The sequence below is a fragment of the Arachis hypogaea genome, chromosome 19 (assembly GCF_003086295.3).
Source record: "Arachis hypogaea cultivar Tifrunner chromosome 19, arahy.Tifrunner.gnm2.J5K5, whole genome shotgun sequence".
NCBI lineage: Eukaryota > Viridiplantae > Streptophyta > Magnoliopsida > Fabales > Fabaceae > Arachis > Arachis hypogaea.
In genome coordinates this window covers 150403692-150475780 of record NC_092054.1, presented here as the reverse complement: position 1 = coordinate 150475780, position 72089 = coordinate 150403692, and the positions used below count along the sequence as shown (strand labels likewise).

At 37.6% G+C, this 72089-nt stretch overlaps 8 protein-coding genes across 8 annotated transcripts; 4 read left to right on the top strand and 4 right to left on the bottom strand.

The window, feature by feature from the left end:
- The first annotated feature begins 15008 nt into the window (after positions 1–15008).
- LOC140182415 (uncharacterized) lies at positions 15009–17693 on the top strand. Its single transcript, XM_072228611.1, has one exon. It carries the CDS (start codon positions 15009–15011, stop codon positions 17691–17693), a length of 2685 nt encoding a protein of 894 aa, XP_072084712.1.
- Positions 17694–32745: 15052 nt separating this feature from the next.
- Positions 32746–33306, bottom strand: LOC112775119 (uncharacterized). Its single transcript, XM_025818590.2, has one exon. The coding sequence runs from the start codon at positions 33304–33306 to the stop codon at positions 32746–32748; it is 561 nt and encodes a 186-aa protein (XP_025674375.1).
- Positions 33307–34833: 1527 nt separating this feature from the next.
- On the top strand, positions 34834–35403 carry LOC140182414 (uncharacterized). Its single transcript, XM_072228610.1, has one exon. It carries the CDS (start codon positions 34834–34836, stop codon positions 35401–35403), a length of 570 nt encoding a protein of 189 aa, XP_072084711.1.
- Positions 35404–37549: 2146 nt separating this feature from the next.
- LOC140181788 (protein NRT1/ PTR FAMILY 8.1-like) lies at positions 37550–41367 on the bottom strand. Its single transcript, XM_072226950.1, has 7 exons — positions 40887–41367; positions 40228–40298; positions 39336–39465; positions 38801–39073; positions 38527–38654; positions 38304–38373; positions 37550–38064 (listed from the first exon to the last, which is right to left on the bottom strand). The coding sequence occupies exons 4-7, from the start codon at positions 38948–38950 to the stop codon at positions 38020–38022; spliced, it is 393 nt and encodes a 130-aa protein (XP_072083051.1). The 5' UTR covers positions 38951–39073; positions 39336–39465; positions 40228–40298; positions 40887–41367; the 3' UTR covers positions 37550–38019.
- A 4116-nt stretch (positions 41368–45483) lies between these two features.
- Positions 45484–46176, bottom strand: LOC140182413 (uncharacterized). Its single transcript, XM_072228609.1, has one exon. It carries the CDS (start codon positions 46174–46176, stop codon positions 45484–45486), a length of 693 nt encoding a protein of 230 aa, XP_072084710.1.
- A 3325-nt stretch (positions 46177–49501) lies between these two features.
- Positions 49502–50071, top strand: LOC140182412 (uncharacterized). Its single transcript, XM_072228608.1, has one exon. The coding sequence runs from the start codon at positions 49502–49504 to the stop codon at positions 50069–50071; it is 570 nt and encodes a 189-aa protein (XP_072084709.1).
- A 13081-nt stretch (positions 50072–63152) lies between these two features.
- Positions 63153–63964, top strand: LOC112775142 (uncharacterized). The gene has a single exon (XM_025818619.3). It carries the CDS (start codon positions 63216–63218, stop codon positions 63780–63782), a length of 567 nt encoding a protein of 188 aa, XP_025674404.1. The 5' UTR covers positions 63153–63215; the 3' UTR covers positions 63783–63964.
- A 4328-nt stretch (positions 63965–68292) lies between these two features.
- Positions 68293–69588, bottom strand: LOC140182411 (serine/threonine-protein phosphatase 7 long form homolog). Its single transcript, XM_072228607.1, has 4 exons — positions 69110–69588; positions 68837–68924; positions 68713–68742; positions 68293–68610 (listed from the first exon to the last, which is right to left on the bottom strand). The coding sequence occupies exons 1-4, from the start codon at positions 69586–69588 to the stop codon at positions 68293–68295; spliced, it is 915 nt and encodes a 304-aa protein (XP_072084708.1).
- Between the last annotated feature and the right edge of the window lie 2501 nt (positions 69589–72089).

Genomic DNA, 72089 nt, shown 5'->3' with positions numbered 1-72089 from the left:
AGTTTTAGTGATTGTTCACTTATTGTAAGTCATTACATAAGGGAGGTTGTGGGTTCAATTCTCACTTCCTCACTATATACCTAATTTTTACAAAATATGTGTTATATATGAGGTGCGGGTAGGATAGGATATGGTACACCCTAAACTCGTACCCTACCCTACCCACAACCATACCATAATCGTACCCTACTCTACCCGCAGTGGGTCGGATAGCCTACTCTATCCGAATGGGTTGGACCAGATTGGGTACCCGCAAGTAGGGTATGAATTGCCAGCCCTACATGTATCAGACTTTAACTTAAAAGAAGAGAATTAAAAAAAATGTATTATTGTTATAATAAATTCAGGGTTTAGGGTTTAGGGTTTAGGGTTTAGTGATTCATCCTCCTTGGAAACCAGGAAACTTTTTTAGAGAAGAGACATCTTTTAATGTCCCTATGAGAGATAAGGGTATCAAAGAAGGGTCACCTGCTCCAGGACGATCAATTTATACCCTTACTCTGGATACTCAATCACACAGTGAAGAGATTACTAAAGAATCAGAAGATGAGACTACTGAGACCAGTGAACAAGAAGATGAGGAGTCCGAAGGAAATTATGAAGCAGATCTTTCAGCAATAGCCATGGTCAACCCTGTAGAAGAAGAAGAGGAAGAGATAACTTCTGAAAGGGATGAACCAGAAACTTCAACTAATCACGACCATATAAGCTCGGTTGAAGTTAAAACTTTCAACAAATGGTTCATCTTTGATGATATCCCACCAGCAAGATACAGAGAAAAGTTAAATGAATTTAGTGCTTGGATTCAGACCAACATGGCCAACCCAAATCTCACAAGCAGACAAGTCCTTGCAGATTTCATAAATCGGATGACTGGCAATCTCTGAGAATGGGAAACTAACCTTTCTGAGTATGAAAGACTCCAGCTCATCAATGGTACCTCTTCACAGTTTCTGGGAATAATACATCAAGAATTTCTAGGAGACATTGCAATTATCCAAAAAAGAAATTCTCAAGAATACTTTGAGATGAAGTGCTGTTCACTCAACAGAAAGGACTTGGAGAAACACTACAAGAAGATGGCTGCTAAATATTATCCTCTTGGAGGAAATAATAATCCGCCACTCAAACAAGTCTTTATAGCATCCTTGCCAGATGAGCTTCAGCCAGAAATACAGCGAATGATGATGACTCTTCGCAAAGAAGTGGGCACCACAACCATTGGAGAAATATACCAGTTGGCCCTAGCCGCCTTGGACAAGTTGTGCGAACAACAACAAATGTTCAAACAACTTAACAAAAACTCAGGCAAACTCAAAGGAGCATGCAACAAGTCCCATCTGAAAATTAAGTGCAAAGAGTCAGGTATGTGTGAATGCAAGCCAAAGAAAAAGACGCATTGGCAACCACCAGCCAAAACATTTCATCAGAAAGCATTCAGAAGAAGAAGAAGTAAGCAAAAGTATCGTTACTTCAAAAGGTGAAAACCCCATACCAAGTCGAACAAATGCTTCATTTGTGGAAAACAAGGACACTTTGCTAAGTCATGTCCTCACAAGACAAAAAAGGAGATAAAAATGCTCCAGTCTTTAATGGATGCTGCTTCCGTTGGTGATGAGGAAGATCTAGAGTCTGTACTTGAAGAACAAAGAAGCAAAGATGATGAAACTGAATATGTTTTCCAAGACTCTGACTCAGAAGAGAACAGTTCAGAAGAAGACCTTCCCCCAAAAAGGTCTATCTTTACCATATCGTCCATTGCTTCCATCACCACAAGAATTCCTAAAGGATCGAGTATGCCAGAAGAAGAACTTGGATATCTTGGATCTTTAGGAGTCAAACAGATTGATGGTACACCTCGACCCCATTTCGACTTAAAAGTCAAGACGTCTGTCTATGATAAACCAATAAAGGCTGTTGCATTAATGGACACCGGATCTTGTGCCACTGTCATAAAACCACATGTCTTACCAAAAGAAATGTGGGCACTTTTTTCCAAGAAATTCGCAGCAGCTAACAGTGAGGTCTTCACCATTAATCTCATCTCCAAAAAACCAGTCAGATTGGAGATATTTGCAGGCCAGACCACTTGGCTCAGAGTACTGGGAAGTTATCTCCCAAACAAAGATGTTTTGTTCGGATTTGATGCCTTCTTCCAAACTCATGGGCTACATATCAAACCCACTGGTCTAAGTTACAAAGGGCAGTTTTTGCCTTTTACAGGGATACAGAGTATCCTTGAAATCCAAGAATCTCCAGAAGAGTATAAAGAGGTCCAACAGCTACTCCTTAGTGCCTGTTGTGACAGTCATGACCAATTCAACCATCCTGCTCCTTTGTGGAAAAATCCAGAATTTTATGTTCGACTCTCCTTCAAGAAGAATGAGGACATCAACCCTACAAAGGCCACGCATTCAGGAATGAACCCTGAAGATCTTAAGTTGGCAAGAGCTGAATGTGCGGCCCTTCTTGTTCAAGGACTTATTGAACCAACCAACTCTAACTGGGCATGTCAAGCATTCTATGTTGAAAAAAGAGCCAAGCAAAATAGAGGAAAAAAGAGGCTTGTCATTGATTATAAGCCACTTAATGTCTTCTTACAAGATGACAAGTTTCCTCTACCAAGAATCTCAGTCATTACACAAAGATTAAGTGGAGCAAAGATATTCAGCAAGTTTGACTTAAAAGCTGGATTTTGGCAAATTGGACTCCATCCTGAAGATAGGTACAAAACAGCATTCTGTATACCTGAAGCCCAATACCAGTGGACGGTAATGCCATTTGGACTCAAAGTAGCCCCATCTCTTTTCCAAAAGGCAATGACCAAAATTTTTGAGCCCATATTACACTCCACGCTCATCTACATTGATGATATCTTACTGTTCTCAAAAGACAGTAAAGCCCACAAAGCACTCCTGGCCCAATTTGCTCAAATCATCAAAGATCAAGGAATCATGCTATCTTCAAAAAAGAGCTCTATTGCTAAGACAAAAATTGAATTCCTTGGGATGATCTTCGAAGATGGATTCTTTCAACCAGGAGAACATCTCGCCAAAGAGTTAATCCATTTTCCTGATGAAAACATGACGGTCAAACAAGTCCAACAATTCCTGGGAATTGTAAACTACATCAGAGACTTTATCCCAGATGTGACCAGACACACCAGCCAGCTGTCAAAACTCCTAAAAAAGAAGCCCCCACCATGGGGACCTGAGCAAACCACAGCTGTCAAAACCTTGAAGAAAATAGCACAAGACCCCCCACCTTTAAAGATTCCCAGCACAGGAAAAAGAATATTGCAGACAGATGCTAGTGATGAATTATGGGGAGTTGTGCTACTTGAAGAAATTGATGGGACAAGACACTATTGTGCGCATGCTAGTGGACAGTTCAAAGAATCTGAAAAACATTACCATGCCACTTACAAAGAGATTCTTGCTGTCAAAAGGGGAATAGAAAAATTCAATTTTTATCTCAGTGCTTATCATTTCACTGTGGAAATGGATAACACCTCTTTCCCATCAATGCTGGAAATCAAGAAAAAAATTCTACCAGACTCTCAATTGCTAAGATGGAAGGACTGGTTCTCTCGCTATAAATTCGAGGTAAGACACATCAAAGGACACTAAAACACACTTGTTGATTTTCTCTCCAGACCTACCAAAGAACCAATCCCAAAACCAATCCACTACACTTGCACCATGAGTTCCTACAAACCATTATGCACCATTTCATTCCCTGACTGCCCATTACGCCGAAGCCCATACAAAAGAAAAATTGGCCCTTTTCCCTTCAACGCAAACCCCCAGACAGAATTTCAAATAGACTGCTTAGCCAGACAAACCTTGTTTTACTGGCTACATCAGCTCCTTATCATTACCCAAATCCATCCAAATCCAAGGTACTTCAACATGGATACCCCTTTTTGTACTGTACCAATAATCCAAGGACCTATTCCAGAAGAAATGATGTGGTAGATCTGGGCTCTTTCTTCTATGTATACATGTGCCATCATATTGCCACTTTTCCCTGTATACCACATCCTGTGTAATACCACTCAAGCCCATTCTCATCTAGTCAGACTATTCTCAATGTATGCACCACTTGGGGCATGGAGAGGAATGTTATATAATATGCTTGAGCAGCACCAATTATGGGATAAACCCTCTAAGGCAAAACGGAAATTCTGTTGTTTTGTCACCTTACAGAGAAGTTATTTCACTGGGAGAAATTCTCACACCATGAACAGCGTCGAAATTGTTGGATACTCTACCATGTGGCCCACAAATGAAAAGACAGATCTGAATACCTTGGCCAAATACCTTTGTCAACTTTGGCAACCTGGATTATATGGAGAAGGAGATGCAGTTGAAGGACTCCCATTTCAATCAGATGTTCCACCGATAACTCTCCAAGAGTTCCAGTCCAGATTCATAGCTTCGGGAATAATCAATCAATTTGGACAATACTCTTTTTGTGCTCCAAGAGACCAGCCCAGCACGTCCACACATATTCCAAACAGAAATGCTGAAGAAGACCTTCCATCTGAAGATCCAGATGGAAGGGTGTATGCCTTACCACCAAGCCCTACTAGAGTTGATGCAGGAATACCTAATGATGTTGAAGGCCCAAACTCAGACCCATATGACCCATATCTGCAAGATGCCCAAGATCCAAATGAAGGGAACACTGAAGACCCGTTTCTCTACCTACAAGACCCGGATACAGATTTCAGAGCTGTCAATTTAGCTTCTGACTCATCCTTCTCAGATGGTGATGGGACCCTTCCAGAAGACTATTTCAAACCGTCTCTTTATTAGGACACTGTTGTTCCCACTATGTATAATTATGAGTGTGCTAGAATAAAGTGACCTCAGTCACATGCTTAGAAAACGCCAAAAAAGATAAGGCTTATCCTTATCCTCCAGTTGGCATTGTATGATAGGTTTGTTTAGATTTTGGAAGAAATTACTTCTGTCTAGAGATCTCTATATAAGGAGGTGCTCACCCCAGTTGTAATCAGATCTCAAGAAACATTGTAATATATCCACTTTTCCTATCTCTCAAAATGTTCTGAATTCTCTTTCTCTCTTTGAAAGCTTAACTAGTGTTATTTCCTTCTTCCTCAATCCAGTGCCATAAAAGTATGCTCTGAACTTGCCTCTCTAAGAGGATCCTGCTCATCAGAAAATGACATGGATCAGATCCACGGAAATTTCTCATAATGGAAAAAGAATTTATTGTTTTAATGCTAAGTTTTGCTCGGACCCTTTTGATTTCACTCATTTTATGGTTACAAATAGTGATTGGAATAAGCAAACAATGTATTATTTCATATTAACAATGACTTTAACCATTATGCAAGTAATCATAATTACTTTTAATTAAATGGTGACATATCTCACTTGCTCTCTGTAGTAACTACTTCTTTCATATAAATAATAAGCTATGAATTAAATAAGATAATCTATAGGAGAGTTTTCTTTTTATATATTATTAACATGGAATTTTTTTCTTTTGATTAAAAATTGATCTCATTAATAAATTTATAAATTATATCAACAAAAACGTATTATTTTGAATATCTACGTATCCTTTGATTATTACAATTAACTTTTATATATATATATATATATATATATATATATATATATATATATATATATATATATATTTGATACAAATAGAACCAATAAAATTTTGGTGTCCTACTATAAATCTATAATAAGGAGTTTAACTACTCTAATTTATAATTAATATAATGGATGTGCTTATTAAAATTAATTTAAAGAGTTAGTTTATTTATTTATTTAAATAAATATTAAAATTTAAATTTTATTTTAATATTAATTTAGGATAAAATCTTTAATAAAGTTTAGATTTATGATGGACTAATCATTTTTTACCTATCCATCCGAAAAATACAGTAAAAAGAATGAGTGTATACACTGTAATAATTATGAAATAAATAAATTTAAATTTGGTCTTTACAAAATCAATTTTGTAATCCAAATTAAAACAATTTAAAATATTGGATGTTTAATTAGTATCATCGTTACACATTAAAAATTTTTGGTTTCATTTTTCGAAATAATATTAAAAAAATAATATTATAATAATTAATTTTAATTAATATTATAATAAATTTTTATTAAATAAATTCAGTATGAAGTTATCATTAAAGATGAGTTTTTGTTAAATTTTAAATTTTATTTGTTTTTTAATTGAATTTTAGATATTATTTTCTTTGTATTTATTATTAATTGTAATACTTGCATGAAAAATTATAACTTATCTATTCTATCAAAACTTTTCACAGGTAATATTCTTGTACTCTTGAACTTTAAGATTCTTATCACTTTTTTTTAATATCATTAATAAAATAATATTTGAATTGAGAATAATATTATTGATAAAATATTTGAATTGGGAATATAAGCATTTAACAGTTTTATACTTGCATTGATAGTATTTTGAAAACGTTAAAATGTTCTCTTTGATAATACCTTGTATCTGATAATACATATGGTCTTCATTTTTTTTTTGAGTTAGCTATAGGCCTAGGAATACAATTTAAAGATGATGATTATAGTTTTCTCTGGATGAAAATGGAAACCCAGAATTATGAAAATGGTTTAAAGAGTTCTTTAATCCTGTATACAATCTCTTTATTAAAATTGTAGAAGTCAAAACCATCTTTTAAGATTTGGGGTTTGAAGTGTGAACTGACTCATCAGTGTAGCGGAAAGCTATACAATATCATATTCACTTTTGATTTGATTATTATTGTATGTATTGATACAGCTACACCATCAATAATATTTATACCACCAATTCATTCTTCTCTCGTTCCTTCGTGGTTCTTCAAAAGATAAGAAATAAGTCATATATGCATGGTGGAAGAAGCTTAGGTTAATTGGAGCCATATAGCAAGGTCAGCCTTCTGAGTGATGTTGAATTTCTCTTAATTTAATTAGCTTGGTACGTTATAGATTATAATCAATCTTGTTTCTTTCTCAGAGGGAATCATTATCATCAACGAAAGGGAGATTTTGGTTACACTGGCAAAGGTGGCGGGTTCGGACGAGTTTAGAAAGTTGAAGGCGGTGGAGGATGAAGAGGGTGGAGGCTCATCATCATCACAAGGTTGTTCATCAATAGTATCAGAGCTGGAACAACTAGTATCAGGAACGCACGCCAACCCACAAGAACAGTGGTGGGGCCATGAACAACAACAATCTTCTATGATGCATCAACAGCATCATCACGATGATGATGTTTCTGCCTCTGTTCTTTGGGGTGGCCATAAAAGAGGGCGTCAGGAAGAAACTAATATTCAGACTGCTGGTACATCTTCTCATAATCAATTGTTACAACATGTCACTACTCTTCATGCATCACAACCAAGTGCAGGAACAACTTCAAGCGAAAGTGGTACATCCTACGAAGAGACAGGAGAGAGAAAGAGGAAATACAGAGGAGTGAGGCAGAGACCATGGGGAAAATGGGCCGCAGAGATTCGAGACCCTCACAAAGCAGCAAGAGTTTGGCTTGGAACCTTTGACACTGCGGAAGCTGCCGCAAGAGCTTATGATGAAGCCGCATTGAGGTTTAGAGGAAACAGAGCCAAACTCAACTTCCCTGAAAATGTCAAAGCAGTCCCAGTACCACCACAACAAACAACTGTCCTTCAGGCATCTCCCGTACCAGTTTTTCGGCCGGTGATGCAGGGGCCACGGCCTCCTCTTCAGGTCTCTCCTGAGCAGATGATGAATGACTACTTGCAATATTCTGAGTTATTGAAGAGCTCTGGTGACCACTTTCATGGACAGTGGCTTTACCGTTCACAAATGAATTTGGCAGATCAAACTTCGTTATTATTATCAACGTCTTCGGGTTCGTCTTCGCTTTCATTTTCGTCTTCATTGCCGGCTGAGTTTTCACCGTCTACGAGTCAATCCTCCTCTGCTTCATTTCCTCTGCTGTTTTCTTCAGTTCAACAGCAACCAGGACATCAACCAGGATTTTTCCGTCCACCGAGATATTATTCTGACAATATCAGAGGAGCAAGCGGCGGATTGAGTTTTCCACCACCTTCAACGTGGTCAGATACCCATGGCTATCCTCCTCCGAATTGACGTGGAATTTTTTTTTTTTTAATTATAGTGAAGACTCTAGTTGTAAGTAATTAAGAACTATTGCATAAACCTTTTAACTTATAAAATTATTTTATAGTTTTTAAACATTAATTTCATATAAATATAATTATATATTTTTATTTTTAATTTTATATATAGTTTATAGAAAAAAATTGTTATATTTCTTTTTTTAATACTGCTTTTATTTTTAAAAATTAATTTTTTTAGTATCAGTAAAATAGAAAAATTAGTTTCCTCCTTGTATACTTAGAGCCCATTGTATTTTGACGTAGTTTTGAATAGTATTTAATTTTCTTTTTGGTGTTATTACTATGATCAAAGGGATTAGAGTGAAAAAAAAAAGTATATCCTAAATCAAAATTTTAACATTTTTACTAACCGTAGATAATTAAAGTAGACTTAGAAAAGTAAAGCTTTAATTATATTTATATCTTACATACTTAGCATAAATATTAACAATTTTGTTAATAAATGATTTAATATTTAATTTTTACATAAACCTATTAATAAGGTAAAATTGTTACCTTTTCTAAGTCCACTTTAGTTATCTCCACCAAAAATTCTTGAGTTGGATTTCTGTTAATATAGATGGAATCAAACAATCAATAAATTATGCGGCACTAAATTCTGAATGCTGATAATCTATGGAGGTATCTTTAATTGTTCATTCCCTAATTGATGTAACATAAAACGACAAGTATAATAGTGTTCCAGTAAATTAATTCATTCAAATAGATCTCAATTGCTTTCTATACCTCTTATTAGCAGTGCCAAGAAAATATTAATTTAAAGTACAATGGAATTACGTGAGATTAATGTTCACGTTTGTCGTTGATAATGAATCTAAGTATAAAATCCTGTATGTCATTTTCAGTCTATCTCTATTTAACAATAAAGTAAGACACTTGCAATTCATCGTATATATATTGACTTCGTAGCATTAGCTTTTTTATTTATAAATTTAAATCTAAAATGTATTTTAAGACATTTATAAAATTAGAGTAAAATATATATAATAACAACATAATTTTCATTGAAAACTATAGACATGTTTGGATATGTGATGGTGTCATTTACTATATATATATATATATATATATATGTGTGTGTGTGGAGGGGATACTTTGTTATAGATAAGTGTACTCATTGATGTACTCACTAATATACTAGTATTTAAGACATTTATAAAATTAGAGTAAAATATATATAATAACAACATAATTTTCATTGAAAACTATAGACATGTTTGGATATGTGATGGTGTCATTTACTATATATATATATATATATATATATATATATATATATATATATATATATATATATGTGTGTGTGTGTGTGGAGGGGATACTTTGTTATAGATAAGTGTACTCATTGATGTACTCACTAATGTACTTACTAGTAGAGATATAAATATATCTGTGTAATATATATAAAGTAATTTTTTTTTATTTATAAGACTAAGACAGTATAACAATTGAAATATTCTTTTTACTCTATTTCTCTCTCCAACTTTACATTCTCTCTCTAACTCTACTTTTCTTTAACACAAAGTCTTGAACCGTTTTTACATTTGTACTATTTAAAGATCTTTTGAATTAATCTTCGCATTTCTAATGACTTAAGAAACTGTATGTTTCGTTATTATTATTCCACACAAAAGAAATGTTATACATATATATATATATATGGACTCATTGATGAATTAAAAGGGTAAGCATGAATATACATGATTATGATGTGCATATCAATCGGTTGATGCAATATTCAATGATGTTATAACTAAAAATTGAGAGAGTTCTACTTAGATCGTAAACCCTGTAATCTATAGAATGTAGCATGCTTTTCAAGTTTTTGTTACTATCAGTCTTATGATTTACATTATACAATAATAGTGATTAATTAATATTTAATTTTTTAAACAATATTTAATTATATAAAATCGATGTGCTGTAATATTTTTTGTCTAATATATGTGTAATATAATATCAATCATACAAAAAAATACAATATATGCCAGCTTTAAGTAAATATATATAGGGATCACAATAAATTTCTTCGTTCCATTACTATTGATAAATAAAAATTAACTTTTTATAAAATAAAGAATAAATTATTTTTTATAACATGTCTTATTATGATTATATGAAATATTAAAATAAGTTGGTCTATTATGATTAATTTTAACTTTTAATTTAATCTAAATTTTGGATTCAATTGCTAAAAAAATAATTCATGTCATAAGCTTAATATTACAGTTTGAATGTCTATATTTAAGCAAATTAGGTTTTCTTTGTAGTAAGACAAGTTTCTGCTTTTTAATTTTTCCAATATTTGATCACTTTAGAACATTGAAGGGTACTATTAAAAAAATAAGGAAGAAACGAAAGTGAATATAACAATGAGTTATAGAATTGAACAGCTAAAGAATAACATGATATAATACATAAACAACATAGAAGAGTACTAATAATTTTTTTTAATGGGCCAACTGCTATTTTGGAGCCGATAAATTTTTATTGGGCCATAGTGCCGATTGGTTTCTAAACAAGCCTTCCTTAAATTTGTCACTATCTGTGCAAAAAAAAATTGTTTTTGTCACTATTAATGATTTTCTATTAATAAGATAATTGAAATTGATTTTCAAAAAATGTCTATTTTGATATTTTTTGAATTTTTTAGCTAAAAAAATCCTAATAATAATAATAATAATAATAATAATAATAATAATAAGTTTACAACAAACAGACATATACTAAAATGAATTACTTAAATAACAATGTGAAACAGTATAAACAAATTTTAAAATCAACATCAACAATAATATTTTATATTAACTTAATGATTATATTGTTAAAACAATTCAATCATGCTATATTTTTGGTGAATGATTCAATCATGCTATATATACATTAAAATCAGACACTGATATAAAATATATATTAAAATATAAATATATATTAAAAATAAATTAAATTTATATATTTATACATAAATATATTAATAATTAATTTTAATGTACAAATAATCTTTTATATATATATATATATATACCATTATTTGATGAGCCAGTAGAATTCAACTAAATTTAGTATGTAAAAACACGATTGCATAGTCCTCCTCTAGGAGAGCCTACTTATTGCTTTTGGTGTGATGGGAATCACATAATTAATCGAAGGAAAATTGAAAAATTGGTATTAATTCATATTCAGATACTTGTAAAAGTTAACATTAGACATTAGTAATCAAAGAATGAAATGTTACCATTTACAAAATCGCCGATATATTAACTTTTTTATTATATTTTTTTATTAAACTGTCTCAAAAATAAATTTAATAAGATATATCAAGAAGAACGTACATAAAATTTATAATTTTATATCATTATTAGTCAATATTTTTTAATTAGATTATAATGAGAAAATTATTACCTATATATATATATATTAACTGAAAAAACAATAAAAAAGAATGATGTATATTTCTTTTGAATAATTTAAATAACTGAATATAAAAAGTATAACCTATAAATTAATAGGATGAATAATGTGTGAGAGCCGAAGATAGTACCACAATGAAAATAGATCCTTTCAATTTTTTTCATAATTATTTGATAAAGTATAATCTTTCATCATTTAATATTTTTTCTCACATATTTTTTTTAGAACTATTCAAAAAATGCATAGTAAAAGATTATACTTTATAAATCAATTATAAAAATGAAGATAATCCATTTCTCACAAGAACAATATTTATTGTTATTAGCTTTAATTTTTGAAAAAAATTTAAAAAATACTAAAATAAAACCTTTTCTTCCGTGGAAATAGAACTTTTTAAAAATAAATTCTAATTGTCTTATTGATAAAACACTGTTTTTTTTTTTTGGTCAGGGATAAAATACTGTTTAGATGGCATAAAAATCCAAACTGGAATGGCAGCATGGCCCAATAATATGGCCTCCAAAACAGCAGTTGGCCCATTAACAAAAAAATATTAAACCAAACCTTTTATTAAGCACATTTAATTACCTATATAGTGCAAACTTGACCAAGAAAAAGAAGATATCATGTGTGTGAGTGTGGTGTGTGTGAATGTGTAACTTAAAACTGGAGATTGTTGTCCAATTCATAAAAAAAAAAAAAAAAAAAACATGCTAGCATGAGACAAAGTTCTGCTGGTGGCAGCCTTCACATAGCATCAAGTCATCAACCGAAGCTGCTATAAAGTTACTCCCATCACGCGTTACATAAGAAAATGTAACCTCTAGAATCTATAGGCGTGAATGTTTTTTACCATCACCATAAATGCTTTTCAAAATAATAGATGAAGTTTTCTAGTAGAAACGAAAAATTTTTTTGAAAAAAATAAAGAAAGCAAGCAAGAGAAAATTATCAAGAGAGAATTTTAAAATTTTTTAAATGTTTTTTGTGTCTTTTGATTTTTTTTTGGAGATTTTTTTTTTGTTAGAATTCATTAATTGATGTATGATTTGAGAAAAGAGGAAAAATTGTAAAATTAAACTTCTAGTAACTTTTATAATTTGCAAAAAAGGTTATATCATAGTTAACTAGTTAGGTTAATAAAATTTAAATTAATTAAAAATTAAAATTAATTATGATAAGTTAAATTTATTTTATTCAATAATAATAAGACATATCATAAGAAATAATTTATTTTTTATTTTAAAGAGGGTTAAATAGATTTACTAAAAAAAATTATATTTTATTTTTATTATTGTAAGATGTTTATATTTATCAATAATTCTCAAAAGAAGGCAGATCTTCATAAGTATAATCTAGGTTTAATGAGTAAATAGTTAAATTTTTTTTTTGAAAAATTATTTATTCTCTAAATTGGTCTCTAAAATATTTTTAATTAAATTTATCTTTTAAAAATTTTAAATTAATTAGGTTGCTTAAAATTTAATTATTTTATTAGTTTCTATAATTTCATCAAATTTATAATTAAGTTTTTATTCTTTAAAACTTTTTAATGAAATTCTTATATCATTTTTTATTTTGTAATTAAGTTATTTTCGTATTAAAAATAATGTTTGTTAATAGAATATTTTTTGTAAATTAAAAATACCAATAATTAAAAAACTAATTAATACTTTTGGACGTTTGCAAAAGTGAGAGGAAGGAAGACTAGTGCGCGACTAAATCCCTTAGGCAGCGTTTGTTTTGAGATACTGGGATAGAGACTGAAAGACTGAGACACTGAGACTCAGTATCATGTTTGTTGATTTAGAGACTAGTACTAAAATTTTTGTCTCTGTCCCCAAAATTTTAGTATTTTAGTACCTCCAAAAAATAGAGACACATGGAACTGAAATTTTTAGAGATGAAGACTAAAACTTTAATAACATTTTATACCTAAAATACTCTCATTTCAATTAATTAATTTCAATTTTACCCTTTGTGCAAATTAAATTAGAGCTTCATTCTTGTTTCAATTTCTGTCTCCCACTTTGCACCAAACAGAATACTAAAATTTATTTCAGTCTCTATCTCTTAGTCTATGTCTCTTAGTCTTAGTCTTTCAGTCTCTGTCTTTGCACCAAACGCTACCTTAGATTACCATTGGATTTTTGGCAAGGTTTTAAAAATCGGACCGATCATTAAACCGCTCTAATTACTGGTTTATTAGTTTATTGGTCTAATCGGTCTAACTGTGGTTTAACTGAAAAAACTGTTTATAATAAAATAATAGATAAATAATAAATAAACATTCTAAAATATAAATATAGTTTAATATAAATCTTAAAATATATTCTAAATTTAAAATATTACATAAAATGTCATCATCCAAAGCCAACTATATGATCTTATCAAAATACAAATACTTTAATAAATAAATATAGACAAACAACTCTACCACAATCAACAAAAGGTAAAAAGGAAGAGAGAACAGAGAGACAAACAACATATATCACACATTCATGTATACAATAATTGACAAGTAGAGACACGAACTACATAAACAAATTGGAAGCTTGCTGAAAATAGCATTATCAAAACTGCAGTGTCGAGTTTGCAATCTCCCAATCTAAAAACATGAGAAAGTACCTATGAAAGTTCTCAATTATAATTGTTACCAAATAGAAACCAAAATAAAAATGGGTCAAAAAATGCAACTTACCCATTTTTAATCCTAAGCTTCCCTGTATATCCTATCATGATCACCAACCTAAAAAATATCAACTGATACGGTACCTGTATCCTCGGTCGCCCGGAATACTCGGCACACAAATATCCGAGGCTGACGTCACGTTAAACAAGCTCGGAACAAAAGCAGATAAGCTCGGCCTCACCCATTCAAATATAAGACACGTGCATCATAAAGCTCGGTCCCGTATCAGCCGTCCGAAAATCTCGGCACGTGATCAGGACCGAAACAGCATCACTCAACTGAAAATAGGAAACGTGCTCAACTAGTTTATAGCACCAAAACAGAATATCTCAACTAACCTATAAACTAGGACTTATCCACTAACGGGCAGAAGACAACTTCTATAAAACCTAGCTAATATGCTTGGCTAGGTCTGAGGTTCCATCACTCTCAGTCTCTTACTCTATACTCTAAACTCATTTTATTCATTTACTCTGAATCACTACTGACTTGAGCGTCGGAGTATCTTGTGCAGGTATTCCCGCCGCGGTGTTTGATTCCGGCCGACGTAAAGCTCTTCCCCCTTATCGGCGACTTGATCGGAAGGGCTTAAGCTCGGCCGCCCTAGTGTTCGAACGAACCACTTGGCGCCCACCGTGGGGCCCGGAGTACATCTAACCCCACTGTTTCCTTTGTTTAGTCTTTTACCTTATTTTGCAGGATCCCCGATCCTCGGACATGGCTGACAAGGAAAATCCACAACTTTCACAGGATGACCTCCTGGCTCAGATCGTTGAGCTTCAGGCGGAGGTACGAAGGATAGCCGAGTTCTCAACACAAAATAATGGAGAGAACTCCAAAGGCTCAGCTCAAAGTACGGCGGACCCTTTAAACATCGTCCCGCCAAAGGAAAAGCTCACCCTCGACAACCCCTTCTCCGAGGAGATCACAAATTACCAGATGCTAAAAAACTTTACGCTGCCCACCGCGCTGGAGCCGTACAAGGGGTTCGGCGACCCCCGAGCCCACGTGAAGAAGTTCCAATCGATGATGTTCTTCAACGGCCCGAACAATGAGCCCGTCCTCTGTCGAGCATTTCCCGTTTACCTAGATGGTGCAGCGTTACTCTGGTTTTCTAAACTTTCTGCAGGTTCGATCTCCTCCTTTGAAGACCTCGCCAGATCATTTATTGATTACTTCGCTGCATCAAGAATATATGTACATGGCTCGGACTTTCTCGGCACCATCAAACAAGGTCAGCACGAGAGTCTGAAAGACTACATGACCAGATTCGCGGATGCCACTATGGAGATCCAAGACTTGGACCCGGCCGTCCACCTGCATGCTCTCAAGGCCGGCCTCAGACCAGGAAAATTTCGGGAAACCATTGCCATAACAAAACCAAAGACGCTAGAGGAATTCCGAGAAAGGGCGGCTGGGCAAATGGAGATCGAAGAACTCCGAGAAGCCCAGAAATCAGACAAACAGCCACATCGGAGAGATGAGGAAAGGACTTTCAGATCGCCAGGTAACAGGGACACAAAGAAACCTCCTAAGCCCGCGTCAAAGTACAACACATACACCAGATTTAACACTAGAAGAGAGAACATCATCAGAGAGATCCTCAACGCCAGAATCATAAAACCACCAGCCCGAGCAGGGAACTACCAGGATCAACGATTCGTGGACAAGACAAAACATTGTGCCTTCCACCGAAAGTTCGGTCATACCACAGATGACTGCATCGTTGCGAAGGACCTCCTGGAAAGACTAGCACGCCAAGGTCTCCTGGACAAATACATTGAGACCCGGAAGGGCAGAGGAGGAAACTCGGACAAGGCAGAGCATAAGCAAGCAACGGCTGACGACAAAAAAGAGAGGACGACTCCTGATCCGCCAAGAGGAGTCATCAACCACATATCAGGAGGATTCGCAGGCGGAGGAGAAACAAGCTCGGCCAGGAAGCGGAGCTATAGAGCAATGCTGGCAATCGAAGGAACCATACAACCAAAGAAGGGCAAAGAACCAGACGTCACAATATCCTTCAACCAAACAGACTTCAAATCGGCAAGCCCTAACCTCGACGACCCCGTGGTAATTTCCATCCAGGTCGGAGAGCTGTTGGTAAGAAAAACATTGTTAGATCCAGGTAGTAGTGCTGACGTTTTATTTTACTCTACTTTTACAAAAATGAAATTATCAGAGAAATTGATACAACCCTCCTCTGGAGAGCTAATTGGGTTCTCCGGAGAGAGAGTCCCCATCATGGGGCATATATGGCTAAAGACCACAATGGGAGAGATCCCTATGTCAAAATCAATTGATATTCAATATCTAATAGTAAACTGTTACAGCCCTTATAATATTATACTTGGGAGACCCGCACTGAACATATTCAGGGCAGTGGTGTCCACATTACACCTGTGTGTCAAGTTTCCAGTGCAGGAAAACAAGATCGCTACGGTGTACGCCGACCATCAAGAAGCTCGGCAGTGTTACAACGCTGGTCTAAAACCAGTCCAAACAGAACAGGAAGCTCGGCCCCAGGTTCAAGCAATCCACACGACGGCCAACTCAGCAACACTAGCCGATCTAGACCCAAGGGAAGACCTCGGCAAAAGACCTCAGCCAATGGACGATCTTCAACAAATAACACTAACAGCAGACGACAAACAATGTACATATGTGGGAGAGGCATTAGAAGGAGCAGACCGAGCAAGACTCATTCACATACTGCGTCAGAACGCCGACCTTTTTGCATGGACACCAGATGACATGCCCGGAATCAACCCAGAAGTCATCTGCCACAAGCTAGCAATCGACAAAACAATCCTACCAGTTGCACAAAAGAAAAGGAACCTCGGAGAAGAGAAAAAACAAGCAGCACTCGAAGAAACCCAGAAGCTCCTCAATGCAGGTTTCATCAGAGAGATTCGCTTCACCATATGGTTGTCCAACGTCGTAATGGTAAGGAAGAGCTCAGGTAAATGGCGCATGTGCGTCGACTTTACAAATTTAAATAAAGCTTGCCCTAAAGATGCATATCCACTGCCTTGCATTGAGAAATTAGTTGATAACGCCTCTGGTTATAAAGCTTTGAGTTTTATGGATGCATACTCTGGCTATAACCAGATTCTAATGCACCCAGAAGACCAAAGCAAAACAGCTTTTATAACAGAACACGGGAATTTTTGTTACAAGGTAATGCCCTTTGGCCTAAAGAATGCAGGTGCGACATATCAAAGGCTAATGGACAAAGTGTTCCAACAACAGATAGGCCGCAATATGGAGGTATACGTAGATGACATGGTAGCAAAAACACCTATGCAGAGGTCACACTGTGACGACCTAGTAGAAATCTTCAGACAACTCCGAGCATATAACATGAGACTTAATCCAGACAAATGTGCGTTCGGAGTATAAGGGGGGAAGTTCCTGGGATTCATGTTAACATCTCGAGGCATCGAGGCCAACCCAGAAAAGTGCAGGGCCGTGCTGAACATGGCAAGCCCAAAAACGGTAAAGGAAGTCCAGCAACTTGCAGGACGAATAGCTACCCTGTCACGTTTCCTACCTGCAGTGGCAAACCGATCTTATCACTTTTTCCAGACATTCTCTAAAGGCAGGAAGTTCAACTGGACAGACGAATGCGAAAATGCTTTTACCGAACTTAAACAACACTTAACATCACCACCAATCCTCCAAAGACCAGAGACAGGTAACCCACTGTATTTATACCTATCAGTATCTAACCATGCTATAAGCTCGGTTTTAGTAACAGAAACAGGAAGAAAGCAAAACCCAGTATACTTCATCAGTAGGGTGCTACAACCAACAGAAACAAGGTACCCGAAGATAGAACAACTGGCGCTAGCACTAATCACCACAGCAAGAAGACTGCGGCACTATTTTCAAAGCCACACAATCATAGTACGAACGAACCAACCGCTAAGGCAGATATTAACCAGACCCGAGCTCGCCGGCAGATTGATAAAATGGTCGGTTGAGCTCTCCGAGTTCGACATCCAGTACGAACCAAGGAAAACACTGAAGTCACAGGTGCTGGCCGACTTTATATCGGAGATGACTAATGACACACATAATACAGAGGTCAGGTGGAGCATGCATGTAGACGGAGCATCAAACAAAGAAGGCAGTGGGGCAGGGATACTACTAAAAGAAGGAGACAAAGTGGTGGCCGAACAGTCACTACAGTTCCGCTTCAACGCAAGCAACAATCAGGCAGAATATGAAGCCCTACTCGCTGGGCTAAAGCTCGCCCTACAACTACAAGTACCCCGAATAACAGCCTACTGCGACTCTTCCTTGGTGGTACATCAAATAAAGGGCGAATTTCAGGTAAAAGATCCTGTTAGAGAAATATTGGCTCATAACAAAGGATCTAATTTCAAAATTTAAAGAGTTTAATATTATCCATGTAAACCGAGAACAAAATACCAGGGCCGATGTGTTATCTAAGTTAGCCACAACACGGCAAGCCGAAAACACATCGGCACTGTCCCAGCTAACACTTGACAAACCCAGTTTTGAGCAAGAAACAATTTTGAGTATTACACAGGTCCCAGATTGGCGAACACCTTTTATCGATTACATTAATACAAGCACCATTCCAAATGATGAGCCGAACTTGCCGCTCTTCCGAAGAAGAGAAAGCTTCTATACACTGCTCGGAAACACCCTATACAGGCGAGGACACTCACAACCATTGCTCAAGTGCATCAGCAACGAGGAAGCCGAGGAGGTTATGGCCGAAACGCATGAAGGAGTCTGCGGCAACCATATCGGCGGCCGAGCATTAGCAGCAAAGATATTGCGAACAGGATACTATTGGCCGACGATAAAACGGGACTGCATCACAAAAGTCAAAGCATGCGATAATTGTCAAAAGCATGCCACCCTTTCAGAGACCCCAGCCGAGGAGCTCCATACCATAGAGGTAAGCTGGCCTTTCGATAGGTGGGGATTGGATATCCTCGGACCCTTTCCGAAAGCGCCAGGCCAGGTAAAGTTCCTCCTAGTGTCAATCGATTATTTCTCTAAGTGGATAGAAGCACAACCACTAGCACACATAACATCAGAAAAAGTACAATCTTTCCTATGGAAAAATATCATATGCAGATTCGGTATCCCAAGAGAAATAATCTCAGATAACGGAAGACAATTTACAGACCATAAGCTCGCCACCTTTCTGACAAATTTTAACATCAAACATCATTTCGGCTCAGTAGAGCACCCGCAGACTAATGGACAAGTTGAATCAGCTAACAGAATTATCTTGCAGGGATTAAAGAAAAAGCTCGGCGAAGCTAAAGGAGAATGGGCTGACCTCATTCCAGAAGTCCTATGGAGTTACAACACCAGCATTCAATCCGCCACAGGGGAAACTCCCTTCAAATTGGTATATGGCGCAGAAGCGCTCATCCCAGTAGAGGTCAGCGTCCCCACGTTAAGGACCGAGCTCTACAATCAACCAAACAATCAACAAGCTCGGTTAGCCGAATTGGACCTCGTAGATGAAGACAGAGACATCTCCGCCATAAAGCAGCGAGCCAGAAAACGATACCTAGAGCAAAAACACCACAAAAGAGTAGTTCACAGGTCTTTCAACAATGGAGACCTTGTACTCAGACGAACAGAAGATGCACGTAAACCACCAGCACATGGCAAATTAGCGGCGAAGTGGGAAGGTCCTTTCCGAGTTCTCCAAAATCTCGGAAAGGGGGCTTACAAACTAGAAACCCTTAGAAGAGAACAACTCCCAGGAACATGGAATGTCTCCTCTTTAAGAGAATATCAGTCATGACATAGCCTGTATAATAGCGAATGATGGTACTCTTTTTTCCCCCCGAAGGTTTTTTCCCAAAACGCAAGGGTTTTACTCGGAAAGGGTTTTAATGAGGCCAGACGCAAAAAATCATTGTACCCATACAACTTAATGTGCAACCAAAACAGTTCTCATTTTGACAGTTAGCATACATTTCAATTAGTAAACACTTCAAATTATCCGAGCATAATCCTCGGAACCCTACCATCACGATCCGAGCTTATTCCTCGGAAAACCTTCACCACAAAAACAAGTCAACGTTTTTTCCCAATGAACAAACTAATCCGAGCTTCATCCTCGGAAGTTTACAAGCACATACCGAGCATAAATACTCGGACAAGTACAAAACTAACATTTATCACGACGATTTCTACCATACAAATAAAAATTTCAAAGAAATCCGAGCTTCATACTCGGAAAGCAACATACGCACGCCGAGTATACTACTCGGAGGAAGTACAAACAAACAATATCATCTAAATTAGTCAAACAAATCTTACCGCATTTCCATTCAAAAATACAAGAACTACGTTTAGAACATCTACTCTCATTTCCAACAAGTTCACCTAAACAGAGAATGGCTTTGGCCATCTTCGATACACATATACGATTACTTCCAACACACAATCATAAGTTTATCCAAAAAATCAAAGTTTATAAGATAAGTCATCATCAAGCCGAGCTATATGCTCGGAAAACAAAAGTATCGCAACCGAATTACATACTCGGTACCCAAAATGTTATCGCCAAATATTCGAAAACATAGTTCAAGATAAAACAACCACAAGTTTCAAGCATGCTACAAATATACAAAATAAACAAGATCAAATACTAAAAGACTAGTCTGCCTTGTCACCTATGCTAGATCCCTCACTCTCACCAGCACCTTCATCTTCAACAAGTTCACCGTTAACAACCACTTTCATGACATCAAGTTTTGAAGGATCAGCTTCCGGATACACCACCTTGACCTGGGAAACAGCACGGTCAAACCCTTGGGCAAAAGCCTCATAAACTCCGCCTTCCAACTCTTTGACCCGAGCAGAGAGCTGATCGTTCTCAGATTCCACAACCTTCAATTTTTCAGACAAGGACTTTTGAAGTTTTTTCTCATCGGCCAACTCCAACTCCTTTTTCTCCATAGAAGCAACAAGCTCAGCAATTTTCTTATCTTTTTCCTGAATGATCCCAGACAGCTCTTCTACACGGGAAGCTTCAATCTGCTCCCGATCCAGGGCAAGCTCCTGTGCTCGGCCAATGGCAACAATCCGAGCACCAATCACCTACGACAATAAAATAATGTAATAAGAGACATCAAAAAGCCACAACCATAAACAAAATAAACTATACCTGCAGAAACCGACTAACACCAGCTCGGCCGACTTCCTCAATCATTTTCATATCGTCCGGAAAACAACACAGTTCGTCAGCCATAGTACTGAAAGGATACAACTTTGCCCACAGAGACCTAGCGTGCTCATTCTCGTCATAACCGTGAAGCCTTTTCTGCGACTCGTATGCAGACTCAACCTTCTCCAAAATCATAGAAGACTCCCCCTTACCCTCCAAAACCTCGGCAAGGCTGCCCTGGGCTTGTCCCCTCTTCCTCTTATGTTTCGGCCCATGATGAATCAAGGCAGCTACACCTTTTCCAGCATTCGAAGACACCTCCTTTTCACCTTTCTTGCGATGATTGAAGAAAGATTTCAGGCCCGCGGTTGTAATGGCAGGAGCCCTCTCGGCTGCAAAACAAAGACAAGCAAATAAAAACCAGAAGGAGCACCTTATAAAGGAAAGACAGAAGCATGGCAAATTACGTTACCTATGTGATCATAAACAGCCTGTCTATTAGTATCCCATTTCAACATCTCGGCAATCGATAACAACCCCTTCGGACCCAATGATTTAAATAAGAAGCTCATCATAATATCATCATCTGGATGCCTATCATCTACGTCTAATACCTGATAAGGTTCGGGACACCAAGACAAGGGGAACTTTTCGACCAAGTGCTCATTCAAATAGAAAGGAAACTCCTCGGGCACACTCCTCACCTTAACAAACATCGACTTAAAATCCTTAAAAGAAGATTTATACAGACCAAAGATAGCCCGACGCGGATAACTACTAAGATTTACCCACAACCCACGTCCCACCCCCTTAGCTTGAAACAACGAGAAGAAAAGCCTCAGAGAAGGGGGTAATCTAATAACCCCATCAATACCTCGAAAGCCCGCACAAAACCCCAAGAATTCAGGTGCAGCTGGGTAGGGGCGCAGTTTAACCAGTATAAGACCCCACATTCAAATTCGGTAAAAGGCAGTTTGACCCCCAATTCGGTAAACAAACAGCTATACATATAAAAGAAAGACCAATCCCTCAACTGGTCACAGACTCGGTCCTCTTTACCACACGGCAACAACTCTATCCTAATGTTACTACCCTTTCTAACCCACAAGTCTGACCCCAGTAACTTTACTGACTCTTCATCATCAAACTGAGACGCATATTCCCTCACCCTGGCATCAACCCACCCACACGGATCAACCACATCACAGTTCTCCATTGCAGACAAAGAAAGAAAAAAAAATAAAGCACAAGAAGGAAGAAGAAAACGTGAATTCAGCACTGACCTTTGCTAGACATTCTCAGACAAGAAACCAAACCAAAACTCCTTTTCTCCAGAAAACAGCAGCAAATAGGATTTACAAAAAGCAAAGGTAATAAAGGAGTAAGCCCAGTAACCTAAACGGTTACACAAAAACCCCACATTAAATCCTCGTCGTCAAAAAAGAGAGGAATTTAATGACCTCCAAATCCGACGGACAGGGGTACCTGGGGATGCGGGGCACGTTTCACGTCAATCATGTCAAGAGGCGCGAAGAACGAAGCAAGTATTAAACACATAGAAAACCGTTTCGTAGTCCAAACAAGACCAAGCCGAGCTTGGGGGCTACAACGACCATATGCAACAAACAAATTCGGCAACCGAGGATCCAATACTCTTGGTCCAAAAGCTCGCCTTAGTCCTGTCCACACCAAGGCAAGCTTGGGGGCTATGATACGGTACCTGTATCCTCGGTCGCCCGGAATACTCGGCACACAAATATCCGAGGCTGACGTCACGTTAAACAAGCTCGGAACAAAAGCAGATAAGCTCGGCCTCACCCATTCAAATATAAGACACGTGCATCATAAAGCTCGGTCCCGTATCAGTCGTCCGAAAATCTCGGCACGTGATCAGGACCGAAACAGCATCACTCAACTGAAAATAGGAAACGTGCTCAACTAGTTTATAGCACCAAAACAGAATATCTCAACTAACCTATAAACTAGGACTTATCCACTAACGGGCAGAAGACAACTTCTATAAAACCTAGCTAATATGCTTGGCTAGGTCTGAGGTTCCATCACTCTCAGTCTCTTACTCTTTACTCTAAACTCATTTTATTCATTTACTCTGAATCACTACTGACTTGAGCGTCGGAGTATCTTGTGCAGGTATTCCCGCCGCGGTGTTTGATTCCGGCCGACGTAAAGCTCTTCCCCCTTATCGGCGACTTGATCGGAAGCGCTTAAGCTCGGCCGCCCTAATGTTCGAACGAACCATCAACCATTTGACAAAGAATTCATAATTTAGTAACAGTTTTCTATTAGCATTTATGTTGGGCCTGATAACAAGATAAATTCACAGCTTAGATATTCTGAACACATGAAAATACATGAATTGTGTAGATTATATGACCAATATGATTTCTTTCTTGATTTTTTGTAAAGCAGGTTCTGTTAACAATTTAATCATCAATCCTCAATTTAATTAACAAGATTAATAAGATTTTCAATTTAAATAAGAAGTGAGCAATGGGCAACGACAGATTCATCAATCATCATCAATCACAGGTTCACAAGAACCCACGGCAAATTATTCAATCAACTCAATAACAAGTAACAACAACAAAGTTCACAGCTTAACTAACAATAATTATTCAACAAAGTTCACAGTAACAAAAAATTATTCAATTATAGTTAAAAATTATTAAGAATGAAAAGCATATTCAATAATCATGCAATGATTTCTGAACAATGCATAAAAAAAATTAAAAAAACGAAGAACAAATGAGCTCTGAGTCACTGACCTTCGGTCGCTGAAGATGACGGATGGCGACAGACGACGGCGACAAGATGATGGCCGCCGAGCACGAGGAAGAAGTAGCGCACCTCCGACGGGGACTGCGAACAGATCGAGGACTTGGAGAACTCCCCTGACTGCGATGCACGAAGACTCGAGGAGACAAATCCCTGACTGCGACAGATGGCGACAGACAACGGCGACAAGACGACGGCCACCGAGCTTGAGGGAGAAGCGGCGCACCTGCGACTTGTGATTGCGAACAGATTGAAGACTTGGAAGAAATTCCCCTGATTGCGACGCACAAAGACTCGAGGAGACAAGCTCCTGACTGCGACGGACGGCGGCAAAGACGACTCCTCCTTGCGACGGTGGTGGCGGCTAGGATTTTTTCCTTGGTTGAGGCTGGGCGTGTTTTGCTCGAAGGAATAAGGAAGGAGATGGATAAGACGCGTTTTGGCTTCTTTGATTTCCCCTTAAGTGCAAAACTATATCGTTTTGTTCAAACTGGCCGGTTTCGGTTCCGGTTCGACCGACCAATTCTCGATCAATTTAGTAATTTATGGTCGATTTTGTAATTTTCGATTTCAAACATCAGACCGAACTGTTATTATCTTCAGTTTGCGGTTAAATTGATTGGACCGGCCAGTTCGATCTAGTTTTCAAAACCAGATTTTTAGGTGAGTAAATCCCACGATAACAGAGTTCATAATTACACGCCATCATTTTTTATAGGAGTTTTTGTCGAAATTACTTTTTGACGGTGAGATTTGACGGAAAATAAAAAATATCATTTGTGTCATACTTTCTTATGCTTAACATCCAATGGAATTTTTCATTGGAATTTTCTGATAATAATTCTAATAGTACTGACTGCGTTTTTAATAGTAAAATTTTTGGTGTGTACAAAGTATTTTTGAATTAGAAAATAATATAAAAATCTATTTATATTATTCTAAAATCAAATAATTTCAAACATATGAAAGTTTCATATATTGTTAATCATAGAGGTGACAACGGGGCGGGTAGAGGCGGATTTTTGGTCTACTTGATTTCGCCCCGCTGTACAACAATCTGCGTAGAATTCGTTCCGCTTCTACCTGCGAGTAGTAAAACGTTAAACCCTAATCCGTCCCTGCGGGTACCCGTCCTGCTGCTACCCGCCCCTATAATTATTAAAATTAAACAAATAAAATTAAATTTCAAAATTTATATAACTATCATCACATACATAACATAAATTAAAATAAAAATTTAAATATGATACAATATTATTAATCATTTACTAATTATTTTACATATATTATACATGTTATATATTAAAATTATATATATTATATATATACTAGGGTGAGTAGGGGTGAGTATTACTTAAACCCGACTCCGTCTCATTCCTCCCAAGAATCCGCCTCGGTACGGAGCGGGTGATTACCGCCTCAAGCGGGTAGGTGGATACCCACGAATTCGGGTGGTGTTGCCATCTCTAGTTAATTACACTTCTACTGTTCTACAATAACATTGTCTAAATTCATTATTAACAAAATTAATAATAACTTAAATTCTAATTTTAAGTTTTTATATTGATATAATCAAGAATTACATTGTAATTTTACAAGTCACGAGTATTTAATGAGTATTTAGTGGATTTCTATGAATTTTGAGACCTCTCTCAATTCTCATCCCCGTGATAGTATATCTCAATTTTCGTCCCTTTGGCAGGTGATGACCTTGTGCTCGGATAGCCATCTGCAAAGTAAGTAATGAGAGATTAAAATTAGTATAGTTGTAACTGATTTAAGAGACTTGGTTACTTAAAGTTAGTTTGTAATCTCTAGGCGGTAAAAAATAATAGTCTTAAGTCTAGTGTTTTCAGTCAGAGATATAATGAAACAACTATATATATACAAAAATCAATCATTAAAATTAATTATTAGTATAAAATATATATTAAAAATAAATTAAACTACATATATTTATATATAAATGTATAATAGTTAGCTGATTTTTATAATAAAATATTAGTGTAAATTACAAGATCCATCACTACAAAATCCTCTTCCTTTTTTTCTCTGCGATCCACTCTTTCTTCACGGGGTGCTTTAATAAGGCCGATCCAATCAATTTATTAACAAAAATATTATTAATTAAATAAATTAAATGATTTTTAGGAATAAAACTAACAATAATCATCAACCCAAATCTACTCAAAGTGGTATGGTCCTTAACAATAAAACTAACGAGTTGAACAATTCAAGAAAATTGTTATCATCGATACTCCCGCCCTAAATATTGCATCTACGACCATTTTCTTTTACCGCGAGAATTGCAGCCAGCTAACTCAAGTTGGGTTTGTTATCGCCTCCCACACCACGTTAATCAAACCATGCTATTCAAAAGCACAAAAAAGGGTTATATAAAACCGATAATTGCTCATCGCCACAAATCAATTTTGCTCATTATAGCCTAAATTAGTATACGATAGTCACTATAAAGAGAGAACCCAATATCAATTAGAACTCACCTCCTTCCACCAAACAAATACAAGGGGGATCCATTTGGTTCTAGCACCATTTGGATTCCTCCGCCAACAATATGAATTCCTCAACACAATCCTCCCTATTGCTCACTCTAGGCTTGATCCTCGTCATCTTTCAATCATCATATGCCCATGAAGATCCATGCCCACCACCACAACCAACAAAAGGAGGTCTTGGACTAGGAGTTGGAGTTGGTGCTGGTGTCGGCGCTAAAGTAGGACTTGGACATGATGAAAAACTCGGCCTAGGAGCTGGTGTTGGAGTTGGTGCTGGAGTTCAAGCAGGACTTGGACAATACGAAAAACTCGGCCTAGGAGTTGGTGCTGCTGCTGGCGTCGGCGCTAAAGTAGGACTTGGACATGATGAAAAACTTGGCCTAGGAGCTGGTGTTGGAGTTGGTGCTGGAGTTCAAGCAGGACTTGGACAACATGAAAAACTCGGCCTAGGAGCCGGTGTTGGAGTTGGTGCTGGAGTTCAAGCAGGACTTGGACAACACGAAAAATTCGGCCTAGGAGTTGGTGCTGGTGTTGGTGTCGGCGCTAAAGTAGGACTTGGACATGATGAAAAACTCGGCCTAGGAGCTGGTGTTGGAGTTGGTGCTGGAGTTCAAGCAGGACTTGGACAACACGAAAAACTCGGCCTAGGAGTTGGTGCTGGTGTTGGTGTCGGCGCTCAAGTAGGACTTGGACATGATGAAAAACTCGGCCTAGGAGCTGGTGTTGGAGTTGGTGCTGGAGTTCAAGCAGGACTTGGACAACACGAAAAACTCGGCTTAGGAGCTGGTGTTGGAGTTGGTGCTGGAGCTCAAGCAGGACTTGGACAGCACGAAAAACTCGGCCTAGGAGTTGGTGCTGCTGCTGGTGTCGGCGCTCAAGTAGGACTTGGACATGATGAAAAACTCGGCCTAGGAGCTGGTGTTGGAGTTGGTGCTGGAGTTCAAGCAGGACTTGGACAACACGAAAAACTCGGCCTAGGAGTTGGTGCTGGTGCTGGTGTCGATGCTCAAGTTGGACTTGGACAACATGAAAAACTCGGCCTAGGAGTTGGTGTTGGTGCCGGTGTCGGCGCTCAAGTTGGACTTGGACAACACGAAAAACTCGGCCTTGGAGCTGGTGTTGGAGCTGGTGCTGGTGTTCAAGCAGGACTTGGACAACACGAAAAACTCGGCCTAGGAGTTGGTGTTGGTGCTGGTGTCGGCGCTCAAGTAGGACTTGGACATGATGAAAAACTCGGTCTAAGAGCTGATGTTGGAGTTGGTGCTGGAGTTCAAGTCGGACTTGGACATGACCAAAAACTCGGCCTAGAAGCTGGTGTTGGAGTTGGTGCTGGAGCTCAAGTAGGACTTGGACAAGATGGAAAACTCGGCCTAGGAGCTGGTGTTGGTGTTGGTGCTGGAGCTCAAGTAGGACTTGGACATGACGAAAAGCTCGGCCTAGAAGCGGGTGTTGGTGTTGGTGCTGGAGCTCAAGTCGGACTTGGACAAGATGAAAAACTCGGCCTAGGAGCTGGTGTTGGAGTTGGTGCTGGAGCTCAAGTCGGACTTGGACATGACCAAAAACTTGGCCTTGAAGCTGGTGTTGGAGTTGGTGCTGGAGCTCAAGTAGGACTTGGACATGATGGAAAACTCGGCCTAGATGCTGGTGTTGGTGTTGGTGCTGGAGCTCAAGTCGAACTTGGACATGACGGAAAACTCGGCCTAGGAGCTGGTGTTGGAGTTGGTGCTGGAGCTCAAGTAGGACTTGGACATGACGAAAAGCTCGGCCTAGGAGCTGGTGTTGGTGTTGGTGCTGGAGCTCAAGTCGAACTTGGACATGACGAAAAGCTCGGCCTAGGAGCTGGTGTTGGAGTTGGTGCTGGAGCTCAAGTAGGACTTGGACATGATGGAAAACTTGGCCTAGGAGCTGGTGTTGGTGTTGGCGCTGGAGCTCAAGTTGGACTTGGACATGACGGAAAACTCGGTCTAGGTGCTGGTGTTGGAGTTGGTGCTGAAGCTCAAGTAGGACTTGGACATGATGGAAAACTTGGCCTAGGAGCTGGTGTTGGTGTTGGCGCTGGAGCTCAAGTTGGACTTGGACATGATGGAAAACTCGGTTTAGGTGCTGGTGTTGGAGTTGGTGCTGGAGCTCAAGTCGGACTTGAGCATGATGGAAAACTCGGTCTAGGAGCTAGTGTTGGAGTTGGTGCTGAAGCTCAAGCAAGACTTGGACATGACGAAAAACTCGGCCTAAAAGCTAGTGTTGGAGTTGATGCTAGAGCTCAAATAGAACTTGGACACAATGAAAGTTCCGTCAATCACAAACCATCAAGAAGAGACCTTGGTTTAGGAATTGGAGTTGCAGCCCATGTAGAGATTGGAGTTAAAGCACAAGTAAATGTTGGACATGATGGAAAACCCACCGAAACAAAACCAGCAACCGAAAGTGTTGACAAAAAGGCTGTCAAACAAGAACCAGCAACCGGAAGTGTTGATAATAAGGCCGTCAAACAAGAACCAGCAACCGCAGTCAAACAAGAACCAACAACCGCTAGTGTTGACAAAAAGGCCGTCAAACAAGAACCAGCAACCGCAGCAACCGCAAGTGTTGACAAAAAGGCCGTCAAACAAGAACCAGCAACCGCAAGTGTTGATAATAAGACCGTCAAACAAGAACCAGCAACCGGAGGTCCTGACTCAAGAGTTAATGCCACCGGAGCGCAAGTAAAACCTGAGCAAGACAAAAAGGTCGTCAAACAAGAACCAGCAGCAAAGGCTTCTGGCGAAAAAGTCGGAGCTGGAGCTCAGGTAGGAGTTGGAGCTGCCAAGAAACCTGTTGACGTTCCCAAAGTTGCTGTGGAAGTTTGCAAGCTAGTTCCTTCAGAGGAAAGGTCCAAGTGCATGCTAGTCATGAGACAGAACTCCAAATTCTTGTCTTGCAAAACTCCCCAAGATGTCTTAAGGGCTTTGCTTGAGTTGGAAGCCAACAAGACCAAATACGTGCATGAGCTACTCAACAAGTTGGCATTGAAAACCACCGTCGACAACACCAAAGCTGCCGGGGAAGCCACTAATGCCTGCCAAGTAGCCCTGGCTAAAGAACATGTTGATGTCCAAGTTGTTATCTCTCTTAACTTGGAGGTCGCTTTCATTAACAAGCTTTCATATCTTGTAGCAAGCAACCAATTATGAGAGTAACTCACTAACTAGGACATTCCAATGGGGGGGAATTTATGGGGAGGGATCCTATGCTATTCTTTTCTGCAATTTTATTTTGTTTGTGGACAGAGGAATAAATGAATGAAAAAAGAAATACTTGTAGTAGTATTTGCTCCTACATTTTTTTAAAAAAAATATTATTGTGTCATTTCTTTCTTTAATTGCTCCTTTTCATGGTTTAGTTAACCAATTTATACTATTATTAATCAGATAAACAGATATTATGGAATTTATACTTAATAAAGAATATTCTTAATTATATACAGAGCTTATAAATATAAAACTTTTTAATTGTTTTATTGAAAAAGTTTCAGTTTCGAATAGTAAACAATTTTCATTCATTTTTTTAACCAAAAGTCCAAAGCCTTCAATTAAATTCTTTATTATAGTAAATTTGAGTTAGAATGAAGTAGGAGGCCTAAACATAATGTCATAGTGGAGGGTGCTGGTACCTCTTAGCTAATTTCTTAATCTCTTTTCTTTCCTATATATAATTTAAATTTTAAATTTAAGATTTAAAAATTAAAGTTAAGATTAATGATCATTTTAAAAATATTAATTAATATTAACTAAAAAATAGTTAGTTCTTTAATTAAACTCATTAAGAGGTGTTGTTATTTATTTATTGGTTAAATTAAAATCACACTTCCTAATGTTCATAAAGTTTATCATCATACTTTTTCCCAATATATACATCAACGTTTTACCATTAAAGAGAGAAAAGGTATAAACATATAAATAAATTATAACTTCACAATTTTAATTTTTTTCAATTAAAATTTCTTAATTGATGAACACTATATATTTAATAAATTAATACATATAAAATTTTTACTATATTATGTATATACAAAAAATTATAGTACATATTAAAATACGAAATATATATTAAAAATTATGAAATAACTCAAGTAGATATAAGAAATATCATGCTATTTTGGTAGTTAATTTTCATGTAAACACTTAACGTTTTTAAAAAAAATTATGTCTTTTTTTTATCTTAAATCAAATAAATATGGTTAATTAAAAGCAAATTTTCTGGCAGTAAAATTGTTGCATGATATATCCATAGTTTTCGAGTTTAAGCCTAACACATGGTTATTAGCAATAACACAAAGTTTTTGTTTTCTTGTGTATATATAATTATATATACACAACTGCAATGCCATATTCGGAATATGAGAAGCTTGCTTGGACTCTCTAACACGATCGATGGGTATTCTTAAAGTGAGAAAAAAAAAAAAAAGGAAAGGATCAAACGTTATCCATAAGTCCGTAACCCACTGCTTTTTTTCGATCGAGTTCCATGGCATTTTCATTTTGTTGTTTTGTTAAATTATCTGTTTTTGCTAATTTATGTATAATGGAATCTACAATTTACAATTCGAAACTGCTACTCATCCAATAATAATTCATCCTTTAAACATTTTTTAAATTTAATAATTCTATTATATTAATTTTTTAATCAACTAATTAATTATATTTCCTATTTCAAAAATACTAAAAAATAGCATTTTTTATTTCAAAATAATTTAAATAATTAACCTGCCCTGTTTATCAAAATGTTCAACTCTGTCCATATGTAAACTACTTGAAACTAACGGAATTATAAAAGAGTAAATTAAAGAAAAATCAAACAAAAGTAATTAAACAAAATCTAATGGTTTGCAGTGCAAATAAATAACTACAATAAATCAAGGTTAAAGATGTTGATGGAAGAGCTGCGATGAAGACCACAGAAGGCGATGAAGACCAAGCTGAAGGCAGCAACGTTCAAGTTGCAACGAGGGAAGACAACGAAGATTCTAATGTCAAGAGGGCCAAATTTTCTTAAAAAAAGAATAAATTATTCTCTATCTTCATTTTATTTTAATAAATTTGGTTTAATTTTATATATACATTTTAAAATGTGACTTTAATTTTAGATATGTTTACAATTTATTTTGTATATAATTATATTATTTTAGATGTGTTGTGAATTGAGAATTAAGATTTATTTAATTAATAAAAATATAATATTTCTTAATTAATAAATAGCTTTTAAGAGTGAGACATCTTTAAAAAAAATCAAAATTAAGTAAATAGATAAAAACATATAAAAAAAAGTTTATCATAAACAAAAGGACACACTAAAATTTATAAATACCAAAAAATACATTCTAAAAATTTATTTTGATGGACAAAAATTTTATGCCGACAGTGAATATATAAAGACGAGATATATTTTTGTCCAACGAAAATAATCTTTAAGGTGTACTTCTATATTTATAAAAAAAAATTTAAAATTAATAATTTTTAGTATATTTGATCATTATTAGTCCGTACAAATACTAAGATTAACAAATAAATTTTATTAATTTATCGTGTAAATTTTAAAAAATATAAATATAAATTATATTAATTTATGTATATAAATTATATATTTATTATATATAAACGTCTGAAAATATGAATATAAATGATTACGAAACAAATGCTGACAAAAAAAAAAATTTACTAATCATATAACATTATTCATTTATGATTTTTGATGTATACTTTTATCCATCCAAACCCTTTCACGTGTAATTTTGTGATTTACTCATCAAAATTTGATGTTTGATATTGAAAAGAAAATAATTAAAATTACACAAAAATTGATGTGATGACAAATTCAACAAGTTGGTAGTCATTTTAATTATTTCCGATCAACCCACACACTACAAACTGAAAAGGATGTCATTAATAAAATTCCCCCATAAAATTCCGATCCTCAACACTAGTCCCTCCTCTTAAATTTTGTTTGGAATAAAGTTTGTTGCAGCAAAAGCTATGCCTGAAAGCAACCTAATCTCCTTGTTTAGTTCGGTAATAGCAGGGTTAACGATCTTTTCACTTTCCAAACCTCTGTCGCAGGTGTCAGGGCCATCGCTGGCGACCTTGGCATCATAATTTGCAGTCATGGGATCTTCCTTGATCTCGCCAAGAGCACTCTTGAAGGATCCAACGACGCCATCATAGTCGAATCCGGCGCATTGTTCAAGCGCCGGGGACTTGCTCTTCTTTGCCAACTCCTTAAGGAATTTTTGTCCCTCCTTGCCCTTGCTTATGCCCAATTCAAGGATGGCTTGTGAGAGCTGAACAATGTTCTTTGCTGATAGCATCTTAGGGTTTGATCTCATGATGTCCATGCATTTTGCCCTTTCTGTTGCTGTAGCGTCACAAACTTTAATCACCAACTTCGATAAGTCCAAGGTTGCTGATTTTTCTTCGGCTTGTGCTACATTGGCGATGATGAGGACCAAGCCAAGGCTGAACAAAATGAAGGACTTTGTTGAGGAATTCATCTTCATAACGGTGTATGGAGAGAACCCTAATGCGAATTGGTTTTGATTTGATGGGGGATGATGAATTCTAAGTCGTGTTCGGGGCTCTCTTTATAGTACATCGTCATTAATTATGAAACCCTAAAAATTTAGGGTAAGAGGATAACTAATTTTGGAAGTGTTCAACAACAAAATAGATATATTATTAACTTATTTGTTGGGTTTTCCTAATTAAGTATAGAATCGTGTCATAATCTCATCACTTTTGGACTGATTCTTCTTTTTTTTAATCTTTTGTTTTACACATATCATGTCCACAATTTTGGTCCGAAATTAAAATTATTAATATGTACCACATTTTGAACAAAAAAGAATAATATAATATAATTATTTTAGAAGACTAGAGTATTTTTCCTTTCAAATAAATTGTGTTGTTTGGAATTTTTAATGGGAGTTTTAATTATGTCTTAATAATTGAATATTTTTTTTATTTGTGAGAGTTTTATATATTATCACAAAAAAATGTTGTAAAGATTTTCAAAAACGAACCTTTACTAAAATTCTCACACAAATAAATATAAATAATTACTAGTTTAAGCATGGAATCATCATGTGTTCAATTTTTATTTTCCTTCTTTAAGGTGAAAAAAAGAAAAATTAACATTGTGATAGATACTACTTTTTTACTGTAAGTAGAATTTATTACGATACTAGAATTGAGATCTAATAATAGGCTTAGAAAAAATATAAGAGAACAATATTTTTTTAACAATTCAAATAATAGGTTAAAAAAAAGTTAATTTTAATTTTAAAAATTAAATTAATTAGATATTATTCTCTTTTTGAATTTGACTTTCAATAAATATATAATAAGACGAGAAGACACCATCTCCAACTCAAAAACTTAAGATATTAAATTAATGAATTTCTTATCTTATAAATTCCTCACTCTTCTTTACTTCTTTTGATGTGGGACTAACTTCATACACTTTTCACACTTGTATCATTAACATTACTATGCATGAGTCTTCCAACATGAATATATAATTGCATTCATAAAGTCTTGAATTCGGTCTCTTATTTAGCTCATCATTCCAGCTAATCCTATGGTGATTAAATACTAATATATCTATGTGAACTTAGTTGAAGGGAAGAAGAGATATCTGAGGTCTGAGATTAGAGAGAACTCATAATCTTGTGTTGCAAGAAAGGCAGAGTATTATATTAATCATGCATTTCTTTGTATTATGTACATGATTCTCGTCCAAAAGAGTGTAATCATAATCCCTTAATTCACTTAAAACCAAAAACTATAAACCAACAGAATTTTCTAATATTTATAACTTCTGATTACATTAATTAATACCATTCCAACACACGTACATCAATTCCGCCATCCGCGTATGTGAGTCGCTACCTAATATATCTCTTCTCTAGTTGAACATTTCCATAATTAGTTTATGATGAACTATAAAGAGAGCCCCTAACACCACTTAGAATTCATCTTCCCCCACCCAAATCAAACAATTATCTCCCTACACCACCATTATCAATATGAATTCCTCAACAAAGTCCTCCATTTTGTTCAGCCTCGGATTGATTCTCATCATTGCCAATGTAGCACAAGGTCATGTAAAGGTAACAGCATCCTTGGTCCCTAAACTTTGTGAGTCAGGACTGGTGGAAGAAAGGGCAAAATGCATGGACATTTTGAGATCAAACCCTAAGATCCAATCAGCAAAGACCTTTCGTGAGCTCTCAGAGTTGATTCTTGAGTTGGCAGTGAACAAGGCGACGGAAGGACAGAAATTCCTTCAGACATTGGCGGAGAAGGACAAGTCCCCGGCGATTCAAGAATGCGCTGGATTCGATTATAATAATGCCGTTGTGCAGTTCAAGGGTGCCCTTCGTGACCTCAAAGAAGATACATCGGCTGCAAATTACGCTTCAAAGCTCGTCGGCGATGACGTCAGTAGGTGCCACACCATTTTGGCCCGAGCGAAAATCGTTAACCCTGCTATTGACCAGCTCAACAGTGACATTAGTTTGCTTTCAAACGTGGCTTTTGCTGCAACATCCCTAATAGAGAAAAAATACCAAATCGATCTTCTCTTAAAGGATTAATGCTGAGGAATTTATGGGGGACTTTTCAGGTGGGGGAAGGTCGGAAATAATGAAAATCATTATCAACTTGTTGAATTGACCTTATCAATTCTTATGTATTTTAATTATTTCCTTTCAATATTTAATATATAATCATTTCACCTTTCTTCGTAAAAGAAGAAGGTTTATCCTTAAACTCTCTTTTTTTTTTTTTAAGCTCATATTATCTTTCAATTATAAATGATAGATTCTGTTGCCGGGCAAAATAGATAGTTTAACAAAATAGCAAAATGAAAAATGATTAGTTATGTTATAACGTTTTTATTACATGATGAGCCATAACTCAATTTTAAAGTAAAATATATTTTTTTTAATCTTTAAAATTTGTTAAAAATTTTAAAAATATATACTTCTAAAATATATATATAATGTCGAGCAAGTCTAAAAAAAAAAAATATTACTATTTAAAAATAAATCTAAAATATGATGCAATTTTTTTTTAAATTATGGAGATACTACATTTAATCAAGACTCAAGAGCAAGTCCGAAGAGTCACCAAAAAAAAAGAGCAAGTCCGAAATAAAAAACTATATAATTAAAAAACAAAGGTACAGTATTTTTTATTTTATAAAAGGCTTGATTGTACAACTTTGACATGTTTAATTATTTTATTATAAATATTTTGATTATTTTAGTTTGAAAAGTTTGATTAGTTTCATGGTTGATCATGGTTAGAAAAATGAGGTAATCATATATATAATAAACAAGTATAAAAAATATTATGTATTGTGAGGGTATCAAGCTTGAAGTGAAAGAGAGTGAAGAAGGAGCAGAGAAGTGAAGAAGTGCAAAGAGAAAAGGAATAGAGAAGTGAAGAGAGAAAAGGCTATCAGTGTTTCTTCAAAGAAAAATGAATTAGCCTGTGTTATTTTGCAAGTTCTACATATATATATATATAGTTGGTGGGTAACTTGATTTGGTTATCTAAGGTCTAACTAATTTCTTCTGGAAGATTCTGATTGTAACTAATTCTCTAACTGAATGCTGGTTTGCCACTTGTGCTGCTTCAAGCTTGCTTGTTATTATTGCTAACATCAACTTTACTGTTTTGTCTGTCTGAGTTTTCTTTGGCAGCAATGTGTTTATTGGAGCTGTTGATTTGGATTCGTTCTGTGATTCTGAGCTTGGATCTGAATTTGTGGAAGTTGAGGCTGGAGATGGGTTTCGTGAATATGTCTGCTATTTGGTCTTGAGAGGGAATGTGCAAGACACTGACTTTCTTTTGAGTAACATAGTCTCTTACAAAGTAAAGGTCAAGTTCAAAGTGTTTGCTTTTGTTGTAAAGAACTGGGTTTGCAGCCATTAAAATTGTACTTTGGCTGTCACAGTAGAGGTTGGGTGTGATGGAGCATGGGATTCTCATTTCACTCATTAAATTTTGGATCCAGAGGATTTCAGTTAGGCAAGCAGCTAGTCCTCGATACACTATAAGAAAACACGTCTTTTGCCACTCTTTTAAAGCGTGGCGAAAAGCTGAAAAAAGCGTGGCGATAGCTTTTCGCCACGCTTTTTAAGCTATCGCCACGCTTTCGAAAGGGTGGCCTATCAAAGGGTGGCGGTTGCTCTATCGCCACGCTTTTTGCAGTCTATTGCCACGCTTTTTGTTTGCCACGCTTTTTTACAAACTGCCACTTGAAAAAGCGTGGCTGTAGGTGGGAAAAACGGCCACACTTTAAAAGCGTGGCGATAGGTAGAGATATGGCCACGCTGTAAAAGCGTGGCGATAGGGCAGATCTGGCCACGCTTTTAAAGCGTGGCGATAGGTGGAGATACAGCCACGCTTTTAAAGCGTGGCAATAGGAAGAGATACGGCCACGCTTTAAAAGCGTGGCCATAGCAAAATATACAGCCACGCTTTAAAAGCGTGGCGAAAGCCTTGTTAAATTAAAAAAAAAATTTCTTTCCGTTACTTGATCTTCATTGCTACACTATAAATTTTCATTTCTTTTTTATTACCAAACCTTCAAATATAGTATGCAATTTTTATTACAAGACAAATCAAACAATAATTAGTGAGATATATAATTTACTATAATTGTTTTATACATTAAAAAACTATTACTTAAATACAAAATAAATCTCGATTAGCATAAGAACAGAATGGATCTGTATCAAGAAAAAGGAATACGTAAGTTAGGGGTAATTCACTAACTATATATTGACAATTTATATATAATAATAGTCACAAATATAAGGGCTTAATATAGATTAGTAACTTCAACTTGTGTAATATTATATGATTATCTTGTGTTATATATAAATGATTGTATTAAAAACTAAACCCAGTCCCAAATCAGTTCAGCTACTACTTCATCAATGTAATGGTAGGAGAAAAAAGCCACCCCTGAAGTGTATGATCCAAAGCCAGACCATGACAATAGCAGCCATTGCTAGAAGGTGAGCCACAAAGGTAAATGGAAGAGCAAGAACTCCCAACCCCATCTTCAATCTTTTCTCCTTTTGTCTCCTTCGCAAGCATTGTCTGTAGAGGAAGCATGACCAACTCCTTCAAGGTGTCTTTCACATTTTCTAAAGCCCCAATATCATCAAAAGTGACCCCAATATCACTTGGAGAAATCACATCAAGCAGTTTTTCTCAAATTCATGTTCAGTAACTAAATCCTGAGCAAAATGGGGAAGGGGAAAAAGAAAAACAACAATAGGAATTAATAAGTGAAGAATAGTCCTCATATATTTTAGTAAAGAACCACCAACGAAACAAGTAATTGAAGTTCCATCTAAAACAACATGTTTACGAGGCTACAATGCAAAATTCAATTACAGTTGGCCATGGGTGCTGAAGATTTGATTCAAACAGTAATAGGCACAACAAAAGAGATGAAAATCAGCAATTAAATTACCTTCAGCGATTTCTTTGAATTCTTGTTTTCACCTTCAATGCCCTGTAGAATGTTCAGCCCATACTTAAGGCTGAACCAATAAAATGTAAAAATAAGTGTTACAAGATGAATTTAAGTTCATATAAAATGTAAAATAGTGTTTATAGGTGAACTTAAGTTCACATAATTCTATTTGTGTAGAACTATATGTGTCCTTTAATAGTTACAAGAAGGAAAATTGAACCTGTAAATATCTCTATGAGGTAGAAACTCTGTTTCCAAAGTAGCTTCCCTGTCCTGCTCAATCGCATATAGTTCTGCAGGATCTTCAGGAAGGGTAAGTCTTCTATTCCGGACTGCAGCAACATAGACCTGGAAATTAAAAACATGAATAAGTGCAATAAGGAGTTTGCAACCACTATAGATGTCATCGTCTGGGGTATTAAGCCTATCAAAATTCGAGAGTAATGCTGATTAAGTTAAAACCAACACCACTGAGGCATGTATACAACAGATACCTGCACGATCTCAAGTAAAGCACTTGTTCCTTTAGCAGGATGAATTCTGTATAGTGGCAATGCAACAGCAAAGATAATGATGCCAAGTAACATAGCAGTGGTGCCAATCCCAAATCCCCAATCCCATCCTTTATGGATTTGTATCCACATAATGAAGGTTAAGCTGACAGCACCACCAAGGCACACTGCAAGCAAGACTGCAAGAGTGTGTTGAAGAATGTTAACATCAGCCTTGATTCTTTTGGGTCTGTTTCATCAAACTGGTCAACATACCTGCACATATTTGTGCATTCAGAAAACAACCACAGTACTGCTATTTAACAAACAAAATGCTTTTGCTTAACCATATTAAGATAAAAAGCATATAAAATAAACCACAAAACATTATAAATAAATTTTGAATCACAATAGTAACAGTTTTATGTGTTGTATATTCTATAAAGAAAAGCGAAACCATCTATTACATTTAAGAATTAAAAACATTAGTTAATTCGATTGAATTATGGAAATAAATTAAAAGTAAGAAAGAACTTACTTCCCAGAACTGCTCACAGAAAGAACGGAGTATGAATCATGTGGAATAGGTGTACTAATGTGCTTCTTCCCCTTGCTTCACAGGCAATGGTTCAAAAAATCCCTTTGATCTTCAAGTTTCTGACAAGGAGCTATTATAATAACCAGCAACATACATCAGCCATGATATGCTCACTTTGTTCAAAACATGATAAATTTTATATATGGAATCTTAAGAATAACCAAGAAAGATTAGACAACCAAAAGAAGACATGCAAGATCCAGGAAGTCAAGCCATAAGAATTGCAAGGAAGAACAGAAAGGTCAACCTCTTTAGTTACAAATAAGATTGACTAAACAGAAAAAAACTAGAAACTAAAAACCACAGTGCATTAAAAGAATAAATTTTTTTTGTCAAACAGGAAATCTCGTATTATTGAGAGCAAGGTATTAGACGGAGAACTTCTTTCATTAATGCCACAGTAAACAAGAATATGTGAAGCAACAATTGTAGAAAATTAGAGCTGCAAAGCAGAAAAAAAAAAAAAAAGGGACAGAGAAACAAAGAGAAGAAGAGGCCAAGGGAGAACCAGATACGAAACAAAATGGGACAGAAACGGAACAGAACTGAATAGTCATAATTATCAGACAAAGTCTTCCCTAAAGCAAAGAAATCCAGTGTTCAAATCACTAACATTTTAGTTAAAGCTTAGTTTAAGTCACAATCCATTTCCATTGCAACTAACCAAATTTCAGTTTTTATGAGACATTTTAAAGCAATAAAATAGTAAAAAAAAATATCTTAACAGAAACTACATTGGCTACAACATACTTAAGCAGCAGTGATAAGCACTGCTCGAGCAAAGCACAAGCACAAGCTACACTAAGAACCTTAGTCATTCAAGAGAGCTCACCTTCCTTATTACATTCAGGGTCTTCGGGAATCATCAATTCATTATTAGGGTCATCTGGTAAGTCTTGGAGCCTATCCTCAAACCAGGTTCAAAAACAACAGCAGATTATCAACTTAACAGGTTCAAAAACAGAAAATCACAACAAAAAAAATAAAATAAAAATAACAGAAGAACAACAGAATAACAACACAAGAACAATTAGCAAATTAACAAGTTCACACTAACAGTTAAAATTTACCAGAAGAACACTAATGCAAGTGGAATCATCATGCTAATATGTTTTCTACAAAGATGCTATTTTTGCAGCTAAAATTTCCTAATTACTAAGATCTAATTATTCTAATTTCACATGCAATCAACTTACTAAGTTTCTAAAAGCTAGAAATGATAAAACCAACCCGAAATATGGTTAAAGCATTTCATCAAACATGTTGAGTGCGAAAACTTGAAACGAAATAAGAGAATTCAAAGCTTAGTATCAATGTGATAGAGAAGAGAACATAACTATTGTATACTTTAATTCAGTCTATGAAAAAAATCTAAACCACTGCCAAATCAAATAGTTACTTATTGTAATAGAAATAAGAAGTTGCAGAGTTTCAAGCAGAGTATTGGTGTTGTGTGAGTGTATTGTCTGGTGGTGGGTTTAGGGAACTCACGGCGGCGACAAAAGAGAGCAGTTCGACGGCTAGGTGGAGCGCACGGGTTGGTCGCAGAGTTTGAAGCAGGGCAACGTGGCTTCCAGACGAACGCGAACCCGAACGGTGAACGGCGAGTGAACGCGAACGGTGAACGCCGAGCAAACTTGAATGGCGAAGAACGCGAACGAAGACGACGGCTGAACGAAGATGCGAACGTTAACGGCAACCAACGGCGGCGGAAGCGCGGCTGAGAGGGATTGGAGGAGAAGAAGAGGGAGGAGCTTGCTGTCGACCATGTTTGCTGGAGCTTGAAGGTGAACAGAGAGATCCACAATGATTCGAAGAAGAACAAGAAAGAGAAGAAGGGTACGAAGATTAACAAGATGAAGAAGAAGTGGTTTCCATCAGTGACGAAGGCGAAGGCGAAGGGTGAAGGGTGAAGGGAGGAGCTCTTCCGATACAGGCGAGTAGTTTCGAAGGTGAAAGAGAGATTAGGGTTAGTGGTTTCGAAGGGAAAAGAGAGATTAGGTTGGGGATCGGGTTGGGGGCCGGGTTTGGGCCGGGTTGGGAGCCGGGTTTGGGAGCCGGGTTTGGGTCAATTGGTTGGGGCCCCTCTCGCCACGCTTTTAAAACGTTATTGTTGCTCTCTACGGCCACGCTTTTGAAGCGTGGCAGAAAAGAAACCTTTGGCCACGCTTTTAAAGCGTGGCCGTAATGAAACCCTGTTGCCACGCTTTTAAAACGTCCTTGTTTCTCTCTATGGCCACGCTTTTGAAGCGTGGCAGAAAAAAAACGTGGCCTTTTGTATAATCAATTGCCACCCTTACAAAAGCGTGGCCGTTGATCTTTTTCGCCACGCTTTTGAAGCGTGGCAAAAAAAAGTGGCCAAATCTCTTATCTATCGCCACCCTCATAAAAGCGTGGCCATTGACCACTTTTGGCCATGCTTTTGAAGCGTGGCAAGAAAAAAGCGTGGCCATAGGCCTTTTTTCTTGTAGTGATACTCTGCCTCTGTGGAGCTCCTAGAGACTGCATTTTGTTTTCTGCTTGACCATGATACTAGGTTTGGTCCGAGGAATACGCAGAACCCTCTGGTTGATTTCCTGTCATCAATATCACTGCCCCAATCGGAGTCACTGAAGCCATAGATTCTACATTCACTCATTCTTTGGAATCTCAACCCCCAGTTTGATGTCCCAGCAAGGTATCGTAAGATCCGTTTGACTGCTTTCTAGTGACTTTCCAGAGGAGTTTGCATGAATTGTGAGACTTTGTTCACAGCATAGGTAATTTTAGGTCTGATTATTGTAGCATATTGGAGTCCCCCAACTATAGACCTGTAAAGAGCTGGGTTGTGGTAAACGTCCTTGCCATGAGCTGACAGCCTGACACTTGATATCATAGGTGTTGTTGCTGCTTTGGCATCGCGCATTCCCGCCCTTGTTAATAGGTCTTGGATGTACTTTGTTTGGCATAGGAGTATGTCATTGTCATTGAATTTCACAGTTTCAATGCCCAGGAAATAATTCATATTCCCCAAATCTTTGAGGGTAAACACAGCATTCAACTCAGAGATTAGGGTAGAAATTTCAGCTTGAGAGCTCCCGGTGACCAAGATATCATCCACATAAATGAGAATGTAGATGACTGAGAAAGGGAAAAACCTGGTGAATAGTGATGAATCAGATTTGGTGTTCGTCAAGTCAAATCGGTTGAGAGTGTCCTTGCGCTTTATAAACCAGGCTCGAGGAGCTTGTTTAAGGCCATAGAGGGACCTTTGGAGCTTGCAGACATGGTGAGGTTGAGTGGGAGAGGTGAACCCTTCTGGTTGAGACATGAAAACGGTCTCATGTAGATCCTCATTGAGGAAGGCATTATTGAAGTCAAATTTCCGGATGGGCCATCCCTTGGAGAGTGCGAGGCTGAGCATGATGCGAACTGTGGGTGGGCGGACGACAGGGCTGAAGACTTGGTCATAGTTGACCCCTTCTCGTTGGTGAAACCCTTTCGCGACAAGGCGAGCTTTATACTTCTGAATGGTGCCATCTGGGTGCCTTTTGATGCGAAACACCCATTTGGAGCCAATGACGGGGTCAGTGTGTGGTGGGGGGTTTGGGTACCAGCTGCCAGGTTTGGTTGCGCATCAGAGCATAAAACTCCTCCTGCATGGCTTGTTTCCAGTGGCGGCTGGCCAGCGCCTATTGAACAGAGGAAGGGAGAGATTCAGTGAGATCGGAGGCAGGGGTGGCAAGGACTGCAGCATAGGTTTTGGGCTTGAGGTTCTCTATCTTGCTCTAAGTTAGCATAGGATGACGATTGATTGGCGCTGGTTGAGGAAGTGGCAGGACAACTTCAAGGCGACTTGGCTGCAGGGTACCTATGGTGAACGAAGGAACACTGACAGGGTCATTAGCAAAAGCAGAAACACAATCATGAGTTACAAAGCCAGGTAATGTAGATAATGAATCAGGCACTGAATTAATTATATTGAAAGTATCATTCAATGTATGCAAGGGTGGAGGGAGGGAGCTGGGTAGTGGGGATTGGGTGTGTTGTGGAGTCATGGTGGGTGGGGATGGTTGGGGTGGGGAAGGAACTCTAGGTAGGATAACAGTTGGGGTATTGGGTAAGGGTAGGTAGAGAGGAGGAGAGGTTTGGGATAGTGGGACAGCAGTGGTTTTGGGGGAGAATAGCTCATTGTAGGGGAACTCAGATTCATTGAAAATAACATCTCTGGATGTGAACTCTTTTCCATTTGAAGAGAGGCAAGTGTATCCCTTATGATCTGCAGCATAGCCAATGAAGATGCATTTCTATGATCGATGGCTGAATTTGGTTTGGTTATATGGCCTGAGGAAGGGATAACAAGTGCAGCCGAAAGGTTTGAGGAAGGAGTAATCAGGTTTGGCGTTAGTTAGGGCTTCATAGGATGAGATATTGTTTAGTTTGGGATTTGGCAGTAGATTGATTAGGTAGGTTGTTGAGAGGGCTGCTTCTCCCCAAAAGGTTAAGGGAAGGGTTACTTGGGCTAATAGGGTTAGGGTGGTTTCTGTTATGTGTCTATGCTTTCTTTCTACTTTACCATTTTGCTGGTGAGAGTAGAGACAGGTAAGTCTATGCTGGATTCTATTGGTTTCAAGAAATTGAATGAATGCTGCAGATAGGTATTCCTTCCCATTGTCAGTTTACAGTGCTTTTATTTTCAGTCCAGTTTTGAGTTCAATTGCTGCTTTGTACTTTTGAAAGGCAATAAAGGCTTGTCCCTTTGTTTGTAGCAGATAGATGCTGGAGTATCTTGTACTGGCGTCAATGAAGCATATGTAATACCTGCAGCCATTTCTACTATACATAGGAGCAGGTCCCCAGAGGTCAGAGAAAATCAGATCTAAAGGTGCAAAGCTGGTGTGTGAGTCAGGGTGAGGTAATTGATGTATTTTGCTGATACAACAAGCATGACACAATGATGGTTCAAAACTCATTTTATTTATTGAATCATTGTCAATTACATTGCATTGCTTCATTACAATAGAGGTGACTTTTTCAGATGGGTGGCCCAATTTTCTATGCCATAGTTGAGCAGTGGGACTTATCTTTTTACAGGTTAGCAGTGCATTTGCACTGGACAGGTTCATATCTCTATTTGGTATATTTGTTATTACATTGGTAGAAAGTAGAACATTAGCAGACTTCACTTGCTCTTTTGGTTGGCTGAGTATGTTGTGAGTACTTGACTGCTTGTCGTGTGAGTGTGGTTGTTGTGATATTGGTTGGGATAGTGCATAGGTTGTAGAGGATGCGATTTGGGTTTTTGCTGAGGTCTTTGAAGGCAGCTGTGAGGTTGAGTTAGGGGTGGGAGTAGGGGGCTGTGCTGTGGTGTGTGTAGCTTTACTGGTGATGGTGGTAGGGCTTTATGTGGTTTGGTGTTTGCTGTCAAGACTGGGCTTTGATTTTCTGAAGTATTAGGAGATGGTGTGATCTTTGAAGTTAGCTGCGAGGGTGAGTAAGGGATGGGAGCAGGGGGCTGTGTTGTGGAAGGGTTGGTAGCAAGGAGGTGTGTGGCTTCATTTGGTTTGGTGTGTGGGGTATGATATAAGGGTGGATTAAGGTTGGTATTTGTGTGGTAGCAGGTTGAGTTGGTTATACTGTGATTATTGAGGCTGGGAGTTCTTTGAATGATTTGAACTCCCTCAAACCTGTACAGTCCATCCTTAAGCAGTCCTTGGAGGAGGACTTTCTTGGATATCTGGCATTTTACATAGCACAAGTAAGGCCATAATTCAAAGTAGACATAGTTGTCTAATGCAAATTTGGCTACACTTATTAGGTTTTTAGATATGGTAGGGACATGGAGTAAATTTTGTAATTGGAAGGGTTTGTTTGATAATGATGCATGCATAAATGTACTTCCAATATGCTTAATTTTCATACCTTGACCATTACCTCCAAAGACCTGTTCTGTGCCATCATAACTGGTTCTTGTGGCTAGGTTCTGTGCATCATAGGTGCAGTGGTGAGAGGCTCCCGAATCAGGATACCATGCTGTGTCTGGCATTGCTGAGGGGACAGTGAGGAGAGCCTACAGATTTGGGGAAGCCGGTTGTGCTTCATTTTGAGATTATTGTTGTTGCTTAGTGGTTCTTGAGTTGGAATTGTTGTTGTGGAAGGCAAAGGATGGGGGTTGAGTTGTGTTTAGAGGTTGAAGATGAGGGTTCATGAAATCTTGGTCGAAGCAGTGATAGCACTGAATGACTGTGTGTCCAATCTTGCCACAGAGTTGGCACTGTGGTCTGTTTCCTTGCCACCAGGAGGAACGGCTGCCTCTGGACCCTCGAAAGCCGCCTCTATTGTTATAGTTGCTATAGCTTCTTCTTTGAGAGTTTTCTTGAATTTCTTCATTGCTTTGAGCTACATTTACTTGCATTGCTCCTAGTTCTGTCTTTCTGAATCTTTCAATTAGCTCTTCTTGAGTTAAGAGTTGTGTTTCAAGTTCACTTTCAGTGGTGTGATCTATTCTTGCTGTTGCAACAGCGACAAATGTATTGTATTCTTCACTAAGTCCTGCCAAGGCTGCTTCAATGTAATCTTCCCTTGAGAGTGGAGCTCCCAGTGCTTTCAGTGAATCTGCCACCTGGTTGATCTTTGCCATATATTCTGTTACTGTTGAGCCATGCTTCTTAAGCGTTCTCAGCTGCGTTTTCAGTTGCTTGATTCTTATTTTCACTCTTGCCGCAAAGTACTCCTCTAATGTGAACCAGATCTGGTAAGCATACTCACATTCGATCACTCGGTTTACAAAGCTTGGTTCCATGGATGCAATTAGCCAGGCAACCAGCCATTGATCATGAATTTCCCACTCTTCATATTCTTGATTTTCAATTCCGTTCACTCGATTTAACTCTGAACTGAATCTTGCTGGAATCTTCGAAGGATTGAGGTGACTCTGCAATTTGTTGACCTTGATGCACGCAAGGGCTTGCTTTTTCCATGCGTTGTGGTTGTTTTTGTTGAGCTTGATTGCAGCGAAGGCAGCGAATGCGTTTTGATTCGGTGCACTTGCAGAAGCACTGGTGGTGAACTAAGGTGTGTGCTCCATGGATCAGCAAGCTCTGATACCATGTGAGGGTATCAAGCTTGAAGTGAAAGAGAGTGAAGAAGGAGCAGAGAAGTGAAGAAGTGCAGAGAGAAAAGGAACAGAGAAGTAAAGAGAGAAAAGGTGATTAGTGTTTCTTCAGAAAAAATGAATTAGCCTGTGTTATTTTGCAAGTTCTACATATATATATATACAGTTGGTGGGTAACTTGATTTAGTTATCTAAGGCCTAACTAACTTCTTCTAAAAAATTCTGATTGTAACTAATTCTCTAACTGAATGCTGATTTGCCACTTGTGCTACTTCAAGCTTGCTTGTTATTACTACTAACATGTATATATAAAAATTTAGTCATGATATATTTCTGTATAAATATATATATTATTTAATTTATTTTAATATATATTTTATATTTTAACATATATTTTATATTGTGGCTAATATTTTTGTATACATATAATAACATAGTTAAACAAATATATAGTTGAAGCATTAAAAAAAATAAAAGAGTAATGTATTTATTTAGTCTTTAATAATATTTGGACTAAGTCTTAATTTCATTTTTAATGTTCGAAAAATCTTATTTTATTTTAATATTTTATTTTATTTTATTTTAATTATTTATTCAAAATAAAAAATTTGTCTTCCAAAAATATTTTTTTAATCATATTTTTCCTAAATAACGATGAAATCATAATTGTAGTAATCACGGTAATTATTGTTGTAGTAATTTTATTGATTTGAGAGCAAAAATAATAAAATAATATAATTAAAAAAAAATAAGAATAGATGAAAAATAGTATTTTCAGAAGAATAACTTCTTGACCTGCACAACCAACGTTACATAAAGCCAAAAAATTAATGACTTCTTAAAATTAATTTGTTTTTAATTAATTCTAACCAAAAAATTAAAATCAAGTTATTCATAATAACAAAGTAATTAAGCATTTTCTCAGTCACCTAATCAAACTCTTATAAATATAAAAAAAATAAATTACTATTTTTATCAATAGAAATTCAGAACGTTGATAAATCTACTCACAAATTCATAAAATTATCATTTTTATTCATGAAAAATGAATTTTTACTAACAAAACTATCTAAATTCTAAAAAATTATTAAAATTTTCAAAATATCATCTAATATAACCAAATTCTAATTTTTTTTACTTCACACTACCACTCCTCCAATTCCAAACCTCGTGTCAGAACATCAATTCTAACAATAATATTTTAGGGTTACGAATTTATAGCCAAATCCAACGGAAAAATTGTCGCTAACTTTTGATACTAAATCCGATGATAAATTCGATGGTATTCAGTATTTTTCTTGTAATGATTTAGGCTTTAGGAGTAATGTTTTTTAAAAACCAAATAGGTTCTAGTTTGGTTCAACCGACCGAATTTTTGGTTCAATTTCGGTTTTTAAAATAAACAGTTTCGTATATGGACCAAATCGAATTAATCATCAATTTTCGGTTTAACTGATTTGACCGATCGATTCGCTTTGATTTTCAGAACATTAGTGACCGCAATGGTAGCTTGGCAGTAGCGATTCCAGTAGCAGTGATGACAAGATCTGCACATCATCGCTGCCCTTGCCCGAAGATCTGTGTTTGTCATCGTTGCTGTTCCATCAACGAGGGCCATGAACTTTTTCTACCTTCCCTTCGCTAGCACACGAGGTCTTGCATAATGGTAGCACTCTCGATTCCCTTGAGCCCTGCTTTGATGACCAAATCCTTGGTCTTCGTATTTTTTTTTACAAGAATATGGTGGACTCTGATTGGGACCATCTCAGACAACAGTCTCCATGCCAACGTTTTGACCTTGAAGCGTTGCTCACGGAGCTTCGAGGCTGGGGACTGAGGAATTCGAAGATTTGGCAATACGTCGTCATCACAGTCTTTTTTAATTTTTAATTTTTGTTGCTTTATTCTCTAATTCTGCATCTCTATAATCTGACTTATTATTGAATTGTAGATCTATGATTGTTGAATTTGAATGCTCCACTTCTATTGTTGTGATTTGAATTTGTGTATGCAATTTTGTTGTTGAACCTGTAATATGATTTTGTTGCAGCATTATTATTTGAATTTGAATGTAATATTCTGAATGTTTCTCCTCTTTAAAATAAAATTTTCAATGGTGATGAGTAATTTCTCATTTTAGTTATTCTCTCACTCTTTTTGTTTCGACTTTCTCTCTTATTCTTCCTCCGATCCATTTTTTGGTGGTGGTGGTAAAGAGAAAGATTTGGGGATGGTGATGACGTTAGTGATGGTGGTGATTGGGGTTGAGAATGGTGGCCTGGTGAGGAAAGATTTGGGTGGGAGTGGTGGTGCGGAGTAAAAGGAGAAGTTAGAATTAGATTATATTAAAGGGTATTTTGAGAATTTTAAATAATTTTTTAAGGTTTGAATAATTTTGTTAGCAAAAAGTCAATCTTTCATGGATAGAAATAGTAATTTTATTTATTCGTGAATAGATTTACCAATATTCGAAACTTTTATAGATAAAAATGATAGTTTACTCTATACAAAATAATTATCACAACTTTATTTTTAATTACATGTTTTTTTATTTTGGACTTGTTCTGAATTAAAAGTATTATTTCCATAACTGTTTTTTAAAAATAACTTGCATCATATTATAGATTCGTTTTCCAACTACTAATATACCTTTTGGGACTTAGCTTGCAAGAAAGGCAGAGTATTATATTAATCATGCATTCCTTTGTATTACATAATTCTCGTCCAAAAGAGTGTAATCATAATCCCTTAATTCACTTAAAACCAAAAACTATAAACCAACAGATTTTTCTAATATTTGTGACTTTGATCACATTAATTAATACCATTCCAACACGAGTACATCAATTCCGCCATCCGCGTATGTGAGTCGCTACCTAATATATCTCTTCTCTAGTTGAACATTTCCATAATTAGTTTATGATGAACTATAAAGAGAGCCCCTAACACCACTTAGAATTCATCTTCCCCCACCCAAATCAAACAATTATCTCCCTACACCACCATTATCAATATGAATTCCTCAACAAAGTCCTCCATTTTGTTCAGCCTCGGATTGATTCTCATCATTGCCAATGTAGCACAAGGTCATGTAAAGGTAACAGCATCCTTGGTCCCTAAACTTTGTGAGTCAGGACTGGTGGAAGAAAGGGCAAAATGCATGGACATTTTGAGATCAAACCCTAAGATCCAATCAGCAAAGACCTTTCGTGAGCTCTCAGAGTTGATTCTTGAGTTGGCAGTGAACAAGGCGACGGAAGGACAGAAATTCCTTCAGACATTGGCGGAGAAGGACAAGTCCCCGGCGATTCAAGAATGCGCTGGATTCGATTATAATAATGCCGTTGTGCAGTTCAAGGGTGCCCTTCGTGACCTCAAAGAAGATACATCGGCTGCAAATTACGCTTCAAAGCTCGTCGGCGATGACGTCAGTAGGTGCCACACCATTTTGGCCCGAGCGAAAATCGTTAACCCTGCTATTGACCAGCTCAACAGTGACATTAGTTTGCTTTCAAACGTGGCTTTTGCTGCAACATCCCTAATAGAGAAAAAATACCAAATCGATCTTCTCTTAGAGGATTAATGCTGAGGAATTTATGGGGGACTTTTCAGGTGGGGGAAGGTCGGAAATAATGAAAATCATTATCAACTTGTTGAATTGACCTTATCAATTCTTATGTATTTTAATTATTTCCTTTTCAATTTTTAATATATAATCATTTCACCTTTCTTCGTAAAAGAAGAAGGTTTATCCTTAAACTCTCTTCTCTGTTTTTTTTTTTTTTGAAGCTTATATTATCTTTCAATTATAAATGATAGATTCTGTTGCCGGGCAAAATAGATAGTTTAACAAAATGGCAAAATGAAAAATGATTAGTTATGTTATAAGGTTTTTATTACATGATGAGCCATAACTCAATTTTAAAGTAAAATATATTTTTTTTATCTTTAAAATTTGTTAAAAAATTTAAAAATATATACTTCTAATATATATATATATATATATATATATATATATATATATATATATATATATATAAATAATTATATAATGTCGAGCAAGTCTCAAAAAAAAATATTACTATTTGAAAATAAATCTAAAATATGATGCAATTTTTTTTTTTAAAATTATGGAGATACTACTTTTAATCAAGAGCAACTCCGAAATAAAAAAATATATAATTAAAAACAAAGTGTTCGGTAGATCGGGTACCGGACGGTTCGGGTTGGTATCCTGGTTGAAGAAGGGGAGGTCTCACCTGGTCGTAAGTTACTGGGTTGGGGTAGACGACTTCCCGAGCACTTCGCGTGAGGAGGGGGGTGTCACCTGCAAAGACACTCCGACGCTCTAGTCAGTGAAGTGTGCAGGTGAAAAAGGGTTAAGTGGTATGTGACGTACCTTGGGGGAAGGGTAGGACCTTCCCCGTATATACCGTGTCAGAGGTGGGCCCTGCAAGGATAGACCCACCTTCTTCGAGGCTCCCTCCGCACAGCTGTAGCAAAGATGTCAGGAAGGCGTATCTGGGTCGACGTCTGGGCGTCTTGCACCCAATCGTTCAGGTTGGGTGGTTAGTGGGTCGGGCTGGCCCACATTCCATTTGGGCCAGGCCGTAACAGTTCCCCCGACGCGTCGGCAATGACCATGAGGGTCGTTGGTGCCGTGTCATTTCTTCTTTCATGTGTTGTCGCCAGGTCGTCCGTCCGTAGAGGGGACGTGCTTCTTGCGCGCGTGTCTGTTCGTTGTTGGAGTGACCGCTTGTCGCCTCGTTATTCGCGCAGAGCATTAAATGCTCATAATGGGTTGAAAATCCCGCGTACAAAGACTGTTTTGCCCTTAGGATTTTCGCGCTCCTCGAGTGGAAGTGGCAGTTTTAAAACAGTTTTTGCCTTTGTTTTCTTCTCATATTTTCGCTGTAACCTTCTCCGTCTTCTTCTTCTTCTGAGTTTCCTAGAGTGTCATCATCCCTGTATTCTTGCGCATTCGCTCTTCTTCCTCCTTCAAATTTTCGTAACCAGTTCAGGTAAGCACTCTTTTCGTTTTTTGCTTCATGTTTATTTTGTTGTTCTTCTGCATGCACGCTGTTTGCTTGGTTGTGTTATGATGGATGGCCTTTAGTGTCGAATAGGTGCGTTAGGGGGGTTACCATTCCAGGGTAGACTTTTATCTGGATTTTGCTTTAGCTGTGTTTGATTTTAGTGGTTTAAATAGGCTAAATGTAGTTTTTGGGCTTTTTCCGGACTCCCGACCTTATAGACTAACGGAGTGGTACCCCAACTGTAGGTATGCCTCGCGTTGTCTCTCGAGCTTCCACCTCTGCCGCGAGTTACGATCTCTATGCCTGGGTCGTTTCCGACTTAAAGGTCTCCCCAAACCAGATGGGCGAGGAGGAGCTTACCAAATTTTGTCAAGCCGAGTTCTTGTGCGGGGGCACTGACAAGGAAGCCAACTACGACGTTTTTGTTCCTGCCCCCGCTGAACGGTTGTACGAGATTAACTTCCACTCCCCCCGGGTTTCCGATTGGATCTAGTTTTACAAAGCCATGTTCACCCAAGTGAGGGTTCGCATCCCGTTTTCCGCTTTTCAAATGGCACTTCTTAACCGGATATCCGTGGCGCCGTCGCAACTGCATCCGAACAGTTGGGCTTTCATCCGCTATTTCGAGATGGTCTGCGAATATTTGGAGCTGCCGGTGTCTGTTGATGTTTTTCTCTTTTTCTTCAACCTTACGAATCCTTCCAAGGAGGGGAAAGCTAGGAAGGGGTTCATGTCCTTCCGATCTGCCCAAGGTCGAAGGACCTTTGGCTTGTTCGAGGACTCTTATCACGGGTTTAAAGACAAGTACTTTAAAGTGCATCCAGTCAAGGGTCGTCATCCCTTCTGGTTGTCGTTAGAGGGGGAGCGCCTCATTCCGACGTACTGGAGTTTTGGGGCGAGGTCCAACACCTTTATCAAGGTGACTTATAAGGGAATGTCTGCCGTGAATAAGAGAATTGCCGACGTGCTGTGGGCCGTTTTTGGGAAGAACCATGTGAATCCCCACCTCCTTATGGGTGGTCGGGAGGTCGCCAGGAATTATGTTTGTGAGTTGCTTTGCCTTGTGTTTTTGCATTGTTATTGCTTTGCCCGGTCATGCCAGTTTCATGACTAACTTGGTTACTTATTTGTTGCAGTGGAGATGTCTGCTTCGGTGACAGGGCTTGAGGGCTTGTACAAGACCTTCTTGGCGGACAGTGATGAGGAGAAAGCCGACGAGAAGGTTGTCGGGACGCTGGAGAACCTTTCTGAGGAGAAGAAGGACCGGGCCGTGCCTTCACCTCATGACACCGAGATGTCAGACAAGAACTCTGCTGGGGCGCATACTTCCCCTATTCCCGAGGAGACGGCTGGCTTTGGGCATTCATCCTCCACCCAACAAGAGGAGGATGATTTGAAACTCGTTTCTACCCCCAAAAGGCAGAGGGCGTCTTCCAGCCCTGAAGGCGCTCTTACTGTGATGGAGAGAAACTTCGACGCTGGGGCTTTTATTGATATCCAATTGATTCCTGGCACGGAGGAACACTTTCTTGGCACCGAGCTTGCAGGGCAGGCGAGGTGGATGTACTGTACTCTTCTTCGCGGAGCCGTAATAGCTCGAAAGGCCGAGTTTGAGTTGTCGGGGATGCAGTCACTGCGAAGGAAGCTCGAGACTGCTGCCAAGGCCAACAATGAATTCAAAGTTCAAGTTGAAGCGCTTCAGGAGCAGCTGTCCGAGGCGGGGGAAAAACTCAAGGCTGCTGAGGAGAAAGCTACGTCTGCCGAGGAGAAGATGAAAGCCTCCGATGAAACCGTGTCCCGTTTAACCGAGCGGGAGATGACTCTAGAGAGCTAGCTGAATGCCGCGCAAGGTCGGGTGGTGGCTTTGGAGAGAGAACGTGACGAGGCCGTCTCGTCGGCTAAGGCTGTTCAAGCCGAGGTTGAAGAGCTTAAGAAGAAGCATAAGGAGATTAGAGAGCAGGTAAAAAGCGCGATCTTCATGACCGAGGAAGCCCTCAAGGCCCAGGTGAAGATTGTGGCTCCAAACTTCGACACGTCGGCAATCGGAGTTTTCAAAACGATCAAAGATGGGAAGATTGTCGATATGCCTAAGAAATGAGCTCTTGTACCTTATGCTTTGTATGGATTTGTGGCGTTGTTGTAGAATTTGTGAAACTTTGTTATACTTTAATAGTTGCCTGGTCGGCTTGTGATTATCGCCTTTCTTTACTTTTGGTAGCGTTTGTTTTGTTACCGTTATGCCGGTGTTGGCTTGCCGTTCTTGTTTGTTTACCGTTTTGTTGGTAGCTTTGGCGAAGCCAAGTTGTGGCTTTGCTATCGCTGTAGCCGTTTGTTATGGTCTTTATTTGGGTGGCTACCGGGGTGATCAGTCCTGGGATGCCGTATCGTGGTTCCGTTCCGTGTTTTGTGGAGTTTGTTGTCGCGGGATGTGTACGTAGGGAAGGAGAGAAAAAAATAAAGGTAAAAAAATAGAGGTAACTTCAACAAATAAATATTAATTGGTAATTAAACGAGTCTATTACCATGGCAAGTACAAAGGTAATTAAGCTCGTTAAATCGCCTGGCCGGCACGCTTGAGCTAGGGGTAAAACCTTCTCAGGTTACCCGCGTTCCAAGTTCTCGGGACCTCCCTTCCATCGAGCTTCTCCAACTTGTAGGCGCTTTGGTATTGTAGCGCAGGGCCATTCTTTACTTTAGTGCTAATTCTATCAGGTGGGCCTTCTCCCTGGTCTCGTCTACTAAGTCCTTCTCTACAGCTTCTTCCACCCCCTTGAGAAGTATCCGTGGGCTCGGCTCGCCGATCTCTACGGGTATTAATGCGTCTACCCCGTATGTTAGGCGGATGGGGGTTTCTCCCGTGGCGGATTGCTCGGTTGTACAGTAGGACCAGAGGACCGAGGCGAGTTCATCAGCCTATACTCCTTTTTTGTTGTCTAGCCGCTTCTTGAGGCCTAGCAAGATGACCTTATTTGCGGACTTGACTTGTCTGTTTGTTTGGGGGTGCTCTACTGAGGAGAATTTCTGTTTGATGCCCAGGCTAGCGAGGAACTCTACAAACTTCTTATCGGTGAATTGCGTCCCGTTGTCTGAGATGACGACTTCCGGGATGTCGAACCGAGTTATTACCTGCCTCCACATGAATTTTTTACAATTGGACGAGGAGATAGTGGCCAGTGGCTCGGCCTCTATCCATTTGGTGTAATAGTCGACGACGACTATGAGATATTTGACTTGCCCTGGACCAACCGGGAAAGGTCCCAAGAGGTCGACTCCCCATTGTGCAAAGGGTCTGGAGGACGTTATCAAGCTTAGTTCGGTGGCCGGTGCTCTGTGGAAGTTGGCGTTCTCTTGGATTTAACGCATTTTTTCACGAACTCCTTGGAGTTCTCCATCATTGATGGCCAGTAATATCTGGCTCGAATGAGCTTCCTAGCTAGGGCTTTGCCCCCGATGTGGTGACCACAACACCCCTCGTGGACTTCTCTGAGTACGTAGTCCGTCTGGTCGGGATGTAGGCACTTCAGCAAGGGTTGGCTAAGTCCCTTTTTGAACAGTTGGCCTTGTATGATCGTATATTTGGCGGCCTCCCTTCTCAGTGCTTTAGCTTCCTTCTCGCCTACAAGGAGTTTGCCGTTCTGCAAGAAATCAGTGATGGGGTCCATCCAGGAGGGGCTTATCTTGGTCAGGTGGAAGGCAACTGCTGGTTCTTTCATGATGCCTTGGATGAGGGATCGATTGCCGGCTCGAGGTTTCGTGCTCGCTAGCTTGGATAGGAGATCTGCCCGTGTGTTCCTTTCCATCGAAACGTGTTGGACCGTGACCTCCTCAAACTGTTTGCTCAGTTCTTTGACCCTCTCCAAGTACTTCTGCAACAGTGAGTCTCGAGCTTGGTAGCTTCCATTTACTTGAGACGTGACAATCTGTGAGTCGCTGCATGAAGTGGGCCCAAGCACACTGTGAGCTGGTGTTTAACTCCAAGAAAAGTCTCTACACGAAAATGCTTCAATGCTCAGCCCAAGCACACACCAAGTGGGCCCGGAAGAAGATTTATGCATTAATTACCTATTTCTGTAACCCTAGGCTACTAGTTTTCTATAAATAGGACCCTTTGCTATTGTATTTTCATTTTTTACTCATACTTTTCATACACTTGATCACGTTTTGGGAGGCTGGCCTCACGGCCATGCCTGAACCTTGTTCTTATGTATCTTCAACGGTGGAGTTTCTACACACCATAGATTAAGGTGTGGAGCTCTGCTGTTCTTCATAAATTAATACAAAGTACTATTGTTTTTCTATTCAACTCAAGTCTATTTCTTCTCCAAGATATTCATTCGTTCTTCAACTTGATGAATGTGATGATCCGTGACACTCATCATCATTCTCACCTATGAACATGTGCATGACAACCACCTCTGTTCTACTAGCAATGGCTTGAATGCGTATCTCTTGGGTTTCTAATCTAAGATTGGAACCTTCGTGGTATAGGCTAGAATTATTGGCGGCCATTCCTGAGATCCGAAATGTCTAAACCTTGTCTGTGGTATTCTGAGTAGGATCTGGGAAGGGATGACTGTGACGAGCTTCAAACTCGCGATTGTGGGGCGTGTGACAGACGCAAAAGGATCAATGGATCCTATTCCGACATGATCGAGAACCGACAGCTGATTAGCCGATGTTGTGACAGAGCATCAGGACCATTTTCACTGAGAGGACGGGATGTAGCCATTGACAACGGTGATGCCTAACATAAAGCTTGCCATGGAAAGGAGTATGAATTATTAGAAGAAGGCAATAGGAAAGCAGAGGTTCAAGGGGAACAAAACATCTTCATACGCTTATCTGAAATCCACCAAAACATCTTCCATTTACTTGATTGACGCTCATGATTTTCTTCTCGGTTATGATGATCATTGTTGTGCTCTAGCCGAGCATTAACTAATTGCGCAAGTTGATCTTGCATTCTTCAATTTTCCTCCGCCATTTGTTGATTTGCTTGTTGAAGCTCGGTCACCATCCGTAGGAGCTCGGACGGGATAGGAGGAGGAGCATCAGCCATGAATGTATTTTAAGGGTGTTTTTGGGACCTTTGTGAATGATATTTCAAAGTTGGTCGGCCCTTCTTCTAGCGCCAAATGTTCTTGCCTGGTTACTCCGAGATATAGCTCGTCCCCTGACAAGGTCGGTGAACTTCCAGAGTAGATCAAAATATACGTCGGCGATGGATGAACGGCGAGGGTGGGTACCTGCAAAGGTACTCCGACGCTCAAATTAGTATAAAGTGGATAGTAGATCTTATTTTTGGAAAGATATATCATACCTTTTGTCAGCTTTCCTTGTCTGCTTTATATTAGTGAAAAATGGTCGACCGTTTTCCTTAGGTTGTAACGCCCAAGAGGAGGATTAATTGTAAATCCGACGTTATTGATTAATGGTTGTTTATGGTCATTATGAAATCGTCGGTTATGATCGGATTTCAGACGTTACCGAGCTATAACTTGTAACCGATGCTTACTGGTCATATCAAGTTTCATGGTTGATCATGGTTAGAAAAATGAGGTAATCATATATAATAAACAAGTATAAAAATACTATGTGTTGTTGCTAAATTTGGCCGTTGTATAGCTCGTTCATTGGTGAATATTTGTAAGTTCTCCGTCAAGATGAGTTATACGTCAGTAAGGAAAGAATAAAAGGGTGAGTACTTGCAAAAGACACTCCGACGCTTAAGTCAGTAAGTGTTTAAGAGGTATAAAAATAATTCTATGAATATAGAATGTAAGACCTGAAATAAAAGTTATAATGTGTTTTGTTTATAATAATTCTATGAATATAGAATATATATAGAATGTATATAGAATCTATCTAGTATGTCCGGTGTATATATATAGAAATTGGTGCCTTTTATAGGCATAGAGTTGATGAATAGAGTTGATAGTATGACTGTTAATCATATTAAGTCAGAATAATGGTCATTAAGTCGGTAATGAAAATGTCGGTTACAGAATGAATGATAATTAAGGCCGAGTTATTACTTATAATGCACAATAAAGACCGATTTATAAGGCGACAGATTATAGCCCCAAGCTTTGTCTGCCAATCATATGATCCAAGCTAAGCTTAGAAAATAAAATGATTTATAACTCGGTTAAAAGATAAGTAAATAATGATATGGTGAGCCCCCAAGCTTAGTCGGGTTATTATGTCAGCACTTTTCAAAAAATAATTGAGTGATAAGAGTCATTCAATCAAGATAGTTGTGTGGGAGATACTTTTCCGCTTAAGAACAATTTCAGCATTTGATTATTGTATGTGAACTGAAAAGTTCAGAGATAGATATCCATTGACAGAATCGATTGTACGATCCGAGAATATAATGGTTAATTGTCTTAAAAAAATTTTCGGCCCACAACAACTTATTGATAAATTTCTCGCTCAAAGCAATTAGTTATTGAATATTTATAATTTATAGTGAAAGTCTGACATGAATAAGATAAATTGAGAAAATGAATAGGGATAAAGTCGCAAGTCGCAACATATATTGAATAATATATATTGTAAAAGTAAAATAGTTCAAAGTAAAAAAATATACCTTGAAAGTTGATAATTGTAGAGAAGAAGACGACATATATAAATGTCATACATGCCAAATGTGAATATCTGAATTTTGTTTTGTATGACATGCTTTAATTTGATAATAAAGCAATAAGATAACAGTTATTGAATTATACATTTAATATAATATTTCTAGCAGTTACAATATGACGAAGGATATTTATCGTCCAATAATAGTAAATTTTGAATGTTTGCATGTGTTTTTTCTTAACTTTTTGTATTAAACAAATAGCAACATAAAAGTTAATAGCATAAAGTGAATAATGTAACAGTTATATATAATTGATATACAATTAATTTTTTATGGAATCCAATTTTAAGATTTGAACTCATTATTACCGTCATTAATTGTATAAATGAAATCATTAAGCAATAAGAATATAATACATAATGAAATAAAAATACAATTGACATGGTTATTATATGTCATTATTGTATAGAACATATATTAAGGTTTGAATATAACTAATAAATCAGTAAATATTAGTTGCACAAAATATAAATACAAAAGTATGTTGAATAAAATATATACATATTTACTTGTGTAAATAGAGAACTTTGAAAAAATTAAATAAGCAAAATTGATAAGTTAGTTTGTGCTCGGATTGATTGAAAATCGAGTTTGTTCTCGAATTTTGATTGAAAGCCGAGTTTATTTTCGGATTGGTTCATTGATCGATTATGAGATGTGAAATATTATGATACATAAAATTGAAGCAATTTGAATATATAAAGTACATACTTTATAAAAAATTTCGATAGATTAAAATTTGATAAGAGGTATTAAATAAAATCTTAAACAAGATTGGTTCAAAAATTTGAATGTAATTCAAGTTTTGTGAACCAGAGGAGAGTAGGAATTATTTTACTCGACCCCACGGTAGGCGCCAATTGTTCTTGCTGAGTTTGGCCGCTGTATAGCTCATCCATCGGTGAATATTTGTAAGTTCTCCGTCAAGATGAGTTATACGTTGGCAAGGAGAGAACAAGGAGGTGGGTACCTGCAAAATCCGACACTCAAGTCAGTAAGTGTTTAAGAGGTATAAGAATAATTCTATGAATATAGAATGTAAGACATGAAATAGAAGTTATCATGTGTTTTGTTTATAATAATTCTATGAATATAGAATATATATAGAATGTATATAGAATCTATCTAGTATGTCCGGTGTATATATATAGAAATTGATGCCTTTTATAGACATAGAGTTGATGGTATGTTCGTTGATTATTAAGTCAGAATAATGGCGATTAAGTCAGTAATAAAGATGTCGGTTACAGAATGAATAATGATAATTAAGGCAGAGTTATAACTTATAATGCACAATAAAGATCGAGTTATAAGGTGATGGATCACAAATATACATAAAAATTAAGCCATGATATATTTGTGTATAAATATATAAATTATTTAATTTATTTTTAATATATATTTTATATTTCAATATATATTTTATACTGGTAATATTTTTGTATACATATAATAACATAGTTAAACAAATATATAGTTGAAGCATTAAAAAAATAAAAGAATAATGTATTTATTTAGTCTTTAATAATATTTAGACTAAGTCTTAATTTCATTTTTAATGTTTGAAAGGTCTTATTTTTATTTCAAATATTTTATTTTATTTTATTTTATTTTAGTCATTTAGTCAAAATAAAAATTTGTCTTCCAAAAATATCATTTTTTATCATAATTTCTTTCTAAATAACGATAAAATCATAATTGTAGTAATCACGGTAATTATTGTTGTAGTAATTTTATTAATTTGAGAGCAAAAATAATAAAATAATATGATAAAAAAAGGTAATAATAGATGAAAAATAGTATTTTTAGAAGAATAAGTTCTTGACTTGCATGCCAACAAGTTATAGCTCAAATAGCATAGTCTTTCTATACTCATCTAAAATTTGCGGCTTTGAATCTCCCTATCTTCGATAAAAAAAAATTTCTTGAGTTGCACAACCAGCATTACATAAAATGAAAAAATTAATGACTTCTTAAAATTAAATTATTTTTAATTAATTCTAGCTAAAAAATTAAAAATCAAGTTATTCATAATAAAGTAATTAAGCATTTTCTCAGTCACATAATCAAACTCTTATAAATATAAAAAAAATAAATTGCCATTTTTACTAATAGAAATTCAGAATGTTAATAAATCTACTCATAAATTTATAAAATTACCATTTTTATTCATGAATGATGAATTTTTGCTAACAAAACTATCCAAATTCTAAAAAGTTATTTAAAATTTCCAAAATATCCTCTAATATAACTTAACTCTAATTTTTCTTTTTACTTCACACCACCACTCCTCGAATTCCAAACCTTGCGTCAGAACATCAATTCCAACAATAATATTTTATGGTTACGAATTTATAGCCAAATCCAACGGGAAAATTGCCGCTAACGTCCGATACTAAATCCGATGGTAAATTCGATAGTATTCAGTATTTTTCTTGTAATGATCTAAGCTTCAGGAGTGATGTTTTTTTAAAAATCGAATATGTTTTAGTTCGGTTCAACCGACCAAATTTTTGGTTCAATTTTGATTTTTAAAATAAGTAGTTTTGTATATGGACCAAATTGGATTAGTCATCGGTTTTCGGTTCAACTGGTTTGACCGATCGATTCGGTCTGGTTTTCAGAACATTAGTAACAGCAATGGTGGCTTGGCAGTAGCGATGCCAGTAGCCACGGCGACAAGATCTGCTCATCATCGCCGCCCTTGCTCGAAGATCTGTGTTCGTCACTGTTGCTGCTCCATCAACGAGGGCCATGAACGTTTTCTGCCTTCCCTTCGCTAGCACACATGAGGTCTTGCATAATGGTAGCACTTTCGATTTCCTTGAGACCCGCTTTGATGACCAAATCCTTGGTATTTGTATTTCCTTTTACAAGAACATGGTGGACTTTGATTGGGACCATCTCCGACAACAGTCTCCATGCCAACGTTTCGACCTTGAAGCGTTGCTCACGGAGCTTTGAGGTTGGAAACTGAGGGATTCGAAAATTTGGCAATACGTCGTCGTCACAATCTTTTTTAATTTTTAATTTTTAATTTTTGTTGTTTTATTTTCTAATTTTGCATCTCCATAATCTGACTTATTATTGAATTGTAGATCTGTGATTGTTGAATTTGAATGCTCCACTTCTGTTGTTGTAATTTGAATTTGTGTATGCAGTTTTGTTAGTTTTGATGTTAAATCTGCAATATAATTTTGTTGTAGCATTATTATTTGAATTTGAATGTCAAATTCTGATGAATGCTTCTCCACTTCAAAATAAAATTTTCAAGAGTGATGAATAAATTCTCTTTTTAGTCATTTTCTCATTCTTTCTATTTCAACTTTCTCTCTTACTCTTCCTCTATTTTTTCGATGGTAGTGGTAGAGAGAAGAATTTGGGGATGGTGGTGACGTTAGTAGTGATGGTGGTGGCTGCGGATGAGAGTGGTGGCCTGGTGAGGAAAGATTTGGGTGGAAGTGATGGTGTGGAGTAAAAGGAGAAGTTAGAATTAGATTATATTAGAGGGTATTTTGAGAATTTTAAATAAATTTTTAAGGTTCGGATAGTTTTGTTAGCAAAAGTCAATCTTTCATGAATAGAAATAGTAATTTTATTTATTCGTGAATAGATTTATCATCTGTATTCAAAATTTTTATGAATAAAAATGATAGTTTATTCTATAAAAAATAATCATCACAACTTTATTTTTAAGTACATGTTTTTTTATTTTGGACTTGTTCTTAATTAAAAGTATTATTTCCATAACTGCTTTTTAAAAATAACTTGCATCATATTATAGATTCGTTTTCCAACTACTAATATACCTTTTGGGACTTAGCTTGCTCTTAAAGTCTAAATTAAAAGTATAAGTATCATAAGTTTTTAATTACTATTATTTGTTAATTTATGCTAATTTGGTTAAGAATACAGTATTTTCAATATACAATAAAAAATTTATCACGGTTAAAACTCAAAGTGAATTAAGCCAATTTACGAGGTAACTTTAAGTTCAACTCTTAAATATCTAAATAATTTAAATTTATAAGTTTGTGATCCGAACTCGAACCTGAATTTAATTAACGGTGAATGTTATGGTGTCTATCATTTTCTACTTAAGTTAGTAAAAAAAGTAAATAAATAATATTTAATAAATTTTATATAATTTATTTTTTATTTTAAACATTTTCTTTTTTACTTTAAAAAAATTAAGCAAGTCAGAGACACCGTAATAAAGACCCTATAAAACTCACCTTAATATTATATATTAAATATTCGAGTTTAACTTTGGATAAATCAATTTTATAACTATATATTACTTGTTATAATTATATATATATATATATATATATATATATATATATATTATCTATTTTATAATTTTAATTTACAATAGTGTTATATAATTTTACACGCACACAATTATAAATTAAAATTTATGTTTGTCAGTTATATATAATCTACTTATATTAATTCGATCTTTTACAATTCCTATTTTATTTATCACTTAAGAAAAATTCCAAACTTCTCATATTTTTTGTTGAATTAATTAATTTACTTTTATTTATCTAATAATTTATTATGCTTAATTTGTTAATTTATGAATTAAAAAATTCTAATTACATTTTTAAGAAAGCATACCAAAGCAACAAAAATTCCAAGTTATAAAAGCCCTATATATATATATATATATGATTCAGGCCATTTCTGTTACAGATATTCTTGAGAGTGTAACGTATTTCCTTAATTCACTTAAAACCGAAAACTATAAAGCGACGGATCTTTCTTAAATTTATAACTTTAATTACATTAATTAATTAATTAATTAATACCATCCCCCGTATCATCCTTAAAAAACAAAGACGTTTTTTGCGACAGTACGTGAGTTGCTACCTAATATATCTCTTATCTAGTTGAACATTTCCATAAGTAGTTTCCGTCTTACTCTAAATTTAGCGTTTCATAATTTATGATGAACTATAAAGAGAGCCCCTAACACCACTTAGAATTCATCTTCCCCCACCCAAATCAAACAATTATCTTCCTACACCACCATTATCAATATGAATTCCTCAACACAATCCTCCATCTTGTTCAGCCTTGTCTTGATTCTCATCATTGGCAATGTTGCACAAGCTCGTGTAAACTTGGGAAAATCCCTTCCCATAAGCGACTTGATAACTAAAGTTTGTGACGATGAACTGGTGATAGAAAAGGCAAAATGCATTGACATCCTGACATCAAACCCTAAGATTCTAGCAGCAAAGAGCCCTCTTCAGATCTCAAAGTTGATCCTTACCTTGGCAGTGAACAAGGCCGCCAAGGGACAGAAATTCCTTCAGACTTTGGCGGAGACGGACAAGTCTCCGGCGATTCAACAATGCGCTGGATCCGATTATGATGCTGTCATTGCATCCTTCCAGAGTGCCCTTAAAGGGATCGAGAACGATCCCATCACTGCAAATTATGATGCCAAGATCGCCGGTGATGACGCCGATAACTGCGCCAAAGGTTTGGCCGAAGCGAAGATCATTAACCCTGCTGTTACCAAGATCAACGATGAGATTATGTTGCTTTCAGACATAGCTTTTGGTGCAACAAATCTTATTGAGAGAAAAACTCCTCAATAGGGGATGGATTACTGTTGAAGAGTTTAGGGGGGACTTTTAGGGTGGGGGAAGGTCGGAAATAGTGAAAATCATTAACAACTTGTTGAATTGATCTTATCAATTCTCATGTATTTTAATTATTTCCTTTTTAATATTTAATAATATATAATCATTAAAAGATCAGAAGAAGGATTATTCTTAAACTCTATTCCTAGATAAGTGTGTTGTCACTTGCCAATGTGATGCAGCACCTTTCTCGGATTATCTCTCACCTTTGCTTCTGGTTTCTTTTCTTTTAGTTTACAAGGAAAAAATAATAATAATAATAAAAACTCACGTAAAATTATTTTTCTGTAAAGTTACTAGTTAAAAATAATTAGATAATTATTTGACATATTTAATGTTTTAATTTTTAATTATTAATTTTATATAAAAATAAAGGTAATTTACCAAATTAAAACTTTTGAGTCTTAATATTATCAATATACAACTTTTGAAACTTTGATATGAAAATGCAATTTTTGCCAACTTTATATAATTCGTAGGAGGGGTACTACGGATTAGTAATGCATGTAAACCGTAGATGGGATACTACGATTTACGTTGAATGATGAAATGCATAGAAACCGGGGTAGAGGTTTTACGGTTTTTATTGAAGTGTGCAAATAAGCATAAACCGTGGGAGGGATCCAATTTATGTCTGGACCTATTTCGCCTATAAATACCCACCCAGGAGAAGTATTGTGATGTAGAGGGTCATTTTCACTTCTTTAAAAATGAGTGAAGAGAGTTTTTTGGTCCTAGTCCACGGCTCTAGGAAAATAAAAAAAAAAAGCAAAAGGCATGGAGTTAAGTTCACTGACAAGGAACCGGTTAGTGTTTTTGTGCGTTCCACGAATACTCTGTCAGAACTAAAGATGAGCATTTTGCAAAAGGCAAGGCTGTGTGGGTCGAAGTGGGTGAAGAAGCTGTTTTACAAGATTCCAATTGCGATTGTTTCAACTAGGGTACAGTATGAAACGTTTGTGATAGGGTCTGACGAAGACATGCAGGTTTTGTTTCATTGTCGGCGTAGTTTTTCGGAGGTAAGAATACATGAGCTTTATGCCAAGTTGGAAGATGGTTTTGATAGTTCTAGTGCATCGGCACCGAATCCTCAGTCGATGACGGTGGGGGTGCGTCAACTTTGATGCCTGTTGTTGCAGCTGGTGGTCTGTTGGCTGAACCTCCATCTGTTCCAATTGCGGCAACTAGGTCACTTGGTTTGATTCCTGGACTGTTTGGTGAGGATGAGCCAAAGCATATTGAGAATGCGATGCGAGAGGATGATCTGGATGATGAGCCAGATCACATATTGGGAGAAAGTGAGGAGGATACTCCCAGGATGCCACCAGCACCTCGGGGGCCATCGAGTTCTGGTTTAGGCCAACAACCGCCACATTTCTCCACGTTGAACTTGGATGCAATTGGCCAGCACCCGGACATAGATCCCACCTCCGAAAGGGAGGGGTTACACGAGGGAAATCTTTCTGGAGAGTTTTAGATTGGCCAATCTTTCCAGACTAAGGAGGAAGCTGTGTTGAGTGTTAAGGATTATAGCATCCGTCATGGAGTTCAATATCGGGTGATGGAGTCAGATCATTTGAAGTTTCATGGGAGATGCAAGGAGTTTGGGAATGGTTGCACGTGGTTGGTTCGCATCACACTTCAACAACGTAAGGGTACTTGGGAGGTTAGAAGGTACAACGGACCTCACACTTGCTTGGCGACTTTGATTTTCATCGACCATCGACAACTCGATCACCATGTCATTTGTGCTAGGATATTTCCATTGGTTAGGGCGGATGCAGTGGTTACGATAAAGGTGCTGCAAGAAGCTATGGAGGCAACGTATGGATTCAAGCCTAGTTATAGGAAGGTGTGAATGGCAAAACAGAAGGCAGTTGCACAGATATGGGGATTGGAAAGAGTCCTATACCGAGTTGCCCTGTTGGATGCTAGGGGTACAGGCCACGATGGATGGTACCGTGGCAGTGTTGAAGACTTCTCAGGTGCGTGTTGGTGATCAAGTTGATGAGTCAACGAGGTACTTTCATCGTCTTTTCTGGACATTCCCTCCATGCATTGAAGCATTTAGGCATTGCAAGCCACTAGTTAGCATCGACGGGACTCATCTGTATGGGAAGTATGGTGGGACTTTGCTGCCGGCAATCGCGCAAGATGGAAACTCGAACATCTTGCCTGCAGCCTTTGCTCTCGTGGAGGGTGAGAATGCAGAGTCTTAGGCTTTTTTCTTATCCCACTTGCGTCAACATGTGACCCCACAAGAAGGCATTCTAGTAATTTCTGACAGGCACAATGGCATTAAGGGTGTATTGGAGGCAACTGACAGTCCGTGGCAACCACCTCACGCGTATCGAGCATATTGCATTCGACATGTTGCCGCTAACTTTGCCCTAAGTTTCAAGGGTCAGGATGCGAGGAGGCTCCTAGTGAATGCAGCGTACGCAAAGACTGAGGCAGAGTTTGACTATTGGTTTGATATCATGAGGACTGAAAATTCGGCCATGTGTGAATGGGCCAACCGACTAGAGTACGATAAGTGGACCCAACACTAGGATGGAGAAAGACAGTTCGGTCACATGACCACGAATATATCTGAGTGTGTAAACTCTTATTGAAGGGGACCAGGAATCTGCCGGTTACTTCACTAGTGAAGTCTACATATGGGAGGCTGGTAGAGCTTTTTGTCATCAGAGGACAGACCGCAGAGTCACAGTTGGGATCTGGGCAACGATTTTGCCAGGCAATGGTGAAGGCCATAGAGTGGAACTTGAGAGACTCCAGATGCTTCACTGTTACTCTGTTTGATAGATATCAGTCTAAGTACACTGTGGCTGAGACAACTCCTATTGGTAACTTTTCGCTTGGTACGTATCGGGTTTTCCTCAGGGATCGCACTTGTGACTGCGGGTATTTTCAGGCTCTTCATTACCCGTGCTGCCATGCGATTGCATGCTGTGCCCAATCCCGGTTGAATTGGGCTACCTACATTCATGAAGCCTATACCTTGAGGGAGGTTTTTAGTGTATACCAGATGGGGTTTCTACCCCCTATTCCAGAGGGTCTCTGGCCACCTTATGATGGTCCGGCGGTCGTACCAGATCCTAACATGAGACGTGCAAGAGAAGGTCGACCAAGCTTTACCAGAATCTGTAACACGATGGATGAGGCCGATACTAGTAGGCCGAAACGTTGTGGCCTATGCAGACAGACAGGACACACTCGCAGGTCTTGCCCTCAACGAGCATCAGCACCCGGGGCCGATCCATAGGTGTTATGATTATGTATTTTCCATATTTGTTAGGGTGTTATATGTTGGTCTGATGGGTATGTAGTTTCTATTTTTTTTCTTTTGTTGTATTTTGTGGTTATGCTTATGTAGCTTTTAAATTTGTTAGGGTGTGATATTTTGGTATTATCATTATAGAGTATGTACATTTTGTGTATTTCATTTAATGTAATGTGGTTATCATTTGTGACCTTCAGCTTAACATGTGATTCTCTTGAGTATAGTTGATTTTCTGTTATTCGTGGTTATGTTCATTACACGAAATAGAACTTCATAATTAAACATAAACATAAATAAACCGTATACATTAAATAAACATGTTCACACTTAACAATACATAAATGACACAAAAGCCGGTGACAATAAACATAAATAACCAAAAGCTAAATAGCTACATAGCTACGGATCCTGGTGATCCTCATCCAACATGTGGCTGTCGTCTCCAAAAGCTCCTAGAAGGTGCGACCCTGTACCACACCGAGCAGCTCGTCTTACTCTGACTGGCCTTTGAGGCTGCTCTGAAGGAGGATCAACCTGCATACCCACACCATATGCAGATAGAGGTGTCCCTCTCATACTAAACCAACTATCATACGGGGTACTAGCAGGCTCGTTTAGGTCCACATGAAGCTGTGGCTAATGCTGAGGTGGCTGGGGCTGGTATGCCTGAATCTCCTCCATGTGTGGACGGTATCCCTGCACATCATCCATCTGGTCCTGAGGTGCCTGTGAAGGCTGATACTAAAAATGATGAGGAACCTCATCCACGATGATATCTGCGAAGTCGGCAAAGAACTGTGAACTGCCGGCATGAGCATCTATGTCCATAGTGAATGTCGGGCCCGCCAGGTCATCATACATCTGGTGGGGGCTTTCATACACAATCTGAGATGTCGAGACATGGGTCAGCGGAACCTCATGGGAACCCTCCTCACCCTGTGCTGTGGATGTCTCCGCAGGCCAAGCAGAACCAACCCCTGCTCCACCACCCCGCCGTCTCGCTCGGCCACGACAGACACAATGGTCAGCCTGTCCTCCTCCATCGCCATGGGCATCCTCATCCTGAATCATATCATCCAGCCATCTCCACTCCCGGTCAGTCACCTGGGTACTAATGCATCGTCGCCTCTCCACGCGCCTGTTATCAGGCACATGGGGCATCGGTACCCGCGGCGGAGCCTATGAAGACCCTCTTTGGATGGCCTCCTGAGTGATCTTCTCCACTTTGGGATCGGCAAATGACAAATCGGGGGACAGAAACCTGTGGGCTACACTGTACCACCAGCACAAAAACTCTGCTGACAACCTGGGATTAGCCACCCAGGGGACACTCAAAACGGCGTCCACTCTGTTCTGCCAACTCAGATGCCACACCTGATAGTATGACGAAAACCACCTATCCCCGTCCCTACCATCCTTGGCATGAAGCCAGTCAATATTCGATGCTGTGTCTGGCACGTGCTGAACGCCGCTGAGTTGCGGCAACACCCTATCCACCTAGTGCTACTCAATGACGGCGAAGTAAATCAGACAAGTACATGCACGCCATAGTCGACTATGCTCCTCGGCTAGAATCTCCGGATGAACAACGGCCAGCACCTCCAATGCAGCATAAGGCTCCCAAACAATCTACAATGTTTACAGCTTGATCAATTAGTCTGTTAAATACTTATCAAGTATGAAAAAAGGAGCTAAAATTGGAAACAACAGACACAAAACTTACATCTCGATCACCTAAGCGGTCCAACAGAAGTCTACACTGGATGACTCTCTCCTCCCTAAAGTCGGATATCGGTAAATACGTGGCCCACCTACACAAAGATATTGTTAAATAAACATATAAACTGATAACAGATAAGTTAATTACTTTAACCTTAAAAATAAAAACTGAAATGGCAACTGTCTTGAGTATCGATACCTGGAAGCCAACGAAAAAGAAAAATTGTCGAATCCACGCGGTCTGAGACTAGGGAACTGCCAGAAGATCCACGACTACAGTAACTGGAGGGGGCCGGCCAAGTTCGTCACATTTCTATTTGCAACCCGACACATACATCGATATAGCCATGCTAATGCTGCCGAAGCCCAACTGTAACTGCCCATCTCATCAAGTCTCGCCACAAAGGGTAACCACCGAATGTGAACCCGATTTGCACTCTTATCACCGAACAACTGAGTGGATAGCAGCATCATAATATATGCTCGTGCATATATCTGCACAGTATCCTCAGTGGCATCCTGCGGCAGCACCCTGAATCTCTCATGAAACCAGGTGAAGTGAACCGTAAACTGCTTCACCTTATTCGGTGGGGGAAGCTTGCCAAAGAGTTCTTGAAACCACTCCCAAGCGAGTCGGCCATCCTCCATCAGCTTCTCAAAATCTATCAGGCACCCGGATACAGGTAAACCATCCACGGACAACCCTAGCTGGTATGCGACATCCTGTAGCGTGATGGTGCACTCATCAAATGGCATGTGAAAGGTGTGCGTCTCAGGACACTACCTCTCAATGAATGCGCTGACGAGGGGTTCATCCATCCAGAACCACCTCGTGTTGAGTCTCGCCAGGTGGTACAGACCTGCCCTCTCCAGATACGGTATGATCCGGTGATGCAGAGGCATGTTCTGTTGCCTCCGGACACTAGTGATGCACCTACTAGGCTGTAACAGGTAACATAAATAACCAAAAATCAAGTCAGATTGCATCACTAACAACCATTCTAAGTTCAGATTAATAAGGCTATAATATACGACACAAATCTTTAAGTCAACATAAGCAAATACTAAACATAACATGATATAGTCTAATTCTTACGTTCAACAAAGCTAAAAAACAACACTTATCATTTTTTAAATTTAAGAGCGCAGATATAACCATGATGTTCAAGTTACAAAATCTACCTTTTAAACCTACATGTTTAAAAGTTCAAAAGTCAAAACTTTGTTTTCAAACATGAATGCTTCGAAAACATCAAATTTGAGTTTGAACCCTATGTTTTAAATATGAGAGGAACATCACAATACTTAAATATTTGGACCTATTTCCTAATTTCAAAATCCTAATCCTAATTAACAAATCCTAATCCTAAATAACCCTAATCCTAATCCTAAATAACCCTAATCCGTAACCTACATTTCTCAGTTAAATGAAATACAATGAATAAAAGATAGCAGGCTTACCTCTTTGTTGATGCTGCCGGCTACGTGCGCAACACCGTTCAGATGGTAAAGACTGCGTTCGTCTACTATGATCCCGACCCAAAAAAAATTCCAATCACTCCACTTTTCCTTCTCTTCCTCTCTCTAGAAACGAAACTTTCTCTCACTAAGATCTTTGGAAGTGTTTCGAAATGAATAATCTGCTGAACTCCTTTCACGTATTAATAGTAGAGCATAAACCGCTGGACCCTTTCTACGGTTTATGCGTATTTGCACACTTCAATGGAAACTGTGGAATTCCTACCACGATTTCTATGCATTTCATCATTCAACGTAAACCGTGGTACCCCATCCACGGTTTACATGCATTACTAATCTGTGGTACCCCTTCCACGGATTACATAGAATTAGCAAAAATTGTATTTTCGTCTCAAAATATCAAAAATTATATTTTGATGATATTAAATCTCAAATATTTTAATTTGGTGAATTGCCGTAAAAATAATTACAAATATCTACCAAAAAAATTTAAACTCAACTAACAGACAACATAACAATGAAAGCCTTAACCGTTTTTCCTCTTCCTTCCATTTTTTTTCCAAAACTTATACTTATCTCTTAATTATAAATTATTATAGATTTTGTTAATAGGCAAAAAAGAAATGAAAACGTTGCAGTCAATTCTTTGATGCAAAAGCTGTATATAATTGAAAGAGCAATGCTAAATGTTATGCGACTAATTTGCACTTATATTTATAGATGTACAAAATATATAATTTTATGAATTAATATAATTTATAACTATGAATGAATTAATATAATTTAGAGGTAAATACCAAATTGGTATCCAAAAGATTTTGACACTGACAAAATGGTACTTGATTTTTGTTATTGATAAAATGATCCCCAAAAGATTTTAAAATTTGACAAAAACGACCAACCGTTAATTAAGTTACCTGAAGTTAAGGTTCAAAGATGACGTGTCAATTAATAGTTATAATAATTACAAAATTTATTCACTTTTAATTTTTATAATTTTAAAAACACCCCCAATTTCAATATTTTAAAAACCCTAATCCCCTTTCTTCTGAAACTCTCATCTCTTCCCCTTCCTCATCATCATCCGCCAAATTTCTTTCTCAATTAAATCCTCTTCATCCGATATTGCCTCTACCTTCTTCCTTCTTCTTACTCTTCTAACCAAAGATGCTTCTCTAATACTCAATCCCTTCTTCTCAAGACTCAACCCCTTCTTCTCCGATGCCAAACCAGAACCAGACTCATACTCAGAATAATCATCAACACAACTCACAAATGGATCTGCGTTGATGGCACCACCAACACCAATAGCTCCTCCATGATTCAGATCGTAAACAAACTCTAAGTTGAGGTTCAGAGTCCTTGCCTGGTTGTTTATGTTGTTGTTGTTGTTGTTCTTGGCATCACTATATTTATACAGAGGAGGATGATTACTCGATTTTTAAATGGGAGGAGGAGGAAGGTTTGGAATAATGTTGCGAGATTGTTGAATGGAGTGTTCGTCATCCTCGTTGGGAAAGTTCACTTTAGCTTTCTTTCCATGAATCTTACGAGCTTCTTTGTCATAGGCCCAGGCGGCTTCTTTGGTGGTGTTGAAGGTTCCAAGACAAACACGAACAACTTTCCTTGGATCGCGAATCTCTGCCACCCATTTTTCCTCTTCACACGCCTTTCCAATCACAAACTGAACCATTATTTCAAGAACACAGGGTCTTCCATGCGATGCCTCTACAGTAGATCCTACCCCTTCTGCCGCTATCACCACCACCACCACCACC

Excerpts from the sequence above, each read along its gene's own strand:
- LOC112775142 (XM_025818619.3), top strand. The coding sequence starts at position 63,216 with ATGAATTCCTCAACACAATCCTCCATCTTGTTCAGCCTTGTCTTGATT.
- LOC140182411 (XM_072228607.1), bottom strand. The coding sequence starts at position 69,588 with ATGCCATTTGATGAGTGCACCATCACGCTACAGGATGTCGCATACCAG. Across the intron at positions 68,743-68,836 it reads ACCGCTTAGGTGATCGAGAT|ATTGTTTGGGAGCCTTATGC; the intron begins GTAAGTTTTGTG and ends TAAACATTGTAG. Across the intron at positions 68,611-68,712 it reads AGCCTTATGCTGCATTGGAG|GTGGATAGGGTGTTGCCGCA; the intron begins GTGCTGGCCGTT and ends GAGTAGCACTAG.
- LOC140182412 (XM_072228608.1), top strand. The coding sequence starts at position 49,502 with ATGAATTCCTCAACAAAGTCCTCCATTTTGTTCAGCCTCGGATTGATT.
- LOC140182413 (XM_072228609.1), bottom strand. The coding sequence starts at position 46,176 with ATGGAACCAAGCTTTGTAAACCGAGTGATCGAATGTGAGTATGCTTAC.
- LOC140182415 (XM_072228611.1), top strand. The coding sequence starts at position 15,009 with ATGGCTGACAAGGAAAATCCACAACTTTCACAGGATGACCTCCTGGCT.
- LOC140182414 (XM_072228610.1), top strand. The coding sequence starts at position 34,834 with ATGAATTCCTCAACAAAGTCCTCCATTTTGTTCAGCCTCGGATTGATT.
- LOC140181788 (XM_072226950.1), bottom strand. The coding sequence starts at position 38,950 with ATGTGGATACAAATCCATAAAGGATGGGATTGGGGATTTGGGATTGGC. Across the intron at positions 38,655-38,800 it reads CTTTACTTGAGATCGTGCAG|GTCTATGTTGCTGCAGTCCG; the intron begins GTATCTGTTGTA and ends TTTAATTTCCAG. Across the intron at positions 38,065-38,303 it reads ATTCAAAGAAATCGCTGAAG|GATTTAGTTACTGAACATGA; the intron begins GTAATTTAATTG and ends CATTTTGCTCAG.
- LOC112775119 (XM_025818590.2), bottom strand. The coding sequence starts at position 33,306 with ATGAAGATGAATTCCTCAACAAAGTCCTTCATTTTGTTCAGCCTTGGC.